Here is a 72,089-nt window from a genome sequence, read left to right as displayed (position 1 = left end):
CATATAAATATAAAATACAATTTATCAAATCAAATAAATAAGTTTATATTTTATTTATATGCTCTCCTTCATTAAATATATATTTATTTAATCAAATATCATAAAAAATAAATAATTTCATATTTTATTTGTATGCTTTATCAAAGTAAATACTCAAGAGCTTCAATTTATAATTGTGGTAGTCTATCAAATTTAGACAAATAAATGTTATCGATAACACAATCACATCTCCGTCTGCAGTTATCGCACGCTGTAATCGCTGCAGCGCATTCACAAGTGCAGCCAACTTAACAAACCGTGTCGCATGCCCATTGTCATTGTGACAAAAAACAATTGTTAATTTTTGAGTTGAAATGCGAAATAAAAAAATAAAAACAACAACAAAATAAAAATATACTAAAATGCACTTTGTTTAATTAGCGCTTGTCGCAGCGACTCAAGTGGCCCGTGGTTCTGTGCAGTGTGCTCATTGTTCATGTTGGACATGAATAGGCCGTTAAGAGCGCAATAAACAGGCAAACAAACATACAAGCCATACACCACAGACACGCCCACCAATTATAATGAATGGGATTTGTGTCCGTGTCTGTGAGTGTGTGAATACAAGTGTACATCAAAGTGTGAATGCTGCCTGGCAGCAAAACGATAATAATCTTCGTTTGGGACTGGTTTCAGTTGGCTCCAATTGCAGCTCGTAGATCTGAGCTTAACTCCAATTGTGGACTGTAAGTTGCGGACCCCGGGCGGGTTGGACTTGTTTGTCTGCTGCATGCTGGATCTGTTTATGTCTGGCCAACATGTCCCTAGTCTATTGTTGTGCGCCATGCTGTCTGACCAAGGTCTGAGTGTGGGTAGATGTTTGCCCGGCAATTGATGTAACTGTAACTGACCAAAACGTCGGACGTCTTTTTGGTTGCCTATTTACAGCCGTGATTTGTCTATGCCTGTGAAGCCTCTCTGTCCCGCACCACCCCAAGCATCTAATGCTATCTCACTAATTGGCAGTTTAACAGCATAACTGTCCGAACTTGACTTGGAGTGGGAGTATGATTATGCAATTTCAATTAGAGCTGACTAATGGCCATAAGCACGTAAAACCCCAAATCAACCGCCTATTCTTATTTTTTAATTGGTTGATGTGTTATGTTTCGGATATCAACTTACAAATTATTGAACTCCCGCAAATAAATTGAAGTTTTCTTTTCAATTTGTTTAACGTTAATCGATTAGTTTTTAATTAAGGCTGTGTGAGCTTCTCATATAGTGTAAATAATTTAATTTAGAATTTAATATAAGCATCGAATTGGAAGCTTTTAAATATTTGCCGTTATTTAGATTGAATTGAATGAATCGATTACTATATTCGTAATATTTTTGTTTTCATTTCATCGATAACAATATTTTAGAATAAAATATATCGATTTTGTATCGATCCAGAAATGACTGTATCATAGTAAGATCGTAAAGTGCATCAAGTCGAATTTTTCAAAAATATAATATTTAAAATATTTTACGGGGATCGTTTTCTGCCCAAGAGAAATTTCACTGTATATCCACACTTCAATAGTCCAAACATAAATATTTGGAAAGCAAACTTTAAAAAACCATAATATACAACGAAAGTTAATTATTATAAAGTCGGCTTCAAGTAGGTTAGCTCAAGTGCTCAAAAAATTATTGAAATAACTCCATAAAAGTGGATTGGATGATGCTGAAAGCAATCTGGAGATGTGGCTGCCTGCCTGGTGGTGTGCCGTGATGCATCTTTTAAGCCTGGCGGGCACAAAAATTTTAATTTCTAAATAAACTTTGAGAAGCTTTTTGGCTGGCGTGTCAAGAGCAGCAAGCCCTGAAAATAAACAGGGATACCCCGCAGCGGCCGTTCCCTCTTCCCCGACAATCCCATCACCCCTGTGAACCGAAAAATCCTTCAGTTAACTTTTCTTCATGCAGCGCGCAAATGAAGTGCTGCAAGAGTGTGAATGCGAGTGTGGGTGTGAGAACTGAGTATGAGTGTATTCAAGTGTGCATGTGTGTATGCGAGTGTGCAAGTGTTTTTATTAAAACCAAATGACAAACTTTTGCCTGCAATGGCAGCCCTGAACCAGAAACAGAGAGAGAGAGAGAGCTGGCTAGCTAGAGACCCGGAGCCAGAACGAGAGCCAAACCAACAACGTCAACAACAGCCGAAAGCTAATTTACACTTTTGTTGTTTCGGTTACTTTATATATGCCTTTAACTCCCAGCCAGCCGCCCTCCTATATGGCATAATGGAAAAACTATTTCAGCGAGTGGAACACACAAATGTTGTCAAAAAATTTTTGAATACTAAAAAACAGTCAACAGACAAGTGGAACGGGGCAGGCGCTTAAAAGGGTGAGAGCTGAGAAGCGCGGAGAAGAGCGTGTAAAACAGAAATAGCAAAAAACACAAAAAACAAATCAAATGTGTGAACTTTAACACTATTTACCGCCAAAAGAGTATGCACGGAAAAAGTTTATTCATTTAGTTGAACGAGCGCAGACGGCAGCAGCCAACCAGCACACATGCCACATGCAACCCCTATTCACCCCCCAGGCACACCCTCGCCGGCGACGGCCCTCAAAAGGGGGCAGGTATGGCAAGTGCATTTCGAGTTCATTTTGTGCACAAGTGCCATGCAAGTGGGCTCAATTTAAATTACTTACAATATGGCATATAAGCTCATTAGAATGACAGCAGATACAGATACAAATACAAATTAATATATATATATATATACCTACACAGATACAGTATCTGTGTCTTTAATGAGCATTTGCGGAGCAGGAGGCGTTTTACAAATGAAGCACAAGCAAATGAGGCGTGATATTAATCAATGCATTTTAAACAAAAGGCATGGGCGAGCATGGAAATACATAGTACATGTTGATTATCTAATCGCAGATAGAGGCGTGCCCTCGGAGAGCTATCGAGAGGGGTTTTTGTACATGGAGTGTATATCAATGAATATGTGCATATAATTAAGAGGAAATGAATATAAATTGTAGGAAATTAAAATCAAGCTTATGCATTTAACTTCAGATTATATCATTAAATCCTTAATATGAACACTTTAAATAAATTGCAAAACCCAAAAGGTATGGGTAATATTTAGTATAGAAGAAAATAAAAATATATTAGTTTGAGTTACAATTTAGATTAAAAGGGATAGAAGAAAGTTGATATGAACCAAAAACTCTAAGAAATTTCCTGAAGAACTAATTTCGTAGTATTCAATATTCAACTTTAGATAATGATAATAATAATGATAATGATAATGATAATGATAATGATAATGATAATGATAATGATAATGATAATGATAATGATAATGATAATGATAATGATAATAATAATAATAATAATAATGATAATGATAATGATAATGATAATGATAATTATAATGATAATGATAATGATAATGATAATGATAATGATAATGATAATGATAATGATAATGATAATGATAATGATAATGATAATGATAATGATAATGATCATGATAATGATAATGATAATGATAATGATAATGATAATGATAATGATAATGATAATGATAATGATAATGATAATGATAATGATAATGATAATGATAATGATAATGATAATGATAATGATAATGATAATGATAATGATAATTATAATGATAATGATAATGATAATGATAATGATAATGATAATGATAATGATAATGATAATGATAATGATAATGATAATGATAATGATAATGATAATGATAATGATAATGATAATGATAATGATAATGATAATTTTTTTTTTTTTTTTAACATAATTATTATTTATTTTATTTAAAATCTGCCCCCTTTTTGGGCAATAATTAAATGTTTTCTTTGACCTATGGCAGTTATGTATTGCGTGTATCTATGTGTCTGTTTTGTGTGTTTAGTGTAGGGGAAGCAGTGGAATTTGTGGAGTTAGACTCTTTGGGGGAGGTCAAGTGGGTGTTTCCTTTTGAGCCGTCTTGTTGTTGAGTTGTTGTTTAAAAGGTTGGTGGCAAGATTATTTGGGTGGTTGCCTAGTCTGGCGATGTAGCGATCACTCAACTTGGCAATTACCTCTTTAACCCAAGGTATATTAAGCTGGCTGTGAATTGTGGTATTTTCATGGTAAATATGCGCGTTAGATAAAATTCGCAGAGCTTTATTTTGAAACCGCTGAATAATGTTCAGGTTGCTCTTGCTGGCGGTTCCCCAAAGATGGATGCCGTAAGTCCATGTTGGATAATGATAATGATAATGATAATGATATTGATAATGATAATGATAATGATAATGATAATGATAATGATAATTATAATGATAATGATAATGATATTGATAATGATAATGATAATGATAATGATAATGATAATGATAATGATAATTATAATGATAATGATAATTGTAATGATAATGATAATGATAATAATAATAATAATGATAATAATAATAATAATAATAATAATAATAATAATATTAATAATAATAATAATAATGATAATAATAATAATAATAATAATAATAATAATAATAATAATAATAATAATAATAATAATAATAATAATAATAATAATAATAATAATAATAATAATAATAATAATAATAATAATAATAATAATAATAATAATTATATTAATATTAATAATAATAATACTAAAAATCTCTTATTTCTGGAAGGATATAAGGATAATAAATAGGGATACGATAAGCAGAGGCTAATATAAATATGCTCTGGCATAGTTCCTTTCGACTGACGCTCTATCGAACGCTCAATCCTTAGGAATCCTTAAGAAATTACTAAATAAAAAAAAACTTAAAGCCAAGCTTGACAACATCATTTAAGATAGTTTTTAAACAGGAAGAGCTGAAAGTACTTTTTAAAAGACAATTTGGACATGTTATATATTGTCTTGTTGCACCCACTCGTTACACGCTTTACACGCTCGAAACTGTCAACTCTATGACAAAGTCATTACAGCAATATCACCTTCTTCCCCACCCCTTCCGCACATCTACTGCACTCTTCTTCAACCCGCTGGCTGCCAGTTAACCAGAGACCAGCAGCAGAGTCAGTGCATCCGGTGGTGGCTGTGCACTAGTTTCTTGTATCCAGCCAGAATTCTCACACGCCTGTCCCTGGCAGCGGCCGTATGGTTGACACCACGTCAGCGGTGCACAATTTATGTGCGTGTGTTGCATGTGGCAAGCGGCGCGAGGCGTTAGCTGTGCGGTGAGTGGGTGGGTGTGGAAAAGGCTAAACTGCAGCGAAAGCGCGCAGAACGCCCGCATGGTGCGCAAAAAAACCAAAAAAAAAAACAGAGTAAAGCGCTTTGTAAAGCGTTCGCGGACTAAGCGGGTTGCCACCGTCACCGCCACAGCCAACCCCGCCCCCCTCTATACTAGAACTGCCCCCGGCTCGGGGTTCGGGGGGGCTGAGCACAATAAAAACTAGAAAATCTGTGGCCAGTCAATGCGGCAACAGCAAGTGAACTGAGCGGTCAGCACTCTTTGGGTGGCGGGGTTGGCTTGCTGCTTGAGATGGGGCTGCAGGGGTTAAAATTAGAGAGGGGAGGGGGTGGATTAGGTGCTGCTGAGTTCAGCTTCAACGGGTTAATTGTTTTTTGCTGACTGTCGACTTGGCAAAAAAAATAAATAAAATAAAAAAACTCGAGCAAAACAAAATGAAATAAAAACCACGCAGAGCTTTGAATAACTTTAAGCAGTGTTGGCTTCGGGGCTGGCCACAAAATATTGGCTTAACGTGCGGGGCGTTATATAGTAAGGTTTTTTATTTCATTTTTTTTCTTTTAAGGGGTTGGCATGCAAAGCAGCCGTTTGCAGCTGCAATACACCCACTTGCCACCGCCCGGCTACAAGTGCGGTGAGAGCTAAGCGACAATATGCGGTGGGGCTAAGACTAAGCCCGAACAGCAGCAGCAGGAGCAGGAGCAGGGGGTGGGGGTGGGCAGACGAAACAAGCACGTGAACTAACGCAGCCGACGGCGTCCAAGTTCATTTGCAGTTTTTCGCATGTGCTCTACACCAAAAAGTTTCGATTTGAGGTAGTCACGAACATGCAGGTAATTCGAGATGAACAAACCTTCAAAATGTCTGGATATGTAAGCAAAAGATTTAACAAATTACATGAAATAAACGCAAGTTTATTTCGAAGCACTTTATCGGAGATTGTGTTTTGTGAACAGCAAAATAAAATAAACTTTAGGAAATAAATATTGACAAGATGCTAATGTGTTCATTTTGTTAGGTTTGAATAAATTTGTTAAGGCTTAAATTTCTTTTGATTTCTTTGTCCTTGGATCTTAAATAGCATTTTTGTACCTGGGAAACTAATTGTGAATTAGATCGTAACACTTCTTATTCAAGGTAATATTTTACCTTTCAGTATTATAATCATATTTTAAAACAAAAAATTTAGATGCTTTCACAAATATTGGTTTGGGAATCGAATAATCGAAATATTAAATTAGAATTAACATTTTCCTGCTCAACTAATTGAGATAAATATTATTATAAAATTTTTTAAAATAATTGCACTTTTTATTAAAGTCAAATTGCCTTTTAATATTGTAATCAACATTTTTAAAAAGAATTTAGATGCTTTATATAAATTATATACTGAATTTGTTCAGGCAATTAAAGATAAAAATTATAAACAAATTCTTAAAAAATACTCGCAGCACCTTTTACTCAAGGTAAGATACTGCCTTTCAATATTAAAACCAAAATTATAAAAAAGAAGAAGAAAAAAAAGAAGAAATTTAATGTAATTATTTTATTTCGGCTTACCAATTGAATGGGAGCTGAACATTTTGCCGTTTCAGGTAATTGAAATTAATAATATATTAAAATTCTTAAAAATCCAATGATTTTATCTATAACTGACTGCTTTTTAAACAAGATATTATTACATAGCAAGATACAAGTTATTATAAGCATAATTTTTGATACAAAAGCAAAAATTGTATGCTCAAAAAGTTTTTAAATATTACAAAAAATTACCACAGGGCCTAAAGAAATATGAAGTTTTTTCCTAAATATATCTGAGTAAGAAGATAAAAGTATGTATAAGCATAAATTTTTAGCAAAAGATTTATGAGAAGTACTTTTAGACAAGAAAATCTTTAATCTACAAATAAACTGCATCTAAATTTGTAAATACGAAAATTTTTTTAAACATATTAAAATTATTACTCTCTAAGAAATTTTTTTAATTATTCCTAATTATATTTGCTGTCAAAAGCTGTTCATAATAATTATATATTTAACTATTTTGATGCGCCCAAATTTTATGTCTTATTTATTTATGAAACAAAGCACTTTAAAGTGTAAAGCTCGCAAAAAAAATATGGGACAGGTACTCTATGCTATGTTTTTTATAGCACTCTGCTTTAGTCGCCTATGTGGCATCATAGCCGTGTTTCCTATTTCTTTTTTAGTTTTTCTTTTTTTTTCACTTTCAATCCCCGCACTGTGCTCATTTTTTAGACACTGCTCGCAATGGCCTGCGTTGCCTTCGTATATCCCCGGAGCGCATGTATTTCCTATAAATTTTTTACAATTTTATGCAATTGTATAGTTTTGCAGAAAGTTTGTTGCAGCTATTTTTCGGTGCCGCTGCCGACGTCGTCGTTGTTGTGGCATTGTTTTAAACAACAACAACAACAGCAACAAACAGAGCACAAACAATGCAGCAGTCCAACTAGCCACGCCCACCGCCCAACACCGCAACGCGCCGAACAAATGAACTCGAATGTCCTTTTATATGCGTTCAGTGTTTATTGTGCCATTTCCTAAGCACAGCTAGAAACTTGGCCAAAATGTTCCCAATGTTGTTATCGTTGTTCTTGTTGTTGCTGTTGTTGCTGTTGCAGCTGCAGTTGGCTGGCAACGTCTTCAAGGCCCCGCTGTGCCCGCTGTGCTTGCCATCGATCCCCACAAAAAGCACTCGGATTAAAGTCTAAATAATTCATTGCCATAGGCGTGGCCCCTCCAAAAAACTACTTTAATTTGATATCAAAATACGAGCATCAAAAGTTGATTGCTTTGAGATGCAGCACAACGCTGGCACAAATCTGCCTGCTTTAAACATAAATACAAATATAATATAAATTAAATAAATAATAGCCGATAAAAGCATGAAGCAAATAAATGAACTGAAACCATAATAAAAAGTTGTTTAAGCTAAGTCAAAACTGACCAAACCTAAGCCGGATCAACAATTTTTTGTTGAATAAAAAAACTTTTGATGTACAGCCCCAGCTACAACGCATTTCTTACCAGCCAGCAATTGGATTTATCTAGCTATATTTGGTAGATACAAATTTTGGATATGAATCTTATTTTGCGCGCATTTTGTATATTAAAATAAGTATTGCTTGCAATATTTCCAGTGGAAAAAGCACGCAATCGTAAACTAAACAATAAATATTTTGTTTCTTGAAGATTTTGAAACCAATTTTTTGGAACTGAGCTCAATGTGAAAAGCCTGTCTTACGAATTGCACCTGAAGAAAGGTAAATATAAATATAAATAAATAAATTTGCAGCCCTGATTTAAGCGTAGGTATGAATATATAGTATAGTAACTTGTACTTAACTAAAACAATGTTGCTGATTAAATTTGGTCTATTTGGAAGGGCTTAAGCATAATTCTTATTCGATAGATATTCAATAGAAATTGCTGGAATACATAAATAATATATTTTTTTAATAAATATACTAGCTAATTTAACTTGGGACTAAGTGTATTTAGTACAGCGCTTGCTGCTGAAGCCTTTGAGATATTTATAAAAACAATAAAGTTTTTATATCAGCAATTGACATTTCCGCCGATTACCTCACACGGCATTTAAGTAATTGATGTATCATATATTTTGTTATTAACAAGTTTGTACAACTGTGTATAACAATAAAATAACTCAGGTTCTATATGGGCTATATAGCTACGAAGCAGTCCGTGCACAAATGTTTATTGCCTTCAAGAAAAGCCATAAAAGCTGTTTTACACACAACTATTAAATAAATAAATAAAAAAGGAGCAAATAGTAGCAATATTCAAGCTCAGTTCGAGTTTAATTTGACAGCTTATCGCTCAGATCCAGTAGCATAAAATATTATAGGAACGAAATTGCAACGCTCGAGGCGTTACCGATGAGAAAACCAATATGCAAAAATCGTATCTCGATTAAGCAATCAAGTTTTAAGCAGCACAAGGTGAACACATGGCACCTATTTACCGATAGATACAATCATAGAATACTGTCAAAAATGGCAAAGCAAGTGATTTATAGCTGACCTCATTCAAGCTAAAGGTATTACGTTTTGAGCCAAAGATTTAAATATAATTTATTTTATTATTTATTTTATTTTGGTTTTTTTTTTGTTATTTTTTGCCATAACTCGAAATTCCAAAGAGTTTAGCAACTTTAATAGCAGGCGGCAAACAGCTGTCATTTCGGGGCGACTGATTAAATAAAATTGGAAACTTTTTAAGCCGATTTTGGCCAAGTTTATAAAGCGTAAGTATTAAATTTTGCACACAATTTTGCGTGTGGAAAGAGAGAGAGAGTTGCGAGATAGAAATACAAGTGGATGGGGCAGTGCCGGAAAACATTGCCATTGCATATTTTAATCAAGAGAAAATTGCATTGAAAAATATTGTTAACAATAACAGGCAACGGCGGCATTTAAATGTCCCGGCTTACAATGTGAGGCCGCGACAGCGTCACGCTTCGGGGCAGTGGGGAAGTGGGGGAGTGGGGGAGTGGCAGAAGCGTCGACGTCGACTGACCAGCGACAATTAAAAGTTTTTACTAGCATTCAAATTTTTCAATATAACCGAATGCCAATGCCCATGGACCGCTGGCAAACCAGACCCGTAACTGACCACTGGCATGAAATATAACAACACGAACAGCAACAACAACCAGCAGCACAGACAACAACCAGCAGCATCAGCAACAAATAAAAGCAAAAGGAAGCAAAGCCGCGACATTTCCATGCAGTGTAAAGAGCGCCGCAAGCGAGTTGCCCGAATCCCGAAGGGAACGAGACACATTCAAAAAAAAAAAAAAGAAAAAACAAACAGACACATAAACACAAACGTGTCCTGCCACACTGTAGCTGGGGAAAGTGCCAGCCCGCCAGGCACATGCCAGCGCAATATTTGTCTATAAAAGGAAGCCGTGACAACTGTAAAGGACGCCCGAATGGCTATGAGTAGGGGCAAAGGCCACTGCAAATGGCAGGGCAAATGCAATGTACGCGCTGCAGCTTCTCTCTCTCTATATATATATATGTCTATAAGCTTTAAGACTTTAAGGGTTAGAAAATCAATTATCATTTGCCAAAGATCTAAAAGATAATCAAGTTAAAAAGGTAGAATATATATATAAAACCTAAAGAAAGCAGAAGAAATAACGCTTGCAAATAAATTATTTCTGGCATGCGAACATCCGATTTGGAATTATATCCTTTCGCTAAGACATTATCCAAATTTACTCTTTCCAGGCGTCTTAGCAGACGAAGCATTGGAGGAGTCCGAGTGAGGAGGAGATTGTGGAGTTCTCATCCAAACGATTTCACAGATTGATTCATATAACCAATCTTATTAATTTAAATTATTCATTTAATACAACTTTTCGGCTTCAAGATTCTCACCAGCGTTGATTTGAAGGTTTGATTCTTTATTCTATATTTATATATAGAAGTAGAGTTTAGGATGTTAATTTTCCATGGGCGGAAGTTGAGTAGAATAGTAAAATTTACAATTTGTATCATAAAACTTGCTATGTGCATAACCCGCTGGTATATTCTTATACTATCTATTTATATATATATATATATATATATATATATATATAAAAGATCTCAACAAAATGGACTTGTTTCTAAGGGGAATAGACAGATTGACAGATTGATATATCTACATAAACTCAGCTATTAATACTGCTCAACAATATACTATTCATCCGGAAATTTAACCTCTTATGCGTATTACAATTCCTGGAAAGACTGACAGATAGATAAATCTATATCAACTCAGCTGTTAATACTGATTAAATATAGATTATGTATTCCGAAATTTTACGTTTTATGCGTAATACGAATCCTGCAAAGGGTATAGAAGAAAAATGTTCACAAGTACCAAATTTAGTTAGTAAAGGCTTTTGCTAGAATTGAAACTGACAAAATGCTGTCAAACTTCCCTCGATAGAAAGTTTCTTGCTTATAGCTCATCTTCTAAACTGTATGTTAAGAGTTCATAAATTTTAACTACATTGGTCGATACCATTTTAGTCTGTTACTTCCATTAATGGCTTCATTTTTTCTTATAAATTGAGGACTAAATGTATATGCACTGCCTGAAACTGTTAGCTTTAATTGAGGGTCGCTTTGGCTGCGTTACCTAGGCTCTGCGTATTAATTTTCACTCATCAATGGGAAAATTGCATGGAAAATTTGACCGGAAAACAATGCGCCAAGAACTTGCAACCTTTGGTAACGCTCTGTTTGCCAATTTATACCCATTTTTCCCGTGTTTCACTTTGCAATTTCTTATCCGCTTGATTTGCATCTTAGCAACAATTTTAGCGAAGGTTTCACTCGCAATTCGCTAACAAGCAAAGCAGCGCAGTCGCCGGCGACGTCCGTTGACGTCCAACGTCGCCGCTGCTCATTAAAAACTTTGCGCGAGTTCGAAGTTTGCATCAGTTAAACAATAGCAACAACAATGACAACAAAACTCGCCGGAAAAGTAAACGAAATGGCGCCAAAATTTCAATTTCGAGGAGCTGTTCACAACATCATAAATACGCCGCACGGTTATTATCGACAACTCCATCAACAAGAATTTATTGCCAGTTTACGATTTAAGTCAAAACTATCCAAAAATGCTGAGTTTTTTTTAGCAATGTCTCTAAAATTAATATATATTTGGTTATTCAAAAAAGAAATTCAATTATTTCCAAGTTCATATTATAGCTATAAATATAATTTCTTAAAATAACTATTAATTAATTATAATGCCCTTTATATTTTTTTCTATCTTATAATTATATCATCAATTGTGTACTTTTTAAATTACTTATGAATTTAAATTCCTACTAATCCTGGGCCTTAATGCAATTAAGGTAAGAATACACAACAAGGAGTCTCTCTTAATTTTATTCTACCCAAAAAAGTAGGCAACACATATTTTTAATGAAATTGATTCAAAAACAGAATGTCAGAGTTGCCAACTGTTGCATTTTTTAATAGCTAGATAATAAGTAGCCAAGATTAATAGCTGTAACACATAGCTTTATAACTAATGCCTTCTGTGCTTCATGATATTTGGTCACCCTTTAGACTTAAATATGGTTAATACTTAAAAGCATATTTGAACAATAGCTTTATTTGATGGACCGCAGATTCGAAACACAATGCTACAAAAATGCATATTTAAGAAGTATAAGCATTTCTTATGGCTTCTGAGCTTTTTGATATTTTGTCATAGTTGGAGCACACAAACAGACTAAGCACAAGTACTTTAGAGATTTGCAGTCTGCACTTCTGTGCGTGTGCCTGATCCTGTTCAGCTTTTGTGCTGCTGTTCTCAGTGTCAACAACTCGTTGGCAAACGATGATGATGATGTAGACGAAAATCATCATGATGATAATGATGTTAATGCTAATGCCGCTGACCTTAGTCGCTAATTGAGCGCATTTAATATTTGGTTAAGCAAATCAAATGGCACTGAGTAGAGGCCAAGTGAAGAGTTGATAATCTAATTGCACTCTAACTAGTCTGGGTCAAGGTGAGTTAGCCAAGTGTATGCTTGGGTGTGTCTGTGTGTGTTTGCGTGTCTGTTTGGATTAATAACTTAAAGCTTAGCTCTGCGTTACACTTATGGCATGCGATGTGCATCAATTGTGGACTGCAGGTCAAGTGGCCGCCAAATAAATTTAAAAAAAGCCGCAACACGAGAAAATGAGCTAAAAGCCAAAATCTTTGGCGCTCTCTTTGACGCTCTTTTTTTCTTTAGTACTTCCCGAGCTGCGCCTGCGCCAGCTTTGTTCAGTTCGGTCCAAAACGCGCCGCCAACTGAATTGATGTTTGTTGCAGGTTTTTTGGCCAAGACAACAAGTTAGTTAGGCGGCACGGTTGGGGTGGGCGGGGTAGGGGCGAGTTGCTGGCTAAGATTTGCGGCATTTGTTGCTCGGCTGACGTTGACCCACACCGCGGGGCATGCTTAAAGCATGCAAAGCTGTCAACAAATTGGCGCCGATTAGGCTTCAACGCCCACGTTGTGCGACCGCCCGCTCTTGTTTGTTGGCCCACGAATTCAGACATAATTTGAAGCGCCGCCGGCGCCGGCATCGGCTACGGCATTGGCAACTGTCGCTTACGCAATGGCCGCATGTCAAATTATGCATGGGCTTTTTGCAGCTAGCCGGATGGAGGGGGAGTGGGGCACCGTCCAGGTGAGCCGCTGTGGCCAGCTTTTCTGCAGCTTGCGGCGTTAGACGCCCGCTCCATAAATTGGCATTAGTGGGGCTTGGCTCGCACACTGTATGCATATACGATATATGTGTAGAGAGGCCCCCCCCTCTGCAGCCATGCCGCTTGATGCAATTTTTGTGCAACGCCAGCGGCAGCTTAATAACCTTTATGCGTGTTTGCATATCGGAAAATGCATCGAACTGATGGAACATTTTTCCGAACAGACAATTTGTACAGTGGTTCTGATATCTATGGGAATTCTAGGTCAACGTATAGATATAAAGCGATAGATTGCATTTGAAATTTGTTAGCAAATCATACATTTAAGCATAACTAGAGTTTCATTAGGCTGGCAAATACCGCTAAGAGGCAGCTATATATAAAAACCAAACCGAATATCGTTTGTTGAAAGAAATATGAATATAGGAGCTCTTCATTTTATATTTGCTTCTTTAAGCTATGCATAAATATATGATATGATTATTCTAGTGTTATATTTAGAAGAAAAGAACATTTTTTGAACAAAAAAGGAATTGTTACTCGAGAATTACCTATTGAGCTATATGATATAGTAGTATATTATATCATTCATTAAGCAACCTCTCCTCTAGAAGAGATCTCTCATATATTAGAATCAAACAAGTTTAATTATATGTTGAAAATAAAATAAAAGGTTGTTCATAACAAAAGTAAAATTTTTCACCGATTGTTTTTCTAAAAGCTATAAGTTATTGTGTGCTCCGAGTTTTTTCATGTATAAGGATCAAACAAGTTTAATTATATCTTGAAAACAAACAGAAAGGTTTTTCATAACAAAAGTCAAGTTTTTCATGGATTGTTCCTATATAAGCTATAAGATATAGTGATCCAATCAGACGAACATATACATATTAACTAAAAGACGGAAGGAGTAGCTCCTAGTGCATAGAAACTGACAGAAACGGACAGACAAGTTTCTGTATGCATATTTCTATAGTATATATTGTAGAGCAAAAAAACATTAATTTAATAAAATATTATTATTATAAAAATATAATTAATAATTTATTATTTTTAACATTACTTACCCCACTTGTTATCCATAATATTTTTCTTTCTATTATCCATTTATGACTCACTTTCAATTAAATGAATTCCATTTTAATCCATTTCTCGTGGATGTTACAAAAAAAGTTTATATGTAACATCTTCATGGTTAGATTATTCAAATGTTTTTAATTATAGTTGATTGTTTTTTCCAATTTTTTTGACTCAATGAGTAAATTGTAATTACACAAATCACACTCTCGATTTCTTATAAGCAACATACATGGTCACATTAATGTGACTTAACGCACACACACCGTAAAAAAAATATGTTTTATCCAACGATCCTTTCACTAGCAAAGAAGCAGAATTCCAGTTAAAATGATTTTTAATTTTATTGATTTTTATTTTTGGCCAAAAAACTGAATATTCTAAACTTCAGTTTTTGTTGTATTTATGTTATTGGCAGACGATCGAGTGAACCACTGTGTTTGAAAATATGATGAAAATGTTAATATTATGTGACGTGATGGAAAACGTGTCGCATTATATTTAGGATTATTGTCTCTCGTCTGGCCAAAGCCAACTGATGGGCACTTGTTTGCACTTTACATAGCGTGTGTGTAAAGTGAAGGCGTGTGAAGAGGGGGAGCTTATCTCCTAGATACAGATACATTTTGGTAAGCGAATGTACGGGGCTAAACAGTATACATGTTTGTGGCTTTACGAGCTAATTGAACAATAAACTTCAGTGAGCGCTTTCAATAATACATGTGGTTACTTCTCCGGCACCGAGCACTGGACACAGTTCTCCATTTCGGCCGTATAATCCTCAATTTGGATGGTCGTCTCGAAGAAATTGTAGCGCAAATGAACCGCTGAAGTGGCCGCATCGAGTATCTGCTTGGCATTGGCATTGGCGCCTGTAATAGAGAAAGAGAGACACAAGTTGAGCGAGAGAAAGTGAGCAACGATTAGCGAAACGAATGCTGATAACATTGATGGGCGCCCCGCCGAAATTGGCCACTCTTAAAAAGCCATTTCAAAAATAATTAAGCTAATTGCGCGCGTTTGCCGTGGACATGATGCGATGCGCCTAACCCAACGGACAGCAGCAGCACCTCCGACAGCCCCACCAGTAGCAGCAGCAGCAGCAACAAAAACAACAGCAGTGAATCCATTGGGATAATTACCATGCCGAGCACACACAGTCGAAAATACACACATGTAGCTACCCCCTCCACCCTCTCTCCCACATACACTCTTTCAGCTCCCAGTAGGTTTGTTCGGTTGATTCCCCGAGGCTACTCACCAATGGCCAAATGCGCAGATAGCGCCACTTTATTAATGCTCAGCGCCCAGATGCGCAAATTGTGAACACGCTCCACGCCTTCAATGCGCTGGAATATCTGCAATACCTCGGCATAATGCATATAGTTCGGGGTGCCCTCCATTAGTACCTACAAAAAAGCAAAAAATAGCAAGTAACAGAGTTAAATTATAATAAGTGTAATAGAAATTATAATAAATATAATTAACATATAATAAGTAAATGTAATAAAATGAATTAGAAATATAATACGATATTCTTGGTGAATTTTATGTCTGTACACATTTAAATATACAGAAATTATATACTTAAATATTGCAATAATAAAATTAGCTACATTTAACAAGCGCAAAAAACTCAAACTTTTAAGTTTTAATATACAATATTTCCTAGGCGGCTTTAAACCCATAAAATGTTGAATAAACAAGAATAATATTGTAATTATAAAATACAAACTATATTAATATTCATTATACTATATTTTATAATTGGAAAAATTCCTAAATAAACATAAATTTATTATAATTTTTTTGTACAATTATGTATTATAAATGTTAAAGAAAGTTATCTTTCCATGCACATACATTCAAAATTTATGTTATTAAATTTTATTTCAATTTATTTGGTATTTCAACAAATTTTTTAAAAACCCTATTAAAATTATCTTTTGAAAATATTTCACGTAAAATGCAGCATTATTTCCCCTGTCGAAGCAGTTCTAAGAAATTATTAAATTTTAAATATATCTTTTCTTTTCTTTCTCTTTTTAAATAAATTAAACGTAAACAAATTTTGTTTATATATGAAAATAAAAACCAGCTCTAGACTATAAAATCTTTAAAGTGCAACTACAATCGAATTTCAATGATTATTTCAAAATGTTAATACAATAAAAAATGCTAAAGTCCTATAAATTAAGGTAATAATATATAATTGTTCGGAACTTAATCGGTTAAATGGGTGGTCAAAGATTTAAACATATATTCAAATTGAAGTAGAGTTGAAGATAGTACGGGCAGAATTAAATTTCCAAAGCGGAAGCTGGCTGAAAAATTAACATCACAATTTTAAGCACGGGCAAGGCCGGGTAATGCCTGCTAGTATTATATCGTTTTATATAATATAATATAATTTTAGCAAAAGTGTTGAATTATTTAAATACACAAATACAATTAAAACAGAAAACTTATTAGTGTATGCAATTTGCATATTCTTCATGCAATACAAAATAATTGTGCACGTAAGTAAATTGACTTTTAGAAAAACTATTTACTCTTAAAGTTTATAATTCAGTATTAATGTAAATGGATGATTTCATTAAAGGGGTAAAAAAAGTAAAGGACAATAAAAGTTAATTAAATTTAACTAATTGATTAGATCAAAGCTAAATCCAACTCTAATTGGGCAAACCACGAAGGGTAACCACAAATTATATTAGGCAAAATTAGGAACTAAATACTATTGCTCACTAACTATTTTTTAGATTAATGTTATTTAATTAAAATAAATATATTTGGCAAATTAAAAAATTATATATGCTTCCAATAAGTATTTTGCATAATGTAAATGAAGTAAAAAGATGTTTAGCAAAAAAGATTCAAAAGGGAAAGCATTAAAATATTTTTCGAGAGAGAGTTATTCAAATTTAAATACAAATATTATTTAAGCAAAAGTTATTTAAACTCTTATCTTTTTGTTCAATTAGATTAAGTTGAAAGATTTAACTCACCAAAAGGGCATCCTTCATAATTGTAAATGTGGTGAAGAGCACAATAATGGAAAAGACAAACGTACAAATTGGATCGACAATTGCGTATTCTGGCCAAAAGAAGATCACGCCGGCGGCCACAAAGACGCCGACGCTTTGGATAACATCGCCAATTACGTGAATGAAAGCGGCCCGGACGTTCATGTTGACAGCCTCGCGGCCCACCTGGCCGCCATGATGATGGGCGCCAGGTGCCGTTTCCGCCAGGACGGCGGCTATTTCCAGATCCAATCCTGGATCCACAAGTTTGGCATTCTGATACGAGTAACTGGGCAGACCAGCGGCGGGCAATTCGGCATCCTCCGGATCAAAGGCGACGCCGCCTTCGATGCGTTTCGTCGGCGATGCGGCACAGGGCGTCGATGTGGCACTCACATGAGCTGTGGCCTTCTTATGCTTCTTGCCGCGCTTGTTGCTCTTTGAGCTGCCATGGCTGTGACCATGCCCGCCGCCCAAGCCGTGCGAGTGGCCGTGCTGCAGCTGCACGCCCATGCTGAAATGGTAAGAGAAATTGAAAACGTTATCACAAATATTTAATATACTTGAAAATGTTGCAAGCCAGGCGCCGCCAGTCTCCGGTGTAGCCCACACACACACACACTCACCCACCTGCATTTACCTGCCCGCGGGCCATACGGCCACGGGACTCCGGCCGCAAAACAAAAAACATTCACAATAGCAACAAAAAAAATTAAAAAGAAACTTTTTCGGGCATGCGGCGGACGCTTTTGCATTGTTTGGCATTTTATTTCAGCATTTTAATGCAACTGCAGCCATGTAGCCAAACAAACACACTGTGCACAGTGGTGAGGGAAACACAAAAAAATAGTTTTGACAACAATAATAATCCAATGGGAAATGTAAAAGAAAGCCTTATTCAATTTAAGAATTTATATATTAATTTTATAATTAATTTAATATATTAATATTTTTATTTATTATTTTTTTATATATTTGTATTCATTATTTCCAAAATTCATATGTAACTGTGTTCATATTTTGACTATTTATTTATTCTTTATACCATCAATATTTTTATTTTTAAATTTTATATATTATTCATTATTGGAAAATTCAAACGAAATATATTTTTATTTATATTTTTAATATTCTGTTATATATATTATTATTAATAATAATAAATATTTTATATTCATATGAAAGATATTTTAAGTTTATTCATAAATTTTATATGATATTTATATAAAATAATATATTATTTGTAATATAGGTTTAATTCAAAAAAAAATTATGTTTTAGTTTTATTGATTAATTTTATATATTATTAATATTTTTATTTATTAATTTGAAAAATTCAAATGAACATTCAATATATTTTGTTTATTTGTTAATATTATATATTATTAATAATTCTTTGAACAATTCATATGAATGTTTGTATTTATTTATTAATTTTATATATTATTTATATTTTCATTTACATATTTATTTATTTTACATATTATTAATATTTTTAATCACTTTATATATAAAATATATAAAACATATAAAATATATATTTTTATTTATTGATATATTTAGTATATTATTAATATTTTTATTGATTCATTTTATATATTGTTTATATTTTTATTTATTCATTTTATATACTAATTTTTCTTTCGAAAGTTGACATGAAACTTTGCCAAGTGGCCCATATAAAAAATCTAAATCTATTTTCATTGTATTTTTTTCATTATTCATTTATAATTTTATATTATTTTAATGCACTGCGAACAACTAGGTATCTTGTGCCTCTTTATCAAATTAATTCCAGCCTAGTCTCGTCCAGTCCTATCATAAATATAAATTCAATTTTTTCCACTGACAAAGCTCCTATATCTCTAGTATTTAGGCTGAGTACCCCCCGCAGCTGAGAAAATCTCAGCCTGTTCTAGAGAAAGTGCTTTAAACTTTTATTGCTCTCAAAAACTTGAAGTTTATCCTATGCAATATAAAAAATTATGCATTTAAAGCAAACGAAGCAGTTTTAAAAATGACTACAAAGTGCTCCATAAAACAAAAACTTGGCAGTGCAGGTTGATTTAAGATATTGGGAAAATCATATTCCAAGCAGAATTTCCCTGAAGTCAAATCTAACACAAGTCTAAGCATACATAAATTGAATAATGGCTGTTTGGCTCTTGTTTTAGCTATTTTCAATTTTATAATTTAATTAAATTGAAATATGTTTAAGATATTGTCACACTGTAAGGCCGTGTATTGGTGCTCTGTGTACCGGAAGGTGTGCGAGCCGCTCGACCGCCCATTCAACTAGGTCCGTCCGCCCGTCCGTCCGTCCGTCCGTTTGACCCGCTGCTGTGGATCCGGATGCACCGTCGCATGCAAATACAAATGTATTGTCGAAAATGGCGACCGGTTTACTAGCCCCACACCAGCACATACTCACACACCCACACACACCCACAGCACACACACATTTTGGCACATCCCTGTATGGCCCACCCCCCCGGAGCGATATGGTGCCTCGGTGACCGGCTGGTTGGATGGCATGCATCAGGCAGTTAATAGCTCGGCACATTGACTTTTTATTCATTTTAAATGCTCCGACATTGCAGATTTATGGGTTTTCTATTTGGGGGAAAAGGCCATGACCAAAACTCTGCCAGCCAGCAATGCCTGCCGCCCAGTACCCCTCTCCCCCGTTCTCTCTGATCTGTTGTGGCTGTCCATAGCTCTTTGCCGGCTGCACTTAGCCGGCTTTTTGGAAACAATACAATGCCAGTCCGGGCATCAATAAATAAACTGGCATAAATTACGCACAGGCCAATGGCATACACACAACCCATACACGAACACACACACACACACACTCGCACAATGAACAGCGTCGTTTGCGGCTAATTGACGTGACGTCACAGTTGAACCCAAGATACCATTGCGCAATCAAAACAAACTGCTTTTGGGTATTAAAAGTGCATACCAAAACTTCAAATTAAAACACTTTCCCGGCTCAAAAACAACAGTGACAAGAATCGCACGAAAAAACTTGCTGCAGCCGTGTGGAAATCCGGATAATACTGAAAGGGATATTTAAACCATGCTCCGAACAAAATAATTGCTTTTTATAAAAAATCATATTACACACTCTTTGAGTACGTATCCGAAAAAAAATATTGTAAAAATTATTTAGTATACTAATTCGATATGTTTGAATTTTAAATAAAATAAAATAAAAATTGTATATTATTTTTGTATGGTTAAAAAATGGGTGTAGAACATTTCACAATATTTTTATGAGCACCTCAGCATGTGCAACAAGCGGCTTGTCATATGCCCTGTTCGCAGTTTGCAAACAGTTGAAACGGGCCAATATGGCTAAGGCATTTGGGCGTAAGGATTCGTATTTTAAAATGTCTAGCATCGTTTTTTAGCCTTACAGCCAGATGCTGGTAAAATAAGAGAAACATTAAATAGAGCCAATATGCTCGTCTTATACTCTGTTAGCAAAGTGTGCGTTTTTTCAGGTTAACCAAAATGATTAGCTTCATTGCGTTTTCACAATTTTTTTTAAGGAACTTTTTAAAAGTAAAATATAATTGTATAGTAATATCTATCTCAAAATGATCACATTTATTGACACATTTTTTTAGTTGGCTGCATTTTGCATCTATCTGAAAATTAAATTGAATATGCGTTTCTTTGACTCTGAATTATGATATATTTTTTTAAAATGCTTAACGCTTGCAATTCCACACCATTTGAAGCTTCGTAAAGGCTTTCTGTTATTCTAGAGTCTATAGCAAACACTGCTTTTGCTAGAACTTGGAGCTTCTTGAAATAGTTATACAGAATACCCGCTCATAGTTAGGTAATAATATCTTGTTGGTTCTTTTATTTATATAAAAAAAATAATTGAAATAGGTGAAATCTTTAAATAAAAATTTACTTTCTTATTTAAATCATATTTTATTTTGCCAGGCTTTTTATACCCTTGTAGAGGGCTTTATAATTTTGTCATGAGCATAGAAGGCAACATCACCGGCCCTATAAAGTATATTTATTCTAGATCACAGGAACTTTCGCTTGAAAATTAAATTCTTGTATGGAAAACTTTTTGTTTATCCAGATATCTTGACCAAACGCGACATTTACTATTTGAACTATGCTTCTAACATAGGAGCCAAATCTTATAAGCATGGCAATTCCATATTATATAGCACTATATGACTAATCCGTAGAAAATTAAGTTCTTGTATGGCAACAAATTGTGTGTTTCCAAGCTATTATTAAACTCAGCATTGACGAGCTTCACAATTTTCACATATCTGCTATACCGTAAAGCAAATGTATACAAGGGTATTAAATCATCTGCCAAGGTTATCTTTACTTTCTCGTTACTTATGCTTCATTTATTTCTAGATGATTTAATTCCTGCGCCTTTGCAGTCTTTTTTTTTTTGTGTTTCTTTTCCTATGCCACTTGAGAGTTATAAGAGTACTGAACCTGAGCTTGTTAGCCTGACAAGTCAATTTCATTTTCAATTTCTAGAAGCAGGCAGTGTTGGCGGCATTCCCTAGAAGAACAACAAATGCGGCTATAATTTGTCAAAAATAAAGAAAAAAAAAAGAGCACCCTCTCCTCCAACCACGCTCGGAGCACAGCTGGGTCGCAGTTGGCGCGTTGATGGGCACTAAATAAATTGTACAGGGCAGGTCTTTGGTTTCTCTTGGTATTTCTTCTGCTGCTGCTGCTGCTTCTGCTGCTGTTCCTACTCACTGCCTGTGGCTACCACCCGTCACGCGGTCAACAACAGCAACAACACCACGGCTTGGCCGTGTTGGCTGCATGAAAGTCCTGCGAGCAGGATTCAATGCCGAGCACATACGCTTTTTGACTTTGAACATCCGATTGCCAAGGCATTTGCACAGAGCGCCAAAAGCGCTGCGAGCTGCGCGCTGCGAGTAGCTGCGTGTGTGTCCTCGAGCGCAAAAAATGCCAATGTGTTGTGTTGTTGCTGCAGGATTTCTAGTCATTCGTCTCGCTCTAACCATTTGGCGCCCCATTGTTGTTCCAACTGCGTCGCTGTAATTTGTAGCGCGCAATGAAGCATTTCCCTTGATTTTGCGGCATCTTTACTCGCCTCGTTAGTGGCCAACAAACGACAGCAGCCATGACAACGCCAACACCAGGACTACGACCAGGACGCAGGACGCACGACCCAGCACCAAGGACCAGCCAGCAGGACTAGCTAGCTCCTGGCAACATCAACGACAACGACAACGGCAACGGGAACGGCGACTTGCGCCAGGCAACATGTCCTGATTTAATTGACAGGAACATAAATATTAGCGCATATCTTGGCTGACGCACCCCGCTCACCACCTTGTCGCAGCACGCCACGGCGTATGTGACTGGGACAAAACCATGGATGTCGGGGGCATGTCAACTCCGACTGAGCAGCAGCAGCAGCAGCAGCTCGTTAAGCTGTCGCCCATTGAAACCGGACCAGCAATGGGCCACGTTTATTACGCTTCTCTTAATGCACAATTTTACAACCGAGTGTTGTTATTTATTTGCCCCGCACTGTTGTGCTCCTGTCAATGGAGCACGTAACCAGCAGCACCGAAAAATCAGCCAAAAGGCTTTATCCTGAATACTATTTAAATACAATCATTGGGTAAATGTGAATGCACTCGAGACATGAATCACTTCATTTAAATGCCAGTTAATTCATTTCGCTTGCATCGATTTAAAAAAGTTTAATGAGTTGAACGCTTCGGTTTAAAACTTTAAATGATTTACAATTTGAATTGCAAAAGGTCGTTTTAAGGCAGAAATATAGATATATAAGGCCTGTTTATCGTACAAATAACACAATACGGACGGCTTAAATAAATAAAATAAAAATAAAAAGGATTCTAAAAGTAAATACGCTAGAATAATTCATAGCTGTCAATTAACTTGGATTGCAATAAGTCGAAATGTTTTTGCATTATATGAAGAACAAAACAATTAATTCCAAGCTTACATTTCAGCTTTTCTTCAAGCACTGGGAAATGCCTTTATCTGTGTATCGCCAATTTAATGTATAGAAGTTGATTTTTTTTTTTAAATTTTGACTTCAATAGAAGGAAATGTTTTTGGATTAAAAATATAAACAAAACATTTCATCCAAGCGTTCAAAATATAAACTTTTTCCGAAAGTAATTAATCAACTGAAACTGGAAAGCTCTTTAATCTATCTATAATTCCCACTTTAATAGCAGTTCGAACCTTAGGTTTATCTTCACATAATAATTAATTTTAATTTTCAAAATTTGCCGATGAACTTGCAGTTGTTTTGCACTTTGTGTGCATGCGAATTTCAATTGTTCAATAAGTCACAATTTTAGCTTCAGGCTGGTTTTAAACTTAGGCGTACAGATTGGTTTTGAACTACATTTTAGGGAATGTTGCAAACTTCCAATCAAATTGAGATCCAAACTATCCAAAACTTTCACGGCTAAAACTAAGCGCTAAATTGCTGCAAACATCTCGCCACTCGCTCGCTGTCTCGCTCGCTCTCCCTCTCTCTCTCTCTCCCTCTCCCTCTGTCTCTATTTTCCTCAGCACATTCCACTCTCCCGACCTACGCGTCATTCTCATATTTCAGCTGGTTTCGCTAATGTCCCACCTGCCATTTACGGCTCTAGCCACGCTTTTGTGTGCATGCGTGTACCTGTGTGTGGTTGTGTGCCTGTGTGTGTGTGTATGTGTGCGTTCCTAATGGCCGTTTTTAACGATGTGGAATCGTCGACATTGCCACTTTACGCTGCCACTTTGAGCGGCTAGAGGTAAATCTAACAAAGCCCCACGCAAAAGTTGTTGCCTTCCTTCTGGCTTTTGCTAATTGAACTTAAAACTCGACAAACTCTTAAATGAAACTAAGTAAAAAGCCTTCAAAAAGCAGCCACTGGCACTACACCAGCTACTATACCATTATTGATGGTCTAGCTAATCTCATGGGTTGACTATCAGATACCCTATACAAATGCAAAAAGAATTCCAACAAAAATAACAAGATGTGACAATATATCTAGACTTAAAATAGTTGCTTAAATGAAAAAACTAGGTATACTCTATAGAAGAGGACTTAAGTGCTTTACAATTTCCGGTCAAACAGTGGAAGGCATTCAAAAATATAACTATCCTGAATCCTAATATACCCAACGATTACATACCAAAATTTGGTGCCTCTAGCTCTTATAGGCTTTGAGATATGCTCAAGAACAACATCCCAATATATCGATTTTTATCGATTGCATGAAAAGTTACCGATATCGGCAAAAGATATAGCTGATCAAGAATATATATACCTCATGCCATCGGAGATGCTATCTTCTGCCCGGGAATAATATTAACACAACTTCAATAGGGTAAATTAAAAAACGAACAATTTTAAATGGATTTTTAATTTTCAAATAAATAATTGGCACAACTAACATACCCGTTTCCAACACTCTTTCTCGTTACAGAACACTGCAATGGGATATTACAACAATTGCAACAATTACAAAACGAGCTTTCGAGATCGCATAACAGCAAAAGGTGACCATTTAATTTCGCTGCTCGCCGTGCAGCCAAACGCGTTGGCGGCGGGGTGGGGAGATAAGTCAAGCCCCCGCGTTAACTTGACTTTCTATTCTGATGACCTACCTCCCCGACCGTACCTAACCGAACTGGGCCGGACTATTGCCACGCCCCTTACTTAGGAAAAAAGCTCTCGGTAAAGTTGCTGTTGCTGCCGCTGCACGTTTTTCACAATCAATTCACGTAATCAAACAATTCAAGTGGCAAACACTGAAAATGCCAACGTCAACTGGAAAATTTGCGCTACTACCAACAACAAGAAGACCAAAAGGGCATACAACGGCGGGTCGCCGCACACACACACCCAAACACATGCACACACACACACTCACAAGCATGTGCCGAGCATTGAAACGTTTCGATTTATGCGCCAAAAACTATGCTTCGACAGCCACAGAAACGAGCAGCATGCAAGAGGGGCGGCGGGTCGGAGGCGTGCTGAATAAAGACGTTGAGGAGCTAAAGGGAAGGGGGCTGACGGCTGAGGGGTGTGCCAAGTGGCAGCTACAGTTGCAGGTGCTGCATACGATGCAATCAAAACAAGCAAAACAAACAAGCCTCAAGACAGCCGACGAAGCAGAAATACTCTACTTTAATGGAAGTAATCGATTAAATAACGATAAATCATCATAAAACTTAGGAAAGCTTAAGAAATTAAACTTTTTAATTGAAATAAATTTGCATTCAAATAAAATCAAAATACTGTTAAAATGGTTGATTGATTATACATGCTTAGTCCGTATATAGTTAAAATGATGACTATGAAAATCGAAAGGTATCGATATTTTTCAAATACAAAATTAAAAAGCTTACTGAATACATAAATATGGTGTGCTAAGATATTCATAAAAAATCGTATATATTAAAATATTTGAATAATTGAAAATCGATAATCGGTAATCGATAAAACGATAATTTATCAAAATCGATAACACAAATTCTATGTGAAAGTACAAAAAGAGTAGTTATCTTCATTGTTCCACTGTCAATTCAATTAGTTTGAACTTTTAAGGCAGGTAAATCACATCGTAAAATTATTATACCCTTTCAAAAATAAATTTTAAAAAAAGCTAAGGGTAGAGAAGAACTCCACCTTGGGACAAGCCCAACACAAACACAAGCAAAAATCGTCGCCGTAGTCGCAGTCATCGTTGGCGTCGCTTTTGCCTTTTGTTGACGGAAAAAATTCGAAACTTGTGGATAGAAAAGTTGTCGCTAAAATGTGGAGAAAGTTACCGCAACAACTGGCGGATACGACTCGGCAAAAATAAAACTAAGGGAATGGTATACGAAACGGCATAGGAATGCCGTGCCAGGACAGTTGCATTGTTGACCCATTTGCTGGCCCATGCCCGGACAAGTTGATTGCGGCAATTGCAATTGGAAAACTGCCCAGGGGAGTTTGGGCCCAAAATGCAGGCAGACAACAAACAGACCCAAGTTTCGGCCAGACATTTACAGACAGCTACAGCGACAGCTACTGCATCCAATGGTACTTACATGACATTCACCAAAATTGCTAGGCCCGATGTGATCAGCATGATCTTGGCATCCACCTCATAGTCGCCACTAATGAGCCGTCCAATTGCCAGCCAAACGAGTATTCCAGTTATGACCCAGATCATAAATACGGAGGCCATGGCGCCAATTACCTCCGCCCGATACCAGCCAAATGACATTCTGTCGAAGATAAAATTATAAAGTTTTTAATCAAGTTCAAGTTAGAAAAGTTCAGATTGTGTCAAAGATATTATTCTTAGTGAGACATATTCGTGGGCGAAAATTAAAAGATATTCTGCATAGAGATAAATTTGGGAAAGAAGGGAAAATAAAATAGATAAGAAATAAGTTGAAATGTTGTTTTTTTGAAAGAAATGCCTTAACATACATTTTATATTAGGAGTTGTTGATATATGTTGACATAAGGAGTATTTTCTAGCTAAGCTCGAGCCCAATGGAAAAATAACGAAACATTTCCTGAATCATTTAATATTTTATCTACATGTTTTCTTTATGTTTTATTTGTAGTTAATAAATAATTATATAAATAATAATTGAGAATATTTACTAGCTAAATTTGAGCTAAAAGAAAAATTATATATTTTTGCGATATCAAAATCATTTTATATTTTTTTTCATATAATTTTGTTTTACTTTTCATTTGTAATTGACAATTAATTAAATAAATAATGAATGGAAAATGGAGAAACTTTTCCAGAACATAAATAAAAATATTAAAAGTAATAACTGTTCTAAACATTATTTAAGTTAACGAATCGAAAGAATCAGACATAGAAACGGATGAGTATGCTTTGGAACGTCCCGAAACGTCGATCCTTATGTTAAAGAGAATATTTTTTTAATATGGACCATTAGAGAATTTTCTTATATATATATATAAATTATATATACTATAGACTTAAACTATAAAAGATAAAGAATTTTAGATATAATTCAAATTTAAATTATAAAAGATGAAATATTATAAAATATAAAGAAATATATCTATATTTAAATTTAAATTTTAAAAGAAAATGGTTATATTAGTGTGAATTCAAAATTAAAGAATTATATAGTTTTTTAAATTCAAATTATAAATGAATTTAATCTATATTTAAATTCGAATTATAAAGAAACAATATTTGGAATTGGAATTTGGAAATATCTTCCGAAGTGTTACTAGAATAAACAATTCTTTCATATTGTTATCAATATTAATAAACAACTAATATTCCTCAAGAGTTTTTTATACATGATTTCGAAGAATTTATTTGCCGAGTTTGCATAAAAATTACCTTTAAAAAAAAAACTACAGTGAACTAGATAGACGTATAAGAATCATAACATTAAATCAAATGATAAAGCAATTTCCATGAGCATGTCCTACGCCGCATTTAAATGATGATGAGAAGCCGAAAGTCCGTGGGGAGGGGGAGAGGAGGCGGTATAAAATTAACATAAGTTGATAAATGCGCCCCAAAAATTTGTCAAATGCCATTTTAATTTGAGTGTCTCGGGTTTTAGGGGCGCGCCGAGTGTCCAGCTGCGTTGGGGCGGTCAGACACAAGGGGCGGGCGGGGGTGGTACTAAAGGTATGAGATATTTTGGGCTGGGTTGGGTTGGGTTTTTTTTGGTGTTCCCTAATGTAATGAGCGCATTGCATGCGCGGCGTGTTTGTTTTTTTTTTTTATATTCATTTTTTTGTGGCTCCAAAGTCAACACCTGGACGCGCGTTCAATTAAAGCGCCGTCCGCAAGGGGGCGCCACTCTCGTTATAAAATTGAAATAATGGCAATGCCAACAATTTTGCCAGCCTGCCAACCCGTTGTCCCATTTTAGAGCTGCTAACTAATGCGACACACCGGCAGCCAACTACAACAACAACGACAACAATAACAAAATGCTTGCAACGAATGTCTCGCCATAATAATACAATTTAATTTCCAGCAAACATCCGTCGCATAGCGCCTAACCCCTCTGCCCCTGCCGCATCAGCAGATTGTGTCAATGTATGAAACGCTATATATATAAGTATATGTATATATATAAGTATATGTATATATAATTGTGTGCTGGAACCCTTGCAAGTGCAGCCATTTGCTTAATGACCGCCTGCCGACTCTCTGGTTTCGGCTTCCATTGCTGCTGCTGGTGGAGCCAAAGGCGCGACTGGAGGGAGAACTGGCTGCTGGGAGCGCCGCCAGCGTAGTTGCCACCTTATGCACTGGCACATTGGTCTGGATGCTGGCCAAAAACTAACATAAACCAGCCAAAAACAAGCAGGCGTGCTCAAGTCAATACTGCCCGACTAGCAGATACCCTGTACCCAGCATGTGCGCATGCTAAGCGTGATTTTTATTTTTATAGACCTTTTGACAGAGTATCCGCATTTTATAATAATTTGATCTGCGCGAAAAGCCAAATTTAGTCGCTAGTTCTTATAGTCTATTGGACAGATACGATTATATTAACTGTGCTTTTCAGACTGATCGAGAATATATACACATGTTTATATCTGTTTATACCAAGCGAGAATCTACATACCATACATACATAGGTCTTGTAAATCTCGAGATATGTAAAAAAAAATCGCATTTCGATATCAATTTTTATCGAGTATATAAAAACGCTGAAAGTTATCGATAACTTGCGAATGACTGAAGCTGCAAGGGCACTTGTAACAGCTTAGACCACAATTTTTAGACTTCAGCACTTGCAAGTCTCGAAATATGCTTAAACCACATATCGATATCGATTTTTTATCGATAATTTGAAAATACTGTATGACACACAACAGTCTACATACCAAATATAATGTATCTACATCTTGTAAACCTCGAGATATGCTCAAAAAAACTGCTATTCGATATAGATTTTTTTTACGATATTACTATAAAGCTGACTGTTATCGATAATTTGCAACAGACAGAAACTGCAAGGGCACTAGTAGCAGCTACGTCCAGAGGACAGACAGATGGACAAGGCTAACATATAGTATCAGATTATCAGATACAAGGAATCGAATCGGATCTGTTAATGCTGCGCTAGCAATAATATACGTTACGGGCTCGCAGATGTTTCTTCTGCCTTTTAAATATCCCTGCACAACAACATGCCCTTTGTAAGCCATTTAAAGGGCATTAAAAGAAATACGAGTGCACATGATATATAGCTGAACGAGTGTGCAGTAGATATCATTGTGTGCTGTTAATTGGGTTGCACTTTCCAGCTGATACAAATTAAAAGCAGCAGGCGAAATGTTGAAGATCATAAAATAATTTAAATAGTAGGGCGTGAACGAAGCAACAAGTAATTAAATAAATTACTAGCAATTATAATAAACAATATATATATGTGATATATTATATATAAGACATAATATTAATAATATATTTAATGTATATTTTAATATATAGTACTGCACATATATAGGTTTATATAAAGGCCTTGGGCTGAGCTCTGATAGGTCATATAATAACCCATTATTCCAAACTTTAAAATTGTCATAAGTAATACATAATCTTAAGTGAAGTTATTTTCTTTTAGGAAACGTACCAAAAGTGTGAAATATTATTTATCTCTATATTTTACAAATTATTTAAGAGACTAAAACTATAATTAAGAAGACTCATGATAATATTTTAAAAGCTACTTCAAGTTTGCAAACCTTAGCATTATTCACGGAACCAACTATTGGCCAATGCATTGGCTCAAAGTACGTTTCATTAATCTGGTTCTTTAGTTCTATGAAGCCAGGTTTTGATTCGAACTTGTGATTTCACATTTTTTATAATTTGAATATATTTAATAAATTTTCAATGACAATTCATTTTGTTATAAATTAAAATTATTTTTTTGTGTATGCATGTTTTTAGGAAAACAGAAGCAAATATATAAACGCAATAATATTTTAAAATATTCAAATAAAGAAAACAATTGTTTCAGATCAAATGGTTTTTCGAAAAAATATGAATCGGTCTTTCAGCGAGTTATTTTAATTAATTTCTTGGTTTTTTTTTTTAGCTGTGAATCATTCTAATTAATAGTTTTTGAGTTTCTTATCTAATTGCGAACCAGTGTGCAGTGTTTGGCGTTCGTTTGTGTTCAGCGTTTCTGCGTTTGCCTTTGCAATTGTGCAAATGTGTTTTGTTTTGATAAATTAGGCTTGTCAACTTGGCAGCGGCAATGGGAGCGAATACGAGAACCAGAACGAGAACGGCAACAGCAAGGCTCTGTGAACCGCACGGAGCCGGAGCTGGAGCAGTAGCAGTGGCAGGAGCTGGTGCATGGAGCACCGCACAAGGCTGAGGCTTGCAACCAGGCGCTGCACATGCTGCAACAACAGCAACAATAACAAGAGCAACAACAACATCAACAAGAGAAGGCACAAAGTCTGAGGCAGCGGCAGAAAATTTACAAAATTACCATGCAACACGCTTGAAATTGCAAAAGTTTTTCATTATTCACTTTGTGGCTGCAGTCGAGTCGTCGAGTGAGTGAGATTTTTGCATGAATGAGCAGAACGTGCCGGGTGGGGCCCAACAGCCAAGAGAACAAGCAACCAGAATGAGAACCAGAACCAAAACGAGAACGAGAACAAGCACGGGAATGGGTAAGAGAAACGAGGAACAAGATGGATGCAAAGCACCCACTCGATGGCTCAGAGCCTCAGACTTGAACCAGCCCCTTAAGAGGCGTGTTGGAGTGAGGGATACGCAGTTCCAAAAGACCAATTGAAAAATGTGCAATGGCCAAATGTACGCAAGAGCAGCAGCAACAGCAGCAGTACAAACAGCAACTGCAGCAGTCAGTGAAAATTTGGAAACAGGCTTTTCGCCTAATTAGACGAAGGCGAAGAGAGCAGCCGGGGGGCGTTGCCAAAAGCTTCAATGCGGACATAGCTAGCCAAGCGGCAGAAATGATGCCAAAAAAAGAAAACCCAAGCTAGTCGAAGATTAAATACTCTAGCTGTTTTAGAAAAAAGTATAGAAGTACGATAAATGGGTATAGCCACAGCACAATGTTCTGTTGGCATTCGATTATTTCTGCGACTGCTAAGTATCTAGAAAAGATTTAGTTGTCCCAACTACAATGTTTTAAGAGCGTAAAAAGTCTCTTAAAGCCCAAGTTCAATTAATTATTTTTAAAAATAAAATTTAATTTCTCCTTTAAAAAAAAAACCTATTTATATTGGAGAACTTAGAGATCAATTGTGTTTTAATTAAAGCACAGAGAAGAAAAAGCCGGACCTAAAGCCGGACAACCTCATTTAGTATCAAACCTCAGTTAAATAAATCTGAAGGATAAAACTGAAAATTATCAAGTTTTTGAAGACCAAACCCTTTGGACAGACATCTATCTCTACATTAAGCCTAAGATTCGAGCCCAGAGTTTCATTGCACATTTGTCTAACTGACAAACTGACTTTCTTCTAAACTTCTTTCAATTATCGAATAAATAGCGATAAATTTAAATATTGTATGCATTATCCATTAATTAAAAGTTTTCGACAAATAAGTTCTTCACACTTTCAATTTCAGCATCAACTGACGAAAGATATCATTGAAAAGAATTTCTTAAAATAGTTTTTGCAATAATTTTAAGCGTTGCCAACTACTTGAAATATGCATTTTAGCTGCTCTTTTGGTAGTTTATTCAAAAAAAATTTGTTGCCTCACTGTCGCACAGGTCAAAAGTTCGAGTTACGCATGAGGAAACCCAGCATATTTGAGCGCTGTGTCAAAAAGTAGTTTGGCAATGCACAAAAAAAAAAAAGAAATAAAAGAAGAAAGTTGAACGTTTTATTGATTTCCCTTAGACTTTGTGTCAGTTCACGGCAAGGAGTTGGCGAAAGTCCTTCACCGAATGCAAGTGTTTGGGGGCGTGGGATGTTGGGGGGGGAGGGTAGTTAGACGGCGCATACATACCGTTGCGTAGATGGACGTCCGGCTATCCAGATGGCAAACAGTGAGATCATAAAACTGGCGAAATCGGTTAGCAAGTGTGCGGCATCCGTTGCAATGGCCAAGCTGTTCGATAAAACGCCACCTGTCGGCCAAAAAGAGAAGAGCGAGAAAGTAAAGGGTAAATAAATGCAAGAAGAGCAGCAAGAAAAAATAGAAAACAAAACAGCAAAAAAATTAACTTGCAATCTGCGGGAATAGTGCATGGACAAAGACAAGCCACCAGCCATCCCTTCCAATGCCCAAAGTGCCCCCCCCCCCTACCCTTTGCCCCACCCTCATTGAATGGTTAGCAAAAACAGCAAAAAGGAGGTGCCGCATTCAGCCAGTCAACAATTTCGATTTAAAGGCAATGAAGGAATGAGGCAAAAGTGGCAGAGAAAGCACACAGCAGGTGGGAAAGGAGGGGGAGGAGCGAAGGAAAAGCAAGCGAATGTGGCCAACAGCTCCGATGGCACATTGTAGGTAATTGCAAAGCGATTAACAGCAACAGCCGACAATGGGGACGACAGCGTCGCATTGGCATTGGCAGCGCTTGGAAATTAAATGTTTATTGTATAACAGCCCACTCTATAAAGTGTGTTGCTTGGTTAAGGTACGGCAGCAGACAGTAAGCCCTTCCGGTCGCCATATTGTTGCACTTCCGGTGCTCAGTTTTTAATCGTCTCGTCGTCTCGTGCTTTTCCTTCTGCTTTCTACTTTCCCCCCGTTTTTTTTTTTTTTGTTATAAAGCTTTGTTTGACTGACATTTTAACCAAGCTCTCTGGAGTTGAGCGAAATTAGTTGAGGGAATTCAAAGTAAACAATAAAAAATCAAAGCGAAATGCAAAAATGTTAAGAGAGAAACAACAACAAAAAAAAAGAAGCAGAATTGTCAGCATATGACCCTTGCCCTGGGCTTGACAACTGGCTTGATTCCGTACACCCAAACTCACCCACAATTTCAGCAATCATGAAAACCAAACACAAAACGCTGGCAATGATCAGCTTACGGCGCGCCTTCACGTCTACGCCCTCGCTGCGCGCCCGATGGCAATGATCCCGAACTGGAACGAGAAAAGTTGGCGGAAAAAATATTAATATAATATATAAAATGAGCAATATATTTATAAAATGTATAAAGTATATATTGAAGGGGAGCTGGAATATTAGGAGATTTAATTTAATATATAATATAATTAATAAATAATAATAATAATCTATTTCCAAGATAGCTTGATAGATAAAAGACATTATTTTAATAAATACAACAAAATGTAGTTTTTATAGAAAAATTAAAAAGACTTATAGTTTTAATCTACAAAATTGAATATACAATTAAATTAAATTGAAAAGGAAGAATTATTTCGCGGAATATTAATAAGGATCTTATTAAAATAAATATGAAAAAAATTGAATTTTATGAGGAAAGTAAAAAGAACCATAAAATTCATAGTAAATCAATTTCACAGATGAGAAAATTAAATATAATTATAATAAGCATAAATTAAATATGAAGAATCAATATCTCAGAAAAATTTCATTTTAATAAATACATACATAATGTAAGTTTTTTAGAACACTTAAAAAGAATTATAGTTTTCCTTAATTAAATAAAAATCTATTATAAAATTATAACAAATTAAAAATGGAGAATTATTTCTAATTTTTAATATAAAATAATATGAATTTTTTAAGAAATATAAGAGGAATTATAAATATAATAAATGACAATAAATATATAAATATTACCGAGATATTTTGATAGACGAAATATTAAATTTATATAAAACAAAAAATAATATCAGTTTAAAAAAAAAAATAAAAAATGATTATGGGAAAAGTAAGAAATATACAACAACGCAAAATCTAATGTACAAACATTGTAATTAAAATAGGAAAAATAAAAGTCCACGATATCCTGATGGACAAAATATTTAATTTTAATAAAAATACAACAAATAGTATAAAATATGGGAAAGAAACAAAGGATTATATGATCGCAAAAACCTACCTAGAATTATAATAAATTAAATAAGAAAAATAAATTCATAAGATATCTTGGAAAAAGGGGAAATCGATTCCCAAGACAACATTACATATAAATATTTGATTTTATTAAAAATACAACAGTGCATTCTAATATCTTATATATAATTATATTAAATTAAATAGGAACAGGAATAAAATTGAAAATTCCCTAATTTTTCTTAATAAAATAATTTAAAAATGTATCAGTTTTATGGAATAGGTAAGAAAAAATATCAGTTCGCAAAATTTATAATTAAAGTAAATAAGAAGATAATTATAGTAAATTAAATAGGAAGAATAGACAACAGTTATCCACAAGAAAACTAAATTGAAGGATATTTTTTAAATTCTGTAACATTAATAACTCTCTCGAAATGATTTTGAGCTTTAGAAATCCGAAAATATTTGTTAAATTATATCATAAAATTGTCAGTTAGCTTAAAATGAGATACTAAAATTCTTAAATTTCAGGGAAAATCGATTTCCTTTTTCTTATACGCTGATCCCATTGAAAATGGGTCAAAGGGGACAATGTTTTTGTGCAAGTGTATGTAACAAGCCGAAGGAAGCATCTCCGAATCCATAAAGTATATATATTCTTGATCAGCATTAATAGCCAAACCGATCTATCCATGTCCGTGTGTCCGTCCCTTCGTCCCTCCGTCCGTCTGTCCGCATGAATGAACGCAAGGATCTCAGAATCTATAAGATCTGGAGACTTGAGAGCTTGTACATAGTTCATTCCCAGTGCCCGCGCAGTACATGTTAACGATAATCGGTGAAGGGTATCCCCTAGTCGGAAACTCCCGACTAGAACTTGTATTTACATATTTCTGTAGAAATGTTAAAAATATGTGGCTGGACCATGTGGCGTATGCGTTGCACGAGTTGACCCCAGGGAAACTGTTACCCCAACCAACTTCACTTACTTTCTTCTCTGTCTCTCCCTCGTTCTTCTTCTTCCCTGCCATCTGTTATGCCGTTTACATATTTACAAAACAGGCATTTAAATTTATTTAACATGGTACGTGAATAATGACCACCGACGCTGTTTGCTATGGTTGCCACGCCTCGCATCTGCATGCATGGAGCTGCTCCTGCTGCTGCTTCTGTTGCCCATGTCCTGATTTTGCCACGGCACAGACACACTCACACACACACTCATACACACACGAGCGAAGTTGGACCTGGAATGCTTGGGCAGTCGGTACCCAGTTTTTGGTGTCAGTGACAGACTCGCCCCGTTGGCCGCTGGCTAGGAGCAGTCTATTAAATACTTTATTGCATTTGTCGCAGCCGTATTTCATGCTTTGTCATTTCCGCTGCATTTTCTTTGCACTCTCTTCTTCTTCTTCTTCATTTTTGTTTGTAGCCCTGCCCCCCGCGCCATCGTGTTGTGCAGTTTTCCTTTGTTCACTATAGCAATGCGGCTTGCAGGGAAGACTGGCGGAGGTGAGAGGAAGAGATTGTGCATATGCTTCGCTTGTAGCTTGGCTGGTTGCGCGGTTTCTTCATTTGAATTCAGCACAAGGACGTCACCGTCTGCGTCTGCGTTCGCCCTCGGCCTCCTGCACAGAGTCCCACTGAGTCTCTGCTGGCGCCAACTCCTACTGCACAATGGCAGTAACAATGCCGGCAGCGAAATTAAATTCCAGTGCATAACCAGCCAGTCAGCCAGCGAGTCAGCCAAGCAGCCAGGCAGCCAGGCAGCGTTCAGGTACGAATTCCCAATGCCACATGAACATTTCACCTATTAGACCCGCACAACAACACACAGTTTGCCGCCTCAGCTGGCAGCTCCTTCGCCTGGTTGTCCTCCATTGCCGTCGCCGTCGTCATCATCGCTGCAGCTGATGCATAAAAATCATCATACCTGCAATTTAAACAACTCCGATCCATCTGCATCTTTAATTGGTACGCCTTGGACGACCTGTTTGTTTGCGTCAATGTGGAAATGTTTCCCCATTTTCCAAAGGTCCTGCTTGCTGCTTGCAATTCATTGAAGTCTTTCGAATGCCAACAATGCGCACTTCTTATAAATTATTAATGATCAGGCACCTTACAATGTCGTAATTATGTACAAATAAAAAATTGAAACGGACTGCTGTTTAAAAATACTTGACTTTAAGACGAAACTTAAGTTCAATATGATAAATCTATATTATATATACATGCAGATATATAATATATATATATCTCTTTTATTTTTATGTGTAATACAGCATTTTATAAGCACAGACACAACACTAAACGATAAATTGTAATACTTGAGAATCGCATAGAAAGGCGAGTGAGGCACAAGGAGAGAGGGACAGAGCGCGAAAAAATAACTTCCGCATTTATGACATATTATATTATAAAAATATATTTTACAGGGCATATGAAATATCTGAAAAGTTCTTTAGCTTCTTATTTTGTTAATTTACTATACCACTTTTTTTAACAGTGTATTCTAGAGATACGCATATGAAAGCACAACCGCTTAATGCATTGACTTGTGAGCTACTTTTTTAGTTTGCCCACTATCAAATTTTACAGGGTATATACACATGTACCTTCACACTTCACTAGCTCCTTCCGCAACGTAACCATTTCATTTAATCTTAGATAACACTAGAATTATCGACTGTTGCGCAAGATTACTCTGCTCGGACTAAACGCATCTGGACCGGACTTAACAAGCGACTGTTGCTAGTTAGTTAGTTAGATTTAGCTTGAGCTCAGGTAACTCAGCTGTTTAGTGACATGCTGCACTTATTATTCAGCTGCTTGTTAGCTGATGCACATGGTGCAGCAGATGATTAGGCAACTAGATTGGCTGCTAGCTGATTGTTGATATTGGCCACAAGCCGACTTGGACGCAACTCGGAGGAACTTCGTCTAGACATGATGTAATGTCATTTAAGGTCGTTCGTCTGCCAATAAATCCAATCAGCAGCAGTGCAAAGAAGACGCCACCACGAAAGCTGCGCTGCAGACTTATCGAAGAGGAAATTAAAATGCAGACTTGATCGAGGCAAAGGAGACCGTTGCTGGACGGGAAATGGGTCTGGAACTGCATAGTTTTGGCAATTTACTATATAGAAGAAATACGTGTGCTCAAATCGAGCGTGAACGACTTGTAAATGCCCTATAATGAAGAACAAGCTGGTCAACTGTGTATATGTATGTAACAAGATATAATCTAGGCTATAATCTAGGCTAAAAATGTAGAGGAAAATATGACATACAAGAAATAATATTCCAAATTTGAAGCAAGTTTTTGCAGACGAACAGAGGGAAGGACATGCTCGGCATAAAATAAATATGTTGCATACATATGCACATAGATATTCAAGCTCACTTTTAAGCCATTTTTAAATGGGTGCAGGGTATAAAAATGAGCCAGTCATTTATTTGGCTGCGTTGTCATACGTAAATTATGTCCCAGTTCTGGCAATTTATGGCATATGGCAATAGTCAAGCGGCGATCCGAGCATAAATTTTGATTATGTCCAGGCGAGGCAGCTGTGCTGCTTTCGCCACAAAATTGCGACCAAGTTAGCAAGCTTTGGAAAATCATCAACTGATTGATGACAGGGCGTTGGGTTGTGCTTGGCTGGGTGGGGTGGGGTGGGGTTGGGTGGTTGATTGGACGGGTGTTAAGAATATTTGCTCACCGTAACCAGTTAGACGGACGTTCTCTAGACACGGTGACTTCAACATCGTCATTTTTGACGTTGTCGTCGTCGTTGTCTTCGTCATCGTCGTCTGTTGATAAACACGGGCGTTGTTCATTTCCATTTCCGTGTCGTCTGCCAATTAGCGCACATTACCGGGTAATAGCACACAAATTGCGCTAAAATTTTCGATTTTCAAACTCAACTGAACACAATCAACATATAAACCTGACGAAAAATGCTGTGAAAACTAATTTTCCTGTTGTTTTTCACCCTCTCTCTCTCTCTCTCTGTCTCGCTCTCCCTCTCTCTTTCTCACTCTGTCTTCGATGTTTGTTTTCCTGCATTGACTTTTACTGCAATAACGCAAAATGTTTCTGCTGCGTTTTCTTGATAATTTATGAATGACTGCAAATTGCTTTGCGCTGATTGAAAGCGACACGAAAAGTGCCAAAGTTTATCAACACACACACCCCCCCCCCCCCCCCTTACCAAACCCCTGCAGACAAGCTTACCTTCAATTTCAACGTTGTTGGAGCGGCCATGCAAACAGAAAATCTGCGAAGGTGTTGCAGGTGCATTGTTGTTGTTGCCATTGCCAGGGACGCCTCCGTCGCTGCCGCCGCCGCGCTCCACAGACGGCAGCGTTGGCGTCGTACCGTAATTGTTGCTGCGCCTGCAAATGCAAAAGAATGAGATAGCTATATAAGACACATACATATACATATGCATTAATGTGTGATCGCAGCGAGTATATCGATACTCAATATATCGATATCGACGCATTTAATTGTTTTTGGTATTTTATTTTTGCACAGCAAAACTTTTAACTAAAAAAAAATACACAATAGAGCATTAAATCGCCTGATGGCTGGCAAGTACGCCGCTTAGCCAACACAATGTAAGCGCACGCTACGTCGCACCCCGCACACCGGCCGCTTTATCCTCAATGCGCGTAATGAGCAGCGGGAATAAAAAGAAACGAAGAAAATACGCCGAGGCGAACGAAGCGCATGAAAAGGGTTTTTTTGATAGGTGCTAAAATGAAAACTGCAACGAAAAATTCAATTTGAAGTTTTGTTACTTAACCCAAACTACGGCGACTACTTAATGCCACGCCCCCGCTTATAGCGCCCCTTCATCAACGGCACGACAACAGCGTGGGTGCACACACACACATGTGTGTGTGTGTGTGTGTATGTGCCTGTGAGCGGCTGTGTGATGTGCCCGTTGATAAGTTTGCTGTATGTGTGAGGATGGTTGGATCGGAGTGCGGGGGAGGTGCGTAATTTTTACTACGAAAAGTGCAAATGGCGCTAAACTACTTGCTCTGCAAGTTTGCAACGCAATTGCAGCACAAAAAGAAAAGGAGGAGAAAGAAAAAAATGGACCGAGTATTTTCTTTAGAGACTTTTCTTCAGCCACTTCACTCGTAGCCCGCTTCTATCAGCCAAGTTTCGAGGCCTTTTCACACCTCTGACAGTTGTCGCGGATCCCACGGTCTGGCGCTTTTACGCCTATTTAACAAATCAGCAGCTCATTTGGCGACTTTGCTGCTCTTTATGGTAATTTGTCTAAGATTTTCAACTTATATTTTGTGCATGCAAAAAATTTGCACAAAATCTTTCGACTGCAAACTTTCTGCACCGCCCAATAACACCCGCTGTCAACTTACGTCACAATCGGCGTGTCTTCACTTCTCGACATTATTGGAGAATAACAAAATGCACAAAAAACAAAGAAAAAAACAATTAACACACAACTTTAACTGCAACTTCACAATAGAAGCGCTGGCAATCAACTGTTTTGAGTGCTTTTCCTATGGATCAACCATGTCGAGAAGCTGCGAAGACAGGCGACGGATCAGAACAGCGATAAAAATCAAAGCAAACAGCAGATAAGTACACAGATAACAAATCCAACAAAATTAACTGTACAACTATGCATTGAGAAAGCAGAGTCGTGTGCATACACACATACATACATACATATACGTTGGTACGGACAGACAAGGAAGATCGTGAAACGTATACAAAACAATGGTGTAAGAAAGGGGGGAGGGGATGCAGGAGAGCAATCTCCTAATCAGCATAAGCACACGGGCTGCTGCTTATTTTTCGCCAATGGTAACGTGCGCTATGTATGCGCATCGCATTGTTTACATTTTAGCACGGCCGCTAGAGGCGTACCACAATAGCGTGTGCAGATACAAATTTGAATGGAATTGAAATTCGCGCCAAATGTGTGTGAGCGAGACAGTGCGACAGCAGTTGGTAACGCTATTTAAAAACATGTGCGTGTGCTGCCAGATAGTTAATAAAACATTTGTATGCGATATATCGCAGCTGCAGCTAAGCGATAGTTTTTAAATTATCAGAGAGATATTTATGCAACAGCTTATAAACCAGACTTTTGGGAGCAATTGAAATGCTACGATTCAACATAGCTGCTGCTAATAGTTATTTACTTTAAACAATTGTCTAATAAATGGAAAATCCTTGTTAAATATCACGCAATTAGCTTATAATATGGACTTTTCTTTGACAAAGTTTTCGGAACAATTGAAGTGGACAAAGAGCACAGCGGCAGCTAGGCGCGCCTGCAGCTCCTCTTGACTAAAATCGTGCGCCCACTCAACCCTGCCCCAGAACTTGAGCTGATACTCCTCCTCCAGACGGGACAGAGCCACCGCCCGCTCCACTGTTATTTTCTGATCTATCACAGCGCAGGCGAGCACAATGGATTTCAGCGTGTCAACGGCAAAAATGAAACCTGAAAAGCGATTGGTAATTATTGTCTAGGTATAAAAAATGTGTCGTGTCCTTCGAACCATGCAACGTTTCCAAGCTGTACGATTGCAAATGTTTGGCAATTTTCATTTTATCCTCATCGCTGACCTGGGGTGGAGTTATGTTCATGGTCTTTTGCAGATTGGTTTCGAAGCGCTGATTAAACCAGGCAATCAGCGGATCCCACTCATTACGCTGCAGCTCGTGCAGATCCTTTTCATCCTACAAGAATTCGAATGTCCATGCAAAAGTGTGATGTATCGTAAGCGATCCAATAAGAATATGCGTACACTCACATCGTATTGGAAGAGCACCGTATCGGTGGCCACAAAGTTAAGCAGATAGTTGACCATGTCAAGCTTTGTCAGCTTATTGGGGTTGTCTAAGGCCGTGAAACAGAGCGCGGAGATGTGCATTCGCGAGCGCTCAATGTGGTCCTTCTGGCCGTCAAACTCGGTGGCCACGGCAATGGCCAGTGGCTCGCTCTTCACCGTAAACAATGCGCCATTGGGCGTCTTCAGCTTGCGATGATCCAATGTCACCTCATAGCCGGCGTCTGTGCAGAGCACATTTGTTGTTTTGTAGAAACGCTTGGGCGGTGCGGCTAAAACGAAAGTATCGATACCGTTGCTGCCGGCTGTTATGAAATCTTCCATTTGCTGTTGCCGTTTCTGCTTGCTTACCATATCGACGCACTGCAGCAAAGGTGGGCATGTGCCATTTAATGCTGCTGCTTATGCGCAGCATACGCATTGTATTTGTTATTAAAGTTGAACTCATTTTAATTAATCAAAGTTGTTAATACAAGACAATATGATGAAAATGCCACACAGTGTGACTGTATGTGGTATTGCAAAAAATATCACTCTCAAAAATACTGATAAAATACCAACAGCCGCATTTATCGATTATATCAGAGCTAAGCGCGATATTTGCAGCCATATGCAACGAATATTCAATTAAATAAATTGTTAACTTTCAGGGGATTACAGTATTTGGCTTTATTAAATAATATAAAAAATATTTTGCGCTGCTTTCCTTAGCACCTTTATACCTATCATTAACAATAAAGGAACGCAAAAGAGAAACCAAAAGCCAGCGCCGGAGATCATTCAATACATTGGCAGCTGCTCGAAATTAAAGCTCAACCTTCAATTCATCATTAACTTAACTAGTCGTATTCAAGTCGATTGTCATGCTAGAAACTACAAAACGTTTGGCACACGGCACTCACTTGATGCCACGCTCGTCGAGGTAAGCCATCCACGTTTCCTGCTGATGCAGCCAGAAGTCAAAGGTCTGCTCCAGCTGCTGATATTCGCGCTCCTTCATCGCCAGATCCGCGAGATTCGCATCCCGCTGCTCGGCCAGCAGCTCGTTCTCCTTGCGCAAGCGCTCGATTTGGGCCAGCGATATCTGACCCGTGCGCGGCATTATGGTGCGACGACGCGAGCGACGTCCAGCGCCCGGCGGCGCAGCGGCAAACTCAGTTGCCGGCGACAGTGGTGGCAACAGTTGTGGTTCCAGTGTGCGATTGGCGGGCGCCAGCGGAGAGCGTTTCTCTGCGGGAACTGCCATTGACGGCTCCACATCAAATTCGGGCTTGACTTCAGTCTTAATGTTGGGCGGGGCGTGCTGCGGCAGCTCTGTCTTAATCTGTGCCGCCGCCGCCGCCGCTGCTTGCTGTCCCTCAAAGAAGGGACAAGTGTTCGGATCCTGTTCAAATTTCATGGTTCTACAGTCGTGGCGATTGAAACGTGGCAGGCTGGGCAGCTCGCTGCGTATGGTCGACTCGATGTCCTCTATTCGCTTGCGTTCCGTTTGCACAACGGGCGTGGTCTTGGGCGCAGCTGTTTCTGGCTGGAAGAGGCAGTCGACGAGCGCATAGAGACGCCACTCGGTTTTATACTGCGGATCGGTCTCCATGCGATTGCGTTCGACTCTGTGCGGAGGCGTGTGCCAATTGGGTGAATTATTGAATCAATGTGAAATATTGCACACAACTTACAAATACTTGTTGCGGTAATTGCAGATGCGACGTCGCACCTCCTGCTTGTTGAGCCTGATGCGATGCTGTTGCAGGCCAAAGGCTATTTCACGAAATATGGTCAAATTCTCGGTGTAAGATGTTATTTCGTGCAAATGCTCGCGCCACAATTTCACAATTGTTGCCTCCTCGTACGATGTATAGTAGCGCAGACGCATATGTTTTGGCCCGCGTCTGTTGGGCTTTGACTCATTTTCCGGATCACTCATGTTGTGTCCAAGTCAAGTAATTGCTCAGGTGCCGCAATTCTTTAAAGTAACATTAAATGAGAATGGCCCAAATGCCCAATAGAGATGGGCATTGGAGAAGCACTAGAGATGTGCCAATTACGGGTATTTTGGCAATATGCCCTTACCGGTTACAGCGCAAGGCTGCAACTTTGTAAGTCTATTGCTTGCAGAATTTTGGTATTTTTTTTTGGCATTTTATGTTTGTTTGTACAGGGTCACATTGTTATGTGTATAAGCATTGTTATGGATGTGCTAAGTATATAAAGTTTGAAAAATATCGATGTTTTGATAAGCGATTTATGCATAAATTGTATATAATGATGCCAAGTTAATTGTTGCACATTTAGGGCTTTATGCTTTACTATTTAGCAGTCTGTTGTGCATTTTTGTAGCCAAATGTTCACAGAAAATTTCGAACTTTGCCGCCTTGGTATGCAAAATAATCGAAATGAAATCATCGACTTTTGTGTACTAATCGATATTCGCAGCCATCCCTAGTTGTTGATTTTTAATGCGAAAAAATTGAAGCTTGTGTTGAATAAATGTGGCACAGCATTGTATAAACGCGCTTAGGTAATGCAGTGGACTAATAAGTGACTTCTGCTTCGATACAACTCCAAAACCGAGCCCTGGCGTTCGCATGGACTACGAAAATTTGGCCCTGAATCTTGGTGGAGGGAGCGCTGCGGCCGGCGCAGCAGTAAATGCGAACGTGATTGCGAGCACAAATACGAAGGCAGACGCCGAGCCAGAGGGCAATATGTGCGGCAGCCAGGAGCTGTTGGAGGTGAAGTCCAAGGAGAAGGCGCGCCGCTATTGGACACCCAGCGAGGAGGAGCGCCTCTATGAGATTTGGGGGCGGGAAAATTGGCGTCTCACACGCAACGGCAAGAACACCGTTTACTTTGGCCAATGGTCGGAGGAGCTGCGCGAACGCTTCTCGGTGGATGTGAAGCCCGAGGAAATACAAATGAAGGTCAATCAGACAAGGGCCAAGTTTCGGTAAGTGCATCAGACAGGTGTGTGGGCGCAGTCTGCTACAATAGTATATAATGTACGTTCGATTTTGTATTGCAGACAAGTTAAGAAACAGCTGCAAAGTGATCCAACCAGCTATCCCTTGCGCTGGAAAAAATATGACCTAATCAATCGCATACTGAAGAACATACACAGGCCCAAAAATGCGGACCCGCTGCCGCCAGAGGTTCTGCTTAACAACCGCGATGTGTCGCCGCCACGCGAAGAGGAGCAGCAGCAGCAGCAACAACAGCCGCCGGCGCAGCCACATCCGCCGCAGCCGCAGCAACAGTCGGTGCTTAATTTGACTGCCGAGGCAGCGGGCAATAATTATTATAGCAACAATAGCAGCAACAGCAACAATAGCAGCAGCCATGCCCAGGGCAACACCAACACCAACAATAATAACAGCAACAACAATAACAACAGCAGCACAATGAGCTTCAATACGGAACTGTTTACCGATCAGTACGATGATATCAAGCAGGAGTACGACGATGAGGACTATCGCTCGATGCCATTTCAAGAGCAGATGCAACAGTATTCACCAGCGGAGCCCGCACAGCTGCTGGAGCTGCAAACACCACAGCAGTTGCAGCAACAACAACAACAACAGCAGCAGCAACAACATCAACAGCAGCAGCAGCAGCAACAACAATTTCAGTCTGGCTATGAGCAGAGCGTGGTCAGCTATGCTGGCAGCAATCCGGCACACTACAACAACAGCGGCGGCAGCGGCAGCAGCAACTGCAACAATGTGGCCTCAACGTCAGCCGTTAATCATCAGGCCATCACGGCGGTGGCCTACATAAATAGCACCAACAACACGATCAGCGTGGCCACCAACAGCAGCAATGGCGGGCCGATGCAGCCGCCGGCAATTGCAGCCGCCGGCAGCAGTAGCAGCTGCAGCAACAGCAACGCGATTGCGACACCGATACCGACGCCCAGAAAGCGGGGGCGGCCCTTTGGGTCGAGCAATCCGCCGCCGGCCGATTCGTTGGAATCAATGTATATGGAGGAAGTGCGTCGCAAGAACCAGCTGTTGGCGGAGCAAACGAAAATCTCACGACAGCGCCTGGAACTGGAGGAGCGCAAGCTCGAGCTGCTGCAAACGTTCTTCCCCAAATGCCTGGAGCAGCAAGCGCACATCCTAGCGCGTGTCATGCAATTGCCACACCTGCAGCAGCAGCAGCAGCAGCAGCCGCCGCCGCCACAGTAAAAACATTTTAAATTAAATATAACCCGAGCCCCGGTAGCGTTCTATGTTTACCACTTAAATTAGTTGTCTAAGTTAAAAACAAAACAGAAAAACAAAACCAACAAATATATTAACAAAATTAAGAAAAATATTGAAATTTCTAAACGTAAGCAACAATCGACAAAATGATCAAAGGATCATGAATTGATGATGTCTGAGGTTGCACATTGCTTAAATGTCCGTAAAATATATGTGTTTATCTACTATCGTGAAACAAACTCTGTTTATACCACTAAGCATAACTCTAAATAAAGATTGTAAAGAAACAAACGTAATTTATAATTTCCAACGAAAATGAATTTTGAAAAACCTTTCACACGCTAATATTTTGTATATTAAATTTTAATTTCGGATCTATTGTTTCGATGGAAGCGTAATTAAGCTCTTTTAATTTAATTGCTCTGATTAATTATAATTTCTTAAAAAAAAATCACACAACTTATCAAAACGTTTTTCTCCAAGCTATCCTCCCATTTCCAGCACTATGATATATATCTACACATTTCTTGACAGAATTATGATACCCTCTAAAAACGTTTGCACACAAATGGAGACTACTTGCAATTTCCAAGACTGCTTCAAGCAATCTTAATTTTTCATTCAAATTTTAGTTAATTGTTTTAAAAAAAATTAAAAAATATTTGAATATGTAATTCAGGCTATAATTTATGTACAATATATAATTTTATATGATTTACACTATATATATGATAAATTCCAATGCAAAGATATATACTATTTATGTGATATAACAGTTATTTGGAGCATATCCCATATCTCACAGAGTATTGGAACTAACTGAGGCGTTGCGACCTTTTGCATAACCCCGGTAGCAGCTGCTCGTTAAATTGGTAATCGTGAAAACATTTAGTTAGTTTTGGTTGTTCTACGGTAAACTTCAAGCTTTCTTTAATTAAATTTTAGTTTTCTTTTAACCGAAACATTTGATTAGGCGTGCTAAAATGTATTTACACGCGCTTTTATTCGCCTTGACGAGGGTATAGAAAAGACGGCATGACAATTACGGGAGTCACTTTATAGGTAATATAAAGATATTTTAAATTTCACTTGTTCAACAGGTGAGCTTATATCTAACGTTTAATTCGAATTTAACTGCTAGCGCTGTTATCGATAATTCCAGCGATAACGCGTACGATAACAGCGGGCAGCACGGCAACACAGCCGCGCGCGCTCTCACTAACTGTTGTTGCTGCGCTTGACTTGTTGCTTACAATACCCTATACACAGGGCAAACTCAAGGCTGTTCTCGTGAGCTAACGGGTAGATTTGTATATGTGTATATATATATACAGCTTAGCGGCAGTGTAGGCTAAAAAGCATGTGCAAGCAAGTGTTTGTGTTTGCGTGAATTGTGCTGCATATTAGTTACTTGTCTTGTGCAGGGTATTTATGGGTCGACTCTCTGACTGTTGCTAATTGTTTTGAATTGTCATGAAGACGCGGCGACAGCGACGCTAATTGCTGATTAACATTGATTTTGAATTCAGTTGAAGTTCTGTTGCGGCGCCGTGCGCTGCTTTTTACTTTTTAGCGGCGTTCTTCTCACTTTCGTTTTGCGAGTGCTTCTCCGCTTTGTTGTCATTGTTGTTAGTGTTATTCGAGTTGTTCGTGTTGTTGGTGTTGTTATTGTGACGTCCAATTATGCATGGTAAATTGCATTTGAGTGCAGCGCTGCCGCTGCTGCTGCTCGCTGCCGCTGGCCTTTGCCTGGCGCACGCCGCGATTCTCAAATTACCAACAGACGATTTAAAGACGCCGTGGGAACTAATCGAGGCACTTTACGGTAGCTCCGGCCTGCGGGGCTTCAATGGCACCTGGATAACAGGTGAGCTCAGGGTCACTTGATTAATTATACAAGCACGGCTTGTTATCAAGCCCGGAATTCCCCCCGCATAGGCTGTGGTTTTCCCTATAACAACATCAGCATGTTATTCCCAGCATGAGAAATTCTTATCAATGTGCCAACAATGCGTGTGCTTTGCTTTGCGATCTGAATAGAATAATTTTCACCGAGTTCATTTCCCTTTTACTCTATTGTATCGGATATCTAGGTATGTACAGGGTATTTGGTTGTGCTTTATAAATTGATGTATGTATGTATGTACATCATGCTGTTTAGCAGCTGATAATTAGCTTTTGATAACTTTTAGCAGTCGATATATTTTTTAAAATTATTTTTAATTTAATTTTACCCTAATTTACAAAATATTATTATTTATATTATTTCATAAATATACTTAATATAATTATATATCGATTTTATTTAATATTTGCTTCGTTGACTTTAACCACGAGTTATAGCTCTTAACAGACTCTATCTTCAGACCCTAAATAATCATATAGATGTTGCTTTTGGGCAGCTCTATTTGAACGTGCGTACTACCAAACAATCTAATCTATATGGTTTCTATATATGTCGTTGCTTATCTTAACGAATCGAATTAATATTTATTGCATTAACTTTGTGTAGTTAGAAAGTTAGATAATGGCAGTATATAACTTTCATCTCTTAAGCTTTTATTTATTGTTATTTTTGTTTTGATAATTTTTGGTCAGGTAGAGCTCTTGAGTTGCCGCAATTATGATGCATGTCAGGCTACAAGTTGAAAGCTCTGAAAGTCGTCAAAGATAAAAGCAGAAAAAAACCCTATACAGTGTTCTGTGCGAGTTTGCCCGACTAGCAGACACCCTGCAGTCGCTTCTTCTTCATTTGTGAGATTAGCTATCCGGCGAAATTCTTCTAAAATAGCTATTTGTGGTTATTGATCGTACATTATAAGGTTTAGGATAGGGTAGAATTTGTGCTAGATACATATGTATATGGCATGTGCCATAAAACACGACGATTAACATGACGATGGATGTCTATCAAAATTATAGAAAATCAAAAATGTCGCCAACAGCCTATTGCATTTATTTCCCAACTGCAATATATCATTACCCATTTTCAATGTTTAAAGGGTATACAAATATTTAAGCAAATAATGCAAACAGGTTTGCAATTATTTTTGATTCGGAACGTGTAAAAATGTTGGCCAAAATTGCAATTCTTATTTTACCCAAAAATTGTTATTTTCATTTTACCCAAATACCTCAAATTAATTTAAGACCAAAAAGAAATGCAATCATTCAAATAAAATTCCATTTTGCCTTTTTTGTGTGTTTGTGTGTTTTTTCACAAATGAGACTCTTAGTCAAAAGAAGGGAAACGTGATTCAAACGTGATTTTATTTTAAATCATATTACAGGTTTGTATACCCTTGCAGAGGGTATTATAATTTTGTCGTGAAATGTGTAACGCATAGAAGCAGACATCTCCGACCCCATAAAGTATATATATTCTTGATCAGTATCAACAGCCGAGTCGATATATGTTCGTCTGTCCGTCTGTCTATATACTATACTATACTATATCATATAGCTGCCATAGGAACGATCGGTCGAAAATTAAGTTGTTGTATGGAAAACTTCTTTGTTTTTCAAGATATCTTAACCATAATCGGCATTAACTATTTTCCCTGTGCTTCTTAGATACAGGCAAAGCACTATGAGCAAATGTTGGGTCTGCAAGGGTATTTAATCTTCGACGTGCCTTTCTCGTTTATTCTGTGCGCAAATTCAGTTTCGCTTTGCGCCTTTCAGTTGGGTATTTGCCCAATTATATCTACCACATCAGCTTTGGTAATTGGAATTTGGCAAGCTGTGTAACCGAAACAAATGCCGACCATTTAACGCAGTCAAACAACGAATTTAACAACAATTAACTACTGAGTAATACTATACATGCTCTAAATGGGGGTTTTCTTAGGTAAAAACTCATTTAAATTTGTTATTTCTTGTGAGACACTCTGGTGTAAATGCAATGACTGTAATTTCATATTGTCGTTAAATTGAATTTATTTAAATTGGGTTGAATATTGATATTTTTATTATGGATTTGAACCAGCAACCTGCCGCTTGTCAGTCAGGAAAAACACTTGCATATATTCTGATAACAGCAAGAAAATTAATTTGTTGATTGCTATTTGTAAAAGCTAATAAATATATCAGTCGGAACAAAATGTTATATAAATACAATTAACAGCATGAAAAATCATTTGTTGATGGATATTTGGATAAGCTAATAAAAATGTTTAATAAGCTTAACAACATTATGGCTGCTGGATTTGAACCAGCGACCTGCCGCTTGTCGGTACAAACTCTATAACAGCAAGATAATAAGAGGCTAATAAGAATGTGTGTTGCGGGATTTGAACCAGCGACCTGCCGCTTGTCAGTCACGACAAACGCGCTTATGCAGACAACAGCAAGAAATTTCATTTGCTGATAGGTTTTTCACAATCTAATAAAAATGTTTGTTGCGGGGTTTGAGCCAGCGACCTGCCGAATGCCAGTCGGGACAAAATGTTATATTAATACAAATAACAGCAGAAAAATGCATTTGTTGATGGATATTTGTATAAGCTGGTAAAAATGTTTAATAAGCTTAACAACATTATGGCTGCTGGATTTGAAACGGCGACCTGCCGCTTGTCAGTCAGGAAAAACACATATATACAATTAACAGCATGAAAACTCATTTGTTGATGGATATTTGGATAAGCTAATAAAAATGTTTAATAAGCTTAACAACATTAATGCTGTGGGACTTGAACCAGCGACCTGCCGCTTGTCAGTCACGACAAACGCGATTGTGCAGACAACAGCAAGAAATTTCATTTGCTGATAGGTTTTTCAAAATCTAATAAAAATGATTGTTGCGAAGGTTTGAGCCAGCGACCTGCCGCTTGTCAGTCAGGAAAAACACTAATATATGCATATAACAGTAAGAAAATTAATTTGTTGAAGGATATTTGTATAAGCTAATACAAATATTTCATAAACTTAGCAGCACAAATGCTGTGGGTCTTGAACCAGCGACCTGCCGCTTTTCAGTCCGGAACAACTTGTGTATGCAAATATACAGATAGCAGCAAAAGTTCATAGGTTTATTGCTATTTGTAAAGGTTAATAGAAATGTTTAATAAGCTTTGCAGAATGATTGCTTTAGGATTTGAGCCAGCGACCTGCCGCTTGTAAATACAGATAACAGCCAGAAATTTGTATAACCAAATCATGAATTATTTCAATCCGCAGATGAGGAATTCTATTACACTGCCAGCGATAAATCTATACACAAATACAATGCGGCCACCAAGACGGATACAATATTTTTGGAATCCACATTTTTGGTAATTACGAAAATATGATTTTATGTAAGCTTTTTAATGAGTTTATCCTTTTCTAGAATTCCTACAGTGGCGCCACATTTACGCTCTCGGCGGACAATACGAAAATTTTGGTGCGTCACAATTTGACAGAGAAGTTCCGGCACTCGTATGTGGCCCAATATGATGTCTATGATATTGCCACAAATACGGCCATAAAGATACACAAGGGAGAGAAGTTGCAGTATTGCGGCTGGTCGCCGCTGAAGGATCGCTTGGCCTATGTCTACCAGAACAATGTGCACATACATTTCAATGAGAATCTGGAGATACCCATTACAGAGGATGGCAAGGATGGCATTGTCTACAATGGCGTGCCCGATTGGGTGTACGAAGAGGAGGTGCTGAGCAGCGGCAGTGCGCTCTGGTGGTCAGCGGATGGCACAAAGCTGGCGGTGGGCTTCTTCAATGATACCAAAGTGGAGACCTTTAAGTATTTCCTGTATGGCGACGCGGAAAGCGAGTATTCGCAGTATCCGCACGAGGAGCAGCTCAAGTATCCCAAAACAGGCACTTCCAATCCGGTTGTCTATCTGCGTGTCTATGATCTGTCCAATGATGATCCAACTGTGCAACGCATCGAGGCGCCGGTTGATATTGTGAGCGCTGATCACATCTTACAGAATGTGGTCTGGTCGAATAACAGCCATCTGCTCATCACCTGGATGAATCGCCGTCAGAATCTGTCCTCGCTGCAAAGCTGCAGTCACCAGGGCGCCTGCGTCGAGGTGAAGCGCATCGAGGAGCCCGACGGCTGGGTGGCCATGAGCACGCCCAAGTGCCTCGCGAACGGCCTGAACTGCATATTTGCCTACTTCATTGATAACTGGTATCAGGTGTGGAATCTTAATCTCCAAACGGGCTTTAATAGCTGGAAATCGCGCGGAGAATTCACTGTGCTCAATGTCTATGGCTATGATGAGGCCAATGATAAGCTGTAAGTGTGTCGAGGAATACCTGAAGTTTTCAAGTTCAATTGCAAATTAAGCGCAATTAGAAAACGAATATTTTGTTGTATTCTAAATGAGAGTAAGAGTCTTAAAGTGTTTAACAATCCCTCAACCTTTGCAGTTATTATCAGGCCACGCAGGTGGGTGATCCGGCGCAATACCATGTATATAGTAACAACGACTGCCTGAGCTGCGACAAGGTGGACGTGGATGGAACGCTGTGTCGCTCCGCTAGCGCCACATTTAGCAAATCCTACTCCTACTACACGCTTACCTGCACCGGGCCCAATCCGTCGTACACAGAAATTCTGGAGACTGGCGCACACAAAAAGATCGTCGACTGGGAGCTGAATAGCGCGTATCGTGCAAACTTGGAGACCAAGCTGCGTCCCAGCTATCGCTTTATCAACGTCACCCTGGCGGATGGCAGCACTGGCATTGCCAAGCTGGCGTTGCCACCTAATTTCGATGAGAACAAAAAATATCCCCTGATTGTGGTCGTTTATGGTGGTCCGAATTCAGTGCGCGTTACAAATGCTTTTACACTCGGCTATGAGGCGTTTGTTACCACCACCAGAGACACTATCTACGCCTATATCGATGGGCGTGGCACTGGCAATAAGGGCAAAGAACTGTTGTTCTCGGTCAACAATGATTTGGGTGATCATGAGGTGGAGGATCAGCTATTAGTCACCAGCTGGCTACAGAAAAATCTGAGCTATGTGGATCGCGAACGCACAGGCATTTGGGGCTGGAGCTACGGGGGATATATGACAGCGAAGACTTTGGAGAAGGACGATGAGAACATCTTTCAATGTGGTGTTTCCGTGGCGCCAGTCACCTCCTGGCTGTATTATGGTAGAATCTTGAATTTATAACCATTGATATGCAGGAATTAACAAAGTCTTTATTTATTATAGATACCATCTATACGGAGCGTTACATGGGGCTGCCCACAGTGGAGGACAATCTGATCAAGTATAATGAGAGCAGCGTTTTTGGTCAGTTGGATAACTTTAAGACCCATGACTTTCTGCTAATTCATGGCTCCGGCGATGATAATGTGCACTATCAACATTCCCTGCTGTTGGCCAAACTCCTACAAAGGGCCGACATTGCATTTGAGGAGCAGGTGCGTTGGAAAAGAGCGTGAGAACATTTGAATTTGTGTGTGAATTAATTCCACTTCGTTTTTATAGACCTACACCGATGAGAACCATAGCATTGGCAATGCATTGCCGCATTTGTATCATACCATTGATCGTTTCTGGATCAACTGCCTTAGCATGAATGTAACTGAGAGTTAAACTATGCCAAAAGCCTGTCTAGTCAACGAAAGTTTTTATATTTGTAAATTTTGCTTTAAAGCAACGTAACATTCCAGTGTACATTCAAATGCTGTACAAATATAATCAAATTTTAAAAGAATGTTTTAATAAAATGTATTACAATGTAAAAGGAAAATCTAGCTCGCCTGTGAGACATGCAACTATTTATTATGATGAAGGGTACAAAAAAATAGAGAATATGCCAGATGATATAAAACGGACTTGCATTAGAAAACTCGAGATTTTTTCGTAGAATAAAGTACTTTTAAAATAGTAAATCATTTTAAAATGCAAAATAATCTTTTTTATGTCCAAAAATATTTTGTTTTCTTGCTCTAGGTCCGGGTTTGTTAAAATAAACAGTTGAAAACAATTTAATTTAATATTTTGCTTCCATGACCTTCACATTGAAGACGTATGTTTTTGAAGAATGTAAATATTATGTGTTACCAATTCGTATTCAATACCCTTTCAACTACCTCATTCTTATATATTTCAAACATTTGTTATTCATTTGGAAAGATTTATTCGTTTTTCTTTTTACTATATATTACAAATGCATTGATTCCAATTGAAAATCCATTAAGAGTAGCCCATAATAAACAATTCAGGCAGCTCAATAAAAATGCAGAGTATTGTGGCCAGAGGCCATTTTACGGCACATTGCAACCGCAATGTCACAGCCAAATTAAAAAACTATAAACAATTTAATAACAATGCATTTTGCAGCAGCTTTGACCACAATACGCAACAAATGATTAAAATACAAAAGTAATACAGATATACAGACCGAAATCTGAATAAATATTGTTTGAATTAATGAAAATTGTGCATTAATTTATTGCCCCAATATATCTTTATCAAATAGCATGGGTTAAACATAATTCAACGAAAATTATTTAAATCACTGAACACGATTACAAAAATTAAAACATCATTAAATTTATCTGTGTGCATTGTCAGGCCTTAATCACAATACGCTTTAGGGTTTCGAACCAGCGACTTTCTTTTATTTTTTAGAAAACTACCTGACAAGGTTTTTTTTTATTTAAAACGTATCAGAAGACTTCAACACTATAAAATTAATTAATATTTATTGAGCCAGCGATTATTTTCATGCTTTAAACACAATATGCTTTCGAGCGTTGAACCAGCAACCTTCTTTTTTTAGACAACTGCCTGACACGGCCTTTACCAGAAAGCTTAAACACTATTAAATAAAATAATATCAAATTAAATAAAATGTAATAAGCCAGCGAGTACTGTGTGCATTGTCATGCTTTAATCACAATTTGTTTTCAGGAGTTGAACCAGCGAACTTCTTTTTATTAGAAAACTATCTAACAAGGTCTTTATATTTATAAGGTACCAAACGTAGATTTTACTGAACTGATTTGATGCTATTTAATCTGTTGCCAATGCAAAACGTTTTAATTATTTATTTAACTTTGTTGATTTTCGTTGCACTTTGTTTTATTGACTTGCTTTTTTTTCAATCTGTTAAATTTTCTGAAACGTTCTTTGCCCCTGTCCCTCAGGTGTCGCGTCATTTATGCATCGCTGACCCAATGTGTGCCATGTTGACAAAAAAAAAAAGAATGAAAATAAAAACAAATCCGTAATGTTTAAAATGCCGAGGGGCGCGTTGTGGCATTAAAGCCACGCTGCGACAGTCGCTCTTTGCGCGACATTTTACAGCGTTTTTTTGCTTTATTATCTCGTTTTTCCATTTATATTAAATTGTCGCTGTAAAATGGACGCTGTGACAATAACATTATTTTATTTTCATCCCCCGTTGCACTTGTTGTTTTTTTTGCAGTTCATCAGCGGCAACTTAATTAAAATAGAAGACATGTGCGCCAAAAAGTAGGCAATGCATTTAACATGCACTTCATAGTCTTCTGTTAAAGGGAAACTCGATCTAACAAATTAATTTACCAATAATAAATAACCCTATATATATATAAATGATGAATAAAGCTATTTTCACATAACTGAAATCTAATTTTTTGACAGGCAACTGGATTTTTTTAAATAAATTTAAAAGTAAGAAACTAAAAACAAAAAAAAGTTTAAAAAATGTATAGCCGCATATACAAGGTCACTAATAAAAACTTTTTATACCCTTTCTCTTTTGTAAAGGGTATTATAAATTTGTCATGAAATGTGTAACGCATAGAAGAAGCCAGATACTTTCCTCAAGCTCAGCATTTACGAGCAGTTCCTAAATCTTCGGCATGCCGAAAATATACTATACTAAAATTACTATACATACTAACGAAAGTAAGGACCAAAGATTCAAGAAATTTATATCAGCAGACACAAAGCTCACTAAAAAATACTTTATAATAAAATAAATTTCTACAAAATATTGCACATTAAATATTCCATTGGATATCTTTATTGTTAACACGTCCCAGCTTTTTTTTTCTGATGAAAAATGAACCTACATCCAAACTGTCCCCTGGCTTACTTGATATGCATTTTATTTGTATTCCTTGAAATCTCGAACAAGGGTCACAAATAGTTGACAAACTGCCCAACTTGTTCATTCCTTTACTGCCTTAAAAATCTACTTACAGACGCCCACACAAGCGCAATGCCACAGAGTTCATTTCTAACTAATATTAAATTATGTTATTGATGTGTTTTTTCGGGCTAAGTTCAGTCATATGTAAATATTCGAGTAGAAAATAAAAAACGTGTAACAGGAATGCGAGTGAGACAAGGTCGAATGACAAATGTGCTAGAATGTGCTGAAAATATTCTCTGGGAAGACATTTCAAATATGCTTTTACAAATTATTCGAGTGCATTAATTTAATTTACCAGAAAAGGGTCTATAAACAGTAAATATTGTACTTAAACAACAATTGAATAGTAGAAAACATTTATTTTAATTAAATTATTTTTTAATTTAAAATGTATAGTATTTATATATTGAACCAGATTTGCGTAAAACAGCAAATATTTTGTTGGTTTTATGTAAAAGTGCATTCATTTAAGTTGCTTAAGACTTATTTAAATGGAAATTGTTAAAATAAAGATAAGAAGCAATTAAACAGTGGAAAGAAATTAATAAAATTTTATTTTATTGTTATTATTTTATTTAATTTGTATTTATTTATGAGACCGGAATTGCACATAACAGCAAATATTTTTGATATTCCTGTTGTAAAACATTTTTATTATTTATTAAAATATATTTAAATATATTTATTTAATTCAGTCAATTTATTTTTGTAAAGACTTGAAACGGTTCCAATTTAAAAATTAATTATTGTACTTTAATAGCAACTAAATAGTATATATCAATTAATTATTTATATTTTTAGTATTATTATTATATGTTATTTTTATTTATTTATATTTTATGTTTTTTCTTGCACCTGTTATTTATTTTATTTATTTTTATTTTTGTTTATTTATTGTTGATTTTGGCGAACTTGACATTTTTAAAAAATTTAGTTAGCTGGCTCGTGGTTCGGTGTTTAATTTAATAAAAGTTAATTTTATTTAGTATTTTTATAATACTCTCAACATCTGATAATGTATTTTTTTTAAATAATAATTTATAACTTTTTTTGTTTTATTATATTTCCAAAGACAAAATACATTGAAAAGTTTTGAGTTCTTGCATACATATATATTTTTTATTTGGTTTATTTGGAAAGTGTTCTTTAGTTGATAGTTATTTCATATATTAAAATAAGAAATATATACAAATAATATTATTTAATTTATTGAACAAAAAAACTAAATGATTCAACAATTCTTAAAAAACTATTATCTAATTGCATGGCCTAATGCCTAATGCCAGAGCTCCTGAACAGTCCTCTATGCTTAAAAGGCTACTCTTTAGCTACTCGTATCGCAATTTCACGCAGAGAAAACCCATTCAACTAACATCTGCAAACATCTGCCGAATCCTCAGGGCACTGTGTGAAAAGCAAGAAAATAATGGGCACAAAAAGCCTTTGATATCCTTTTCTCCCTCACTTTCAGTTTTTCTACTTATTTTTTTTTTTGTATTTATTTTCCTTTTTTATTTGCCATTTTCAGCGGCGAATCAATCGATTTGTTTATTGCTATTTTTAACAAATTTATATGCAAGGCGGCGAGCTTTGATGTTTTCTTTTTTGGGTGGCAAATTTGTGGGCTTGAAAATCATATATAATAAGCAAACGTCATGTGCGCGACAAGCAGCCATTGGAGTTGGCTTTTTGGCATTTGAACGTTTCCAGTGCTTTATGTGGCAATTTGTTCGGGCCACATTGCGTATGCGTAACACGCGGCTTTTGCAAAAACACAACTCTAAACCTACTTTGCACATAAACAAAGCACATTTTAAAGTAGCTCAGCGGCAATTTTTGATTGCACAGCACAACATTTTGATACGAATACAAAAATATTTCACATTATTTAAATAAAATAATAGTAAAAAAAGGTTTTTCGTTAAGCGAAAACTTCATATAATTGAGAGTGAGTTCATTCTAAGCACAATTTTAATTTAAGTTTCGAATAAAAAAATTGGGAGCACAAAATTTAAGTTAAGCCCTCATGTTATTTTTAATAAAAAAAAATAAATATGTTTAGTGTGACATTAAATTCCACCTAAAAAATATATATAAACAGAAGCCATATAAGCATTTATAGTCATTTTTAAAAAAAAGTTTATATTTATTTATTTAGGCGAACAAAATATAATATAATATTTTAAATAATTTTTGACATTTTTTATTTATGATATTTTTACACAATTTAATTATAATTTGCACAAAGAAAATTAAATATTTTTTCATCAATAAACATTTTAATACAATTCGCAAATTATTTTATTTTTTTTTTCCTTTGTTTTGATTTAGATGCCTTAGCGCAAAGTTATGCAAAATGGTTCAAAATCTAACCAAAACTTATATGCAAGAAATAGAGCATATAAATAAGTTTCTTGGAACATTTTGGAAAGCAAAGTTTTCTGATTTGCCTGCACTTGGAAAACTTGTCTAATAGACAACTTAAAACTCAATTATATTAATTGCAAATATTTGCATATGTACAAGTGGCTAGCAAAGTGGCTTTCACATAGCACAGGGCACCCAAAATTTTGAGCTAATAAACTTTTCGGCGTAAGTCCAACAAAGACAGATACGAGTACAAACAAAATGCTTTACAAAAATTTAATTAAAACATCACAAAATCTCTGTGTGCTTAAACGAAGAAAACTTGAACTTGTAAAAGCCGCAAAACAAAACAACTTTTCAGATAACTTGACGCCCACACTTTGGACATTGGCTAGAAAAATGGCAAGAAATATTTTATAGTCTTTTCATACGAATATATATATAAATTTATACGAATATAAAACTAAAAATATTTTGCCTGAACCCATTGAAAATGGATAAGAAGGGTATACTGGTTTTGTGCAAATGTTTGTAACAGGCAGAAGCAAGCATCTCCGACCCCATAATGTATATATATTCTTGGTCAGCATAATATAGACGAGTCGATCTAACCATGTCCGTCCGTCCGTTTGTATGTATGAACGAGTCGATCTAAGAACCTATAAGAGCTAGAGCCTGGAATGTTGAATGTAAGTCCTCCAAATGCTTACGCAGTACGAGTTTGTTTCCGATAATTGTCCAGTTTCCAAGCAATCGATATTGAAATCCTGTTTTTTTACCAAGTCTGTTTGGTTTTAAGAAAATATGTTAGAATAATGTATTCGCCGTCTCCGTCTCGTAGCTATAAGTCAAATAAATAATTCTATTGGAACAACTTTCCAATTTGAATCCACAATTTGAATGCTTTTGTCTTTTTGGCAATATACGAATATTCTTTAGCATAATAATATCTACTGCTAAAAATTTCATTCAGATCGTTTAAGAAACACAGAAGTTATTAAAGAAATCTTGTGGTTACATTGCCTAGCCACGTGGCTGCAAGCGCAAAGCGCAAGAGTTTCTGTATATATATGCACACATACATGCATACACATACATGCATACACACAAGGAGAATCGCAATTGAGTTTGTATCGTTTACCGTGCTCAGTGTATGTGCTGTTATTTTAGTTCAGTTTTTTTTTCATATGTGCTGCATTTTTGGTATGGTTGTGAGGTATGAGGCGGTGGCAAGGTTTAAATGGAGTTGCGCGAGTTCGACTCCGCAAGGGGCAACTTAATTTTTGGCTTTAAGAGTGATTTTTACAATTGCTAAAGCAAAGGAGAGCATAGTGTGTGCTGCATTTGGTGCTAATAGAAGGTAAGGAATCCCGTAGTCGGGCAATCCCGACTGGCGCACTCTTAGTTGTTTTTTATTGAATTTCGTGCGGAAAATAACAATTTGCACAATCATGGCAAAATGTTGCACATGTGGGTAAGAAAGAAGAAGCAGCAGAAGCAATTGCAGCTTGAGCCAAGTTGTGCCCCACTCTAACCGCTCCGGCGCCGAATGCGCACGTGCTGGTTCAACTCGGAGTCGTTGCCAAGTGTTGCATGTTGCACACTTTAGGCCCCCCCCCCCCCCCCCCCTCTCAGACCCACCCTCTCCCCATTCAGCTGGCCAGCTATCAAAGCACTTGTCCAATATTTTAGCTCACATTCCAATTGAATTGTGTGTCAACTATTGAAAATATTTGAACCTTTTTGAGAATTGTTTTTAAGCGTAGACTCAATTTGCCCGATTGTTTTGTATACTTTTTGGTGTTTCGCTTAAGTTTTGCGCGTTTGTTTTTCAGCTTTTTTAAGCTGTACTCGGTTTGAATTAGTTTTTGTAAAACTTATTGCAATGCACGCGCTCTTTTGTTGTTTTCTCAATTGTTACGCTAAACGCTAACTAAAAGAAAACTTTCATTAAACTGCAAACTCAAACGGTTCCAAGTTTGAACTGAGTTTTTTAGCTTTTCTCTATCAATTTATATTTTAGTTCAATTATTTGAAAGAAAAAAGTTATTTTAAAAGTCATGAATTTTAAGGAATATTTACAAAATTTAAAACAATTTTTAAATGAAATAAATATCTTACACTGCCTGCATTATTTATTTATTTTGATGAGCCTTTTATTTGTTCTACTTTTTTCCCAATTGTTACGCTTAATGTTAGCTAAAAACAAACTTTGATTAAACTGCATCTGAAATGGTTCCAAGTTTTAATTGAGTTTTAAAACTTTTCTCTATCATTTTTTCTCATTCTTTTTTCTCTATGATTTTTTTACGATTAGCTTCAATTGAACTGAAACTCAAATAGTTCCAAGATTCAACAGAGTTTAAAATCTTCCCTTTAACCATTCATTTTTACATAAAAAAATATTCCATTTTATAGAATGTTAATAAAATTTAGACATATTTTATATTAAAACATATCAGTTTTTTTTTTGTTTTTATTCAAAATTTCTAATTTTAATTGACTTAATTTTCTTCTAGACAAATTTAAGATTTTTTATATATTTAAGCTGAGCTTTTTAATTTTTATTTATTTTTCGATTTCTCAAACTCCAGCTAAACATTTTTTTTAAATAAGCAGGAACTTAAATAGTTTTAACATTCAACTGAGTTTCATAGTATTTTACTATCAATTCTTATTTTATTTAAATGGTCATAAATTTATTTTATGTAAAGTTGATTTTTGCAAAAAATAATTAAAATCTTTCAGACAAAAATTTAGCTTTTAACCTTGTCACAAATTTTCAATTTAATATGGCTTAATTTTCTTGTAGAATAATTGAGGATTAATTATTTATTTTTTTAAGCTAACCCTTCTAGAATAATTGAGGATTTATTATTTATTTTTTTGCTAACCCTTTTTTTAATTCCTGGAATTAAGGGGACCCAAGGGCGGCACTTAAGTGCTTGGGTATCGCACCTATTTATGTTAACTCTAGCGACTCCTGTAAAATAAATTTCAGCTTTTGTGCGATTATTGAACCTTTGCCAAATGCTTTAACGGCACTTGGCTAACTTTTAATGGTCCGCTTAAACGCAAAAACAAGCAAAAACTGTTTTAGTTCTCCGTCATCTTTCACAACACGAACACTGTTACGTAAATTTTAGCTGATATTTCTTTTACACTGTTCTCAAAATCAAAAGGATTAGATTGGCTTTGCGCAGTGTCGGGCTGACTGTATAAATGCCCTGTTGGAATATTCACTGATATGCAACTTTTTTACACTTTTAGCCAAAATAAGTGTTTGTCAGAAAAAACTATTAGCTCTGAGCAGAGCATCGCACAGTCGGTTACATCCGATTCATATATATATATTTTTTATGTTGTGGTATAGTCCCACACAGGCTACCTTTCGACCCATTCAATATTCATACGCTGCAGCATAATTTTGGGCTAAATGAAGCCGTAGACCAGGCTGTCCATAAATAAACAAACGTAACGAACACGAGTGCACGACGAGAAGTTACCCTCTAAAAGGGTTTCAATTAACAGTTTTAATACAATTTTGTAGCTCTTACTGTGCCTGAGTTATAGATAAAGTCTAGATATATATAAAGTCTGGACTCTTGCTGATATGGAGTTTATATGTCTGATAGGCTCTAAAATATATCTTGCTCTTAATCTTATCAGACTTAGATTTAGGTTTGATTTAAATTTAGATTATTTATTGATATTATACATACATTTTACATAATTATTGTTATTTTTTGTATGGAGAACATGAATGAATACTCTGCTAATATTTGTATAAGTACGGGGTATTTTATGTCGATGCTTTGCGGTTGCTTCGTGCAGCGAATGATATATGTGCTTGTGCATATTACATATACATATATTAAATCTAGCGGAGTGTAGTGCTCTGCGGTGCGCATTGTTTATGTTTTTTGGAAAGCACGAATTTTATGCGCCAAATTAAAAGTCAAAACTGGCACAAAATGTTGTTAGAAATTTAAATGGTTGCAGTTGAGAAAATCCAATAAATAGTGGAAAATATATAAATTATATTTTATAAAGACGCGAGTAAAGTTTAAGAAAATACGAAAATACTGAACTTCATTTCCTATTCCATTGATTGCGCTGTTTGGCCCAAAAGAACGGAGAAGAAAAAAATATTGAAATTAGAGGGAAGAAAAGAGACAGAGACAATTCGGTAGCCGCAATCGGCTCAAAGCTCTAGGGAATTAAACAACTGACAGTGGCCGACCAGAAGTTTGACACGCAATCGATAGGCTGCCGCGGCATGTGGTTGGGGGTGGGGGGAGGTGGTTGGTTGGTTTGGGTGGAATCAAAGTTATCTGAATGATTTTCTGTGGCTTGCCCTGAGGGATTAAAGTGTTAACGAATGTGCAAAATCAACCGAATTAAATGCTGAAAAACATTAAAGAACCAGCTGAAAACAAGCAGCGCTCAATTTAACTGCCAAGAGACAGAAAATCAGAGAATAAAGTCTCGGTTTTATTGTTACAAGCTTTTCAAGGTCTTAACTTGGCTTGACTAACGGCAAGTCAGAGACAAGTCGCGACATGTCCTGCGAGACATGTAAACGAAAATATGTAGGTGAGACGAGAGCAAAGCTCACGAACCCTACCCTGCCTCGCCCACTCGCCCTCCAACTGTCAGGTTTACCGAAATTTGAACGCTAAAAGGACAGCAAACAGGGCTGCACAATTGCTCAGTTAATAGTTGTGCACCCCACCCCCTTCCTGGCATCACATCACATCACAGACATTTACTGTTCATTTTGCGGTTAAGTTTTTGATGCTGTTCCGAGCAGCAGACGAAAGAGCGGGAGAGAGAGAGCAAGAGGGAGAGAATACAGAGACAGACAGCTAACAGCTTTACGCTAAATTTGCATGCCAAGGACATTGCTCAGCTTCTGGCTGTCCCCCGTTGCTGCTGACTTCCCCTAAACAACACGTTATCCGCCTTAAACACTTTACCCAACTTTTATTACCCCACATGGTTTAAAGCTTTGTACATTACGCAGCGTTGGGGGCGTGTTCGGCGCTAAAGTTTTATGGCGTAGATTTTGTTCAAATGTGTTTATCCAATGCGGACAGACATTTTAATTGGCATATTATGGCCAACTAAAGTGGGCTTTCAGCGGTTTTAGAGCTTTTGTATGCCACCAAAACGGAAATAAAAAGATTTAATACATTTTATAACATTTCTGGAAATTGCCCAAGTGGTTAATATTTAAAATGTCTATAGAACAAACAGACAAAAAACAAGATAACCAACATAGCAAACGACATCTCGCTCTCTATTTCCATAATTCAAAATTAATTGATACACAACCGATCGAAACCACAGACGCGAGCAGACTAAATCGTCTCCTTTGACAGACTCCTACGCTAAGCTGGCACTTGCACTAATACAATGACAACATAGACACAACCTAATTGCTACGCTCACATTTTCTCTCTCCTGTTAAAATCGATCTCTGCTGTATACGTAAACAAAGTGGACAAAGCACTTACTTTCTCACTCATACAAATGTGGTTTTATCCACGCTGCTCTGTCTATTGAAGTAGCAGATTCTGTTCAAGCAACAGCTTCATATAAATGGCAGTTAACAGTGGACAAATCGCACTAATACAATGAACTCTCACTTATCCGAAATGTGCACTCTCGCATATGCGCGCTCTGATCCGCAAAATAGCGCCGAAAACAGCTGACAAACACACGGAATACCGCAACGTACAAACATATTATTTTTGTTGGTTTTTGTTTTACGCCTTCTCACTTCATGAATATAACTTATATATGTACATACATATGTATATACGTGTGCTTGACCAAGCTGTTCCCAGGGTTTTTTGGTTTTGCTTTTCGCCTGTCATTCTTTTACATCGATCTTATGAATTTATTTTCATTTCCAATTAGCGGCACACACGATATTCAAAGTAAATTAAAATGTTCTACCCAAGAAGGAAGGCTTCTGCAGCTGCCTTTAAATGTTACGTTTGTTTTCTTAATGGTCTGTAGTTCAATTATCATAAGTAAATAAATGTTTATAGACACTTACTTGCATAAGATAATCTGCAGACATGTCTCTCTCTCTCTCATTTTATTTCATCATTTTCCTTTGACAGCTGTGTATCGAATTTAATTTTGCGCCATTTTTTTTTTCTCTCACTAAAGCGCTTAATAACAAAACTGTGTATTTTACCGATGTTAAAAGGCTGGATAACTAATAAACGGCACTTTAACAAACACACGCAATACGAACTAATTAGGTTTAATACCATTTTATTAAATTACACAGGATTTATACTTTGCAAGAAACCAACACACACGCTCCGCGGACCCGACCGATCAACAAAGCAGACGCGCACAAACTAAATCGTCTCTTTAAGCTCGCGCCTACGCTAAGCCGGCATTTGCACTAATACAATAACAACCTATGGGAAGTGTTGTCTATTCAGCTATTATCTTTTTTTTTTTTTTTTTTTTTTTTTTTTGGTTTATTTTGCGCTGGAATCGATCAGTGCCTTCTGATCTCTACCAAGCGGAGTTAAGGGTATAGTGTATAGTTATTATTTAATAACTTAAATGATAATTGCAGACTTAAAAATATATAACAATAATGGGAAAGGGATGTTTAAGTGATGCGCCTCGTTGGTAGGTCGTCGGGGTGTAGCCTTCGGAGGCGCCTCTCACTGATGGGCTCAGCCAGGGCCCTTGCGGCCGCGTTCGGATGCTGCACCAATTTGTCGGAGTATCGGCTGCTGAAGAAATTGGGCTGATCTCCGACCTTTGTTAGGCGGAGATCGCGTTCGATGGTGTCTGTTGTTACGTACCATGGCAGGCCAGCAACCTTGCGTGCTGCCTTGGCTTGGACCACTCTTATGCGACGGAGCTGGTGTGCTGATGCCGTGCCCCAAACTTGGATCGCATATGTCCAGATAGGCGTTACCATCGTTTTGATAAGCAGTGTCTTCGTGGATATGTGCAGCTTGCTTTGAGGCTTTAGTAGCCAATCGAGCTTTTGTAGTCTTCTCAGGCATTTTGCTCTCGTTGCTGCGATGTGAGGCCCCCATATGAGCCTTCGATCGAGGTGGACACCCAAATAGCAGAAAGAGTTGGTCTGCTCAATGGTTCCTCCATCGAACCATAGCCCCTGGCAGCTGTCTGGGCGCAGCGTAAAAGTGACGCAGGCGGACTTGGCTCAGTTTATAGCGATGTTCCACATAGCTGTCCAGGTTTCGATCTGCAGCAGCCAGTCCTGCACTGCACTTGTAGCAGCTTGCAGATCTTTGTGGGAGGCTAGGAAGGCAGTGTCGTCCGCATATGTTGCCACCAGCAGTCTCGCAGGGCTGAGGTCTTCATTGCTTTGTCCTTGTGTGGGCAGGTCCGCCGTATACAGCGTGTACAGCGTCGGACCGAGGACGCTGCCTTGTGGGACACCTGCTCTGATGCCCTTAATTGCCGACCTTTGGTCTTTAACGGCCACATTAAAGGTGCGTCCTGCAGCTATTATCTAGCTTAATGCGGATGTTTTCAGAGACAGTCAGCCGGAAACTCGTACATATTTATCTCTATATTATTTAGAAACCAGCATTTTTGAAACGAAGAATTTGAAAATACTTTATTACTAATCTCATAAATGAACAAAAAATATTGAAAAATTAAAGTTCCCTTTTCTTTGAAGTTGAGGGTGGAGTGTGTGTATTAAGTGAATTAGTTGGATCCGGATCAAAATCATGGGCAGAAGAACTTTCAGGTGGTTCCGACTTGTCCAGATTTTCAAGATCATCGAGACCACTGCAAGTTTTCTGATATGACAAACTCTCGTCAGTCGATAGTATCTTGAACGGATAGTCCTTGCCCACGATTCCGATACAGATGCTCATCTCCTCGTCCAGGGGAGCTGCAAAGCTAACGGCCTGAATGCCGTGGCAGATCAGTTCGTTCATGGTGCAGTCCGGAAACGCCGCCTCGTAGCGCCCCAAATAGGTGCGAGCGCCCTGCGAACGATTCCCAATGGCCATGGCCTTGCAGTTGAACACATTGGCCGAGGGCATTATCTGGTATATGTGGCTGCCCTTCTCATCGTAGCCGGCCAGCAGGAGACCCACGCCGATCGGGCGGCGATCGTAGCGCTGTGTACTTATCTGCATTTTGTTGCCCAGATTTGTGGCCAGTCGGGAGACGGGATAACTGGAGTTGTACGAGTGCCTGTAGCTGAGGCATTCCGTGCGCAGATATTGGCCCAGGATGCGTGCATCCGCCGTAATGCCCGCCACGCACATGCCCACATGCCGGTCGATGGACATGACCTTCGGATGGGTTAGGCCCACCTCGGCGGACGGTTTATAGAGGCCGACAACAACCGCAAAGTCGACACTCTTCAGGCCCACGCTGGTTGTGCCCAGATTGACCGCCTCCATGGCGTACTCCACCTGGAAGAGACGCCCCTGTGGACTCCACACGGTCACATCGCTGTCGTATTGGTTTCGAAACATAATTTTGAAAATCTTTTAAGCCTAAAGTTAATGGGGGTTTTTGGTAGTCCAAGTCTTTAAGGCTATTCAGTGCTATATCTTAAAAAATATATATTTGTATAATGAACGTCTGAAGCACCGTTGATAATGCTTAAATATATTTAAATGAAGTCAAAGTATAGGCAACCCATATTTTAGATATATTTTTGAGATAATATAAAAAAACTTTCAGCTTGGAAAGCCTTTTGACTGAAGGGATCCGCAGCTGAAAAGTTTTGTATAGATTCAGAGAAACCGCTTGAAAAATAAAATTATCTAGGAAATTGTTTTGTTAATGGATTCTAAGAGGAGAATATTATGTTCACCCAATACAAGCTATATGTTCTTATTAATTTTTATTTATTTAATTTTAGCATTTTTTGTTTAGATTTTTATGTGAAACTAAGAGATTATCCATAACTTCAGTCTAGGGTAAAAAGTAAAACTTGTAATTAAGTAAATCCAAAGAGAAAGCAGATGAAAAATTATATGACAGATAGATGTTATATTGTATAAAAAAAAAATGCAAAATCAAGTTAGCGTGCTCTAGTCTATACAGATATTCTTTCGCCTTGGCAATCTAGTCACACATTTTCTCCAATAACTTCCATATTTCTCAACCGATCTTGATGAAATTTCCACCAGTAGATCTTATTGTGCTATAGAATATTCGTGTATTCTCAAAAGAGCAACAGCATTAAAATTGTGGCTTAAATGTTTGGTTCCAACGAATTTATAGCTAGGGGCGAATTCGGAGGAGCATTAGCTGCAAAATGAAAGATTTCTATATAATATTCTATATATTTGTATATACTATTCTAGAACTCTGCCTCTAGCTCTTTAAATCTTAGAGATTTGCTCAAAGAACAAGATTTCGATATCGATTGCATGGAAACGGCGCAAGTTATCGATTATCGGAGACTGCGCGGGCTCTAGGTACATCTGCAAAGATATTCGTACTTTACCGTACTTTACTATAACATTTACACTCAATTAGCCGGCGGCAATTGACAAGTTGGCAGCACTCTCGAGATCCACAACACAATGGGCAGCACTGATGACTGATGTTGCTGGCAAACACTTAAACTTTGCTTTGGGGTTGTCATAATTATTTTTGGGGTTTTTTTTTATTCTATGGAATTGAGATTTTTTTTTTTGGGTTTTCTTCCATGAATTTAAACAAATATCTTATAAACAAAATTAAATAAAATTGAAATAATAATCATAATAAATATATTAATATTACTAATATTAATTATAACAAAAATAATATTCTACCCCAATTCTAGATTCTATATTTATGGATGTATTTTATTCGGAGTGTAAGTCACAAGATTTTTATTGGGCATATTTGTAAAACTGAAATGACTTGGAAAATTGTTAAAAATTAAAACTAATTTTTTTCTCATATTTTTTTCATCATATTTTATTAATATAATGTATTTATTTTTATATTTTATTACAAAATATTTAAAGCTGGGCAACAATATTATTAAAATAATATATTATTAAATATTATGTATATTATTAATATTAAGTGTGTAAAAGTCAGAGGAATAAATATCAAAAATTCTGACTAAGAATTAGGAAAGTTGTTTAATTTTACATAAAATATATAGAAATTCCCCTAAATCCCTTTGCTATAGTTCTTGGGGGTCTACTTTTGGAGCAGCTTAATAATTGAGTTTATTTTTAGAAATAATTAAAGTCCTTCAGTCGTGGCTCAAAGCGCAAAGCTGTATTTCTTAGAGCACTATTCATAAGTGTTGCAAAGGTCAACAAGTTTTTGCCGTCCGGTTCACACACTCACACACACACACACATCATTTTAACACATGCCACACATGCAAAAACTATTCTCGTGGGTTAAATTTCCGCCGCCGCAAACAAAAGGCGCCCAGCCAGACGCAAGCTGCGCAAAAATGTCGCCTCGCAGCGCGGAAAATTCGCGCCTTCCGTTTGGCATTTTCTGGCTCTGCCGCGTCACATTTGCATTAATTTCATTTAGAAAATGCGTTGAGTGAGCGCAAAAACTTAAGAAATCACATGAGACGTTAGCCAGGGCTGGGCAATAAAAGTGTGAAATGAACTTGTTCAAAATGCAGCCTAATGCTGTGTGGCTACAGTAAGGGAAAGTAGTCAGGAAAGAACTGTTATAAAATACCTTAACTAGTTCGCTTTAGCCTTGCATACAAATGCTCGAAGTAAACAATACAAATTTAGGCGAGCGAAACGCATATGTGTGTATGTAGATGCATAAATATTCGGATAATGGTTGCAGAGAGTGGCTATTGTGGATAATGAGCGCATGGCGTATTATTCATTTGCTGCTTTTAATTTTATTTTATGTTATGACAACGGCTGCAGCTACTTCGAGAGCGTGAGAGGGATTTATTCATCCAATGCACAATGCTTCTGATCCCGTTATCTAAATTTGTATGCAGTCGGGAGCGCTTATGAATGCGAAAGAGCAATAGCTTGCTCTAGGTTGTTATTGTATTAGTGCAAATGTCGGCTTAGCATAGCTGCATTGAGTAATAAAGAGACGATTTAGTTTGTGCGCGTCTGCTTTGTTGATCGGTCGGGTCCGCGGCGCGTGTGTGTTGGTTTCTTGAAATGTATAAAAAACTGTGTAATTTAATAATTCGGTATTAAATCTACATTTTTCGTAATGCGTATGTTTGTTAAAGTGCCGTATATTAGTTTTCAGCCTTATTAAATCGGTAAATTACAAAGTTTTGTTGATAAGTGCTATAGTGAAAATTAAAAAAAATGGCGCGAAATGGAATTCGATACACAGATGCCAAAGGAGAATGAACAAGAGAGAGAGAGGGAGAGAGAGATGAGCGTAGTCTGCAGATTATCTTATGCAAGTGAGTGCATATTTACTTTTATTTTTTTATGATAATTTACCTGGAATGCATTATATAAACTAACGTAACCTTTAAAGACACTCCAGATGCCTTCCTCCTTGCTTAGAACATTTTAATTAACTTTGAATTAATTCTGATATTGTGTGCGTCGCATGCGGCCATATTTGGCCAGCCGTATAAAATCTAATTGGAAATTAAAATAAATTCATCAATTCAGTTCGATATAGAAGAAAGACAGGCAAAAGGCAAAACCAAAAAGCACTGGGAACAGCTTGGTCAAACACACGTATATACATGCGTAGGTATATTAATTATATTAATGAGGAGAGAAGGGCGTTAAAGAAAAACTGAAAAATGTAGATGTATGTAAATTGCGGTATTCTGTGTGTATGTCAGCTGCCTTCGGCGCTGTTGTGCAGATCAGAGCGCGCATATCCAGAGAGAGGATATTTCGGATAAGTGACAGTTCATTGTATTTGTGCGATTTGTACACTGTTAACTGCCATTTCTTTAATGCTGTTGCTTGAACAGAATCTGCTACTTCCATAAAATGAGAAGGGTAGATTAAACTACATTTGTATGAGTGAGATAAGTAATTGAACGTATTACGTATGCAGAAGAGATCGCGTTTGCAAGCAGAAAGCATTGGCAGAATTTGTGAGCGTGTTAGTTCTGTGCTCTATGTTGTTATTGTATTAGTGCAAAGGAGACGATTTAGATTACAGATTAATTTAAATTTACAAATATTAATTAGTTTTAATTAGGCATTTACTAATAAATTGCTCACAATTTTGATCTAGCTCATTTGTTACACATCAAGCGCATCTCTGTTTTTATATAACATTAGAAACTTGTTATATGCGATCTCTAGACAGCCGGGTGGAAAGTGGAAAAGTGTAAAAGTTGGCGACACTTTGACATTTATTTGCAAATGGTTACACAAACGTTTTAAAAACCGTCGTCAGCATTTCCTAGAGCTTTTACATATAATTCGTTTTAATTATGCTTTAATTGTAGCCTGCTTTGGGCCAATTGCTTGACAGATTTTCTTCTTCTTCTTCTGAGTTTTTGAGTAGCCGCAGAAGCAAGTAACAAATTTTCTCTTCCCCAACTCGCTTATATTGGCTTTCCTATACCCCCGCCCCCTTGAATACAGGCACCACGACCTTGTGGCAAATTTTTAATTGATTTCAAAGCGTCAACTTGGGAAATGCCCCCACTTCTCATCAGGTTGTCTCTTATATTAAGCACTGAATAATTGACATTTCCGCTTCAAGTTAATTTAATATTTGAAGGCAATGATTTTCCATGAAAATGCAATTCAAACACAAATTAACTTGATTGAAATGAAAATCGATTGATTACTCATAATTGTTAAGATAAACATTATTGTTATCAATTGAAGTAACATTTTTATTTGTATATACATATATATGATTTGGGACTTCCATTTTCTTTTCTTCCAACCTCGTCTCTTCTTCTCTTCGATAGCTAATTTTCTAAAAATAGGTTGGCTTTCAATCTCAATTAACTGCTCTTTACAGTGGCCAGTGCTCAATTGAGAAATTATGGAATAATTTCGTCTAAATTAAAACAAAACATCAAGCTAGAGCCAGACCATAGTCTACTCCACCCCCTCCCCCGTTCATACTGGGGACTGGGCAGCATGCCGCATTGCTGCCGCAGCGTGGCGCCCCACAAATCGCACGCAACGTGCTGGCAATTTGCATGAGATGCCATTTTTCAGAGGGCGTTGCATATTTTTTTTTTTGCTGCTGGCGCAGCTTGCGCCTCTCCCAAATGTATGCAATGGAATCCATTAAAGAGCCGCATTATGCGCACATTTTGATGCCGAAACACGCCGTTGATGGCAACCCCCCGCCCCCCTTTGATGGCCATTAAAAGTTGCGAAGCGTAAAATCAGTTTTGGGCTTAACTCACAACTTTAACTTTCATTTTTCAACTTTAATCAGCGCAGGAAGAGGAAGAAGCAGATAAAAAGAAGAAGCAGCGAGCAGAATGAAGAAGAGCAATGCGCAAAATATTGTTATTCTTTCAGTCACATTGAGCACTTATTAATTATGATTAAAAGTCAAACAAGTTTTATTACTTGAGTGAAAATAACATTTCACTTTAGTTCTGGGATATATATTACAGGGTATATGTGCTGTAAAGCTGTCCTCAATATAATACTCAATATTAAACAATGGGTACTTGTTTATTATTTCGTATATTATATTATTTATAGTAATATATATATTGCAGGGTATATGTGCTCTGTGCTCTATAATACTCAATACTTAAGTATGGGTATTAATTTATTCTATTATAGGGTATTAATCAATCCATTTGTTAACAACATTTTTAAAACAGCTTTTTCAAACAGCTCAGCTTGTCCTTACTAAATGGGGCTTAAGTTAGGCTTACAGAATGATTATACCCATTTTGCACATGTTAATTAGTTACAGGGTAAGCTTATTTAAGAGAAAATACAAAAAATGACGCCAAT

At 37.1% G+C, this 72,089-nt stretch overlaps 6 protein-coding genes across 8 annotated transcripts; 2 read left to right on the top strand and 4 right to left on the bottom strand.

Moving 5' to 3' along the window:
* Positions 1 to 14,925: 14,925 nt before the first annotated feature.
* On the bottom strand, positions 14,926 to 40,117 carry ZnT35C (Zinc transporter 35C). Of its 2 annotated transcripts, XM_064697779.1 has the most exons (8): positions 40,048 to 40,117; positions 38,888 to 39,048; positions 33,639 to 33,749; positions 32,668 to 32,788; positions 26,741 to 26,920; positions 17,609 to 18,140; positions 15,862 to 16,009; positions 14,926 to 15,472 (listed from the first exon to the last, which is right to left on the bottom strand). In XM_064697779.1, the coding sequence occupies exons 1-8, from the start codon at positions 40,077 to 40,079 to the stop codon at positions 15,327 to 15,329; spliced, it is 1,431 nt and encodes a 476-aa protein (XP_064553849.1). In that variant the 5' UTR covers positions 40,080 to 40,117; the 3' UTR covers positions 14,926 to 15,326. The 2 variants fall into 2 exon arrangements, with proteins under 2 accessions (XP_064553849.1, XP_064553850.1); XM_064697780.1 differs by lacking the exons at positions 38,888 to 39,048; positions 40,048 to 40,117 and adding an exon at positions 38,373 to 38,605.
* A 739-nt stretch (positions 40,118 to 40,856) lies between these two features.
* l(2)k14505 (ATP synthase mitochondrial F1 complex assembly factor 2 homolog l(2)k14505) lies at positions 40,857 to 42,011 on the bottom strand. Of its 2 annotated transcripts, none has more exons than XM_064697675.1 (4): positions 41,845 to 42,011; positions 41,458 to 41,791; positions 41,203 to 41,383; positions 40,857 to 41,144 (listed from the first exon to the last, which is right to left on the bottom strand). In XM_064697675.1, the coding sequence occupies exons 1-4, from the start codon at positions 41,880 to 41,882 to the stop codon at positions 40,894 to 40,896; spliced, it is 804 nt and encodes a 267-aa protein (XP_064553745.1). In that variant the 5' UTR covers positions 41,883 to 42,011; the 3' UTR covers positions 40,857 to 40,893. The 2 variants fall into 2 exon arrangements, with proteins under 2 accessions (XP_064553745.1, XP_064553744.1); XM_064697674.1 differs by having other exon boundaries at positions 41,458 to 41,765; positions 41,845 to 42,004.
* Positions 42,012 to 42,144: 133 nt separating this feature from the next.
* Positions 42,145 to 43,513, bottom strand: LOC135438945 (uncharacterized). The gene is made up of 2 exons (XM_064697506.1): positions 43,170 to 43,513; positions 42,145 to 43,103 (listed from the first exon to the last, which is right to left on the bottom strand). The coding sequence occupies exons 1-2, from the start codon at positions 43,415 to 43,417 to the stop codon at positions 42,392 to 42,394; spliced, it is 960 nt and encodes a 319-aa protein (XP_064553576.1). The 5' UTR covers positions 43,418 to 43,513; the 3' UTR covers positions 42,145 to 42,391.
* A 394-nt stretch (positions 43,514 to 43,907) lies between these two features.
* LOC135439222 (myb-like protein AA) lies at positions 43,908 to 45,986 on the top strand. Its single transcript, XM_064697902.1, has 2 exons — positions 43,908 to 44,440; positions 44,516 to 45,986. Exons 1-2 carry the CDS (start codon positions 44,079 to 44,081, stop codon positions 45,675 to 45,677), a joined length of 1,524 nt encoding a protein of 507 aa, XP_064553972.1. The 5' UTR covers positions 43,908 to 44,078; the 3' UTR covers positions 45,678 to 45,986.
* A 1,265-nt stretch (positions 45,987 to 47,251) lies between these two features.
* Positions 47,252 to 53,346, top strand: LOC135439174 (venom dipeptidyl peptidase 4). The gene is made up of 6 exons (XM_064697831.1): positions 47,252 to 47,562; positions 50,874 to 50,968; positions 51,025 to 51,941; positions 52,076 to 52,812; positions 52,875 to 53,086; positions 53,154 to 53,346. The coding sequence occupies exons 1-6, from the start codon at positions 47,379 to 47,381 to the stop codon at positions 53,259 to 53,261; spliced, it is 2,253 nt and encodes a 750-aa protein (XP_064553901.1). The 5' UTR covers positions 47,252 to 47,378; the 3' UTR covers positions 53,262 to 53,346.
* Positions 53,347 to 65,784: 12,438 nt separating this feature from the next.
* On the bottom strand, positions 65,785 to 66,790 carry LOC135438980 (proteasome subunit alpha type-1-like). Its single transcript, XM_064697552.1, has one exon. The coding sequence runs from the start codon at positions 66,687 to 66,689 to the stop codon at positions 65,853 to 65,855; it is 837 nt and encodes a 278-aa protein (XP_064553622.1). The 5' UTR covers positions 66,690 to 66,790; the 3' UTR covers positions 65,785 to 65,852.
* Positions 66,791 to 72,089: the final 5,299 nt, after the last annotated feature.

This window comes from Drosophila montana, unplaced genomic scaffold (assembly GCF_035044405.1).
Source record: "Drosophila montana isolate Dmon_TW-CO22-7 unplaced genomic scaffold, ASM3504440v1 contig_402_1, whole genome shotgun sequence".
NCBI classification, from domain to species: Eukaryota; Metazoa; Arthropoda; class Insecta; order Diptera; family Drosophilidae; genus Drosophila; species Drosophila montana.
The sequence above is the reverse complement of the archived record's forward strand: the minus strand, read 5'-3'. Positions and strand labels throughout refer to the sequence as shown.

Excerpts from the sequence above, each read along its gene's own strand:
- ZnT35C (XM_064697779.1), bottom strand. The coding sequence starts at position 40,079 with ATGTCGAGAAGTGAAGACACGCCGATTGTGAC. Across the intron at positions 16,010-17,608 it reads TTATGAAGGATGCCCTTTTG|GTACTAATGGAGGGCACCCC; the intron begins GTGAGTTAAATC and ends GCTTTTTTGTAG. Across the intron at positions 15,473-15,861 it reads ATCTGCGCATTTGGCCATTG|GCGCCAATGCCAATGCCAAG; the intron begins GTGAGTAGCCTC and ends TCTCTATTACAG.
- LOC135438945 (XM_064697506.1), bottom strand. The coding sequence starts at position 43,417 with ATGAGTGATCCGGAAAATGAGTCAAAGCCCAACAGACGCGGGCCAAAA. Across the intron at positions 43,104-43,169 it reads AATTACCGCAACAAGTATTT|AGTCGAACGCAATCGCATGG; the intron begins GTAAGTTGTGTG and ends GCCTCCGCACAG.
- LOC135439222 (XM_064697902.1), top strand. The coding sequence starts at position 44,079 with ATGGACTACGAAAATTTGGCCCTGAATCTTGGTGGAGGGAGCGCTGCG. Across the intron at positions 44,441-44,515 it reads CAGACAAGGGCCAAGTTTCG|ACAAGTTAAGAAACAGCTGC; the intron begins GTAAGTGCATCA and ends TTTGTATTGCAG.
- LOC135439174 (XM_064697831.1), top strand. The coding sequence starts at position 47,379 with ATGCATGGTAAATTGCATTTGAGTGCAGCGCTGCCGCTGCTGCTGCTC. Across the intron at positions 52,813-52,874 it reads CACCTCCTGGCTGTATTATG|ATACCATCTATACGGAGCGT; the intron begins GTAGAATCTTGA and ends TATTTATTATAG. Across the intron at positions 53,087-53,153 it reads ACATTGCATTTGAGGAGCAG|ACCTACACCGATGAGAACCA; the intron begins GTGCGTTGGAAA and ends TCGTTTTTATAG.
- LOC135438980 (XM_064697552.1), bottom strand. The coding sequence starts at position 66,689 with ATGTTTCGAAACCAATACGACAGCGATGTGACCGTGTGGAGTCCACAG.